Here is a 72,089-nt window from a genome sequence, read left to right on the forward strand (position 1 = left end):
GACTATTAAGTAATTCATAATTATTAAAGGGCCTATACTCTTGTATTCATGTTTTTATAGCACAGGGGACAAAAGAGCTTGCGACTAACCTGATGGTAAGTGATTACTAAAAGTTTCAATATCGTATCGATTTGGAAATACCATTGCTGGAAGGTGATTTTACAATGCCGTTGTGCATGGCAAAAAGATTCTAGAAGATAGAAAACCTCACTGTGGAGGACTGCCATTCATCCAGATGATCACAGTAGTATTTTAAGTTTCTGGTAGGTGATATGATGGAGATACCCAAGCTGGTATTAATCTAACAATTCCTCACAACACTCACCTTGATATATGCGGCAGACAGGGCACATCGAAGCAATATCTCGCCGCAGAGCCAATGGGTCGAATCTGTTAGAAAGTAATTGGTAATGGCATGGCGTAGTGTTGTAGCTTCTGTGGTGTGTAGTTCTAATTGGCAATGGCAATATAAGACCACTTGACGAATATAAATAACATTGATATAATCACATTTGTATACAGTAATGAAAGAGAATTACAATTTTAATAAAAGGTGCAACTGTTTATTTTAACTTGTTACAAGTTACTGCTAGTGACATGCAGCTAAAATAAGGGATAAGGGTCGAAATATGCCGAGCGTAATGTTGTATGTACGACAGAGTTATTTTATTAAGTTTTATTTGCAATACTGAACTGTAATTCACCACTTGCTCTTGCACAACTAGATCTCTTACTCAAATGGTTTGTAAATCTTGTATTCACTCGATATAACTCTGCAATAAGAAAGTATTAGTCAGCAGTTACAAGATATCTAGTAAGAAAAACCTGTTATGAAGTCTGTTTTTATAACATATAGTGACGATACGTAATAGGTTCTTGATCGGAGTCGGATTGAAATCGGAGTTTGACAGTAAAAATAACAATATTTTACATGGGTACCTTTATTTCACTGAATAAGTAAACAATTGACTGAAAACGTAATAATGATTTGACACGTCTTCACTTATATTAGTTGTTACATACTTTCTAAGTTAAATTCATAACTACATATATATAAATCTATAACACGATATTTTAAAAAAATAAACATTAGCACTATTTAAAACTTATTAAATTACACAATGTATTATAAAATATTGCATTTAACTGCATTAAATACGAGTTAACAAGAGGATCCATGTTAAACACTCTACTGTAGAGAGAATATTGTTATTATCAAAATACAGAATTTTCTCACACATGTAAGGCAATGGGGGTTTATTGTTTGTTTATATTAATGAAATTACAACCTAATTGCTTTGATGTAAATAATGCTTTGTATATTTCAGCACCAATCTGCCATATATGTGAAATCTTCAAACATCTTGTGATCAGTGGCAGTAAGTGGGCGAGGCTCTTTAGGCGGTGTAAGCACCGCCGCCTCAGATGTGAATTCACTATCAAAGTTGCTCACATCCTCTAAATTATTTATTGTTGGCACAAAAGGTGGTTTCACTTTACGAAGTAATAACTGCTCCCAGTTTACATTTCGGAAAAATGCCTGCTTTTTCACATCTTCCGCATCTCTTTCTGATGAGCCTAGACGCCTTTCAGGATTTTTTCTTAACAGACGCCTCATCAAAGCGATCGCCTCAAGAGACAAAGTTCTTGGATAGCGGACTTCATCATTTACAATAGAATCGAACACTTCACCTTCATCTTCTCCAGGGAATGGTGATTCACCAACTAACATCTCGAAGATTAAAACACCAAGGCCCCACCAATCTACAGCTCGGGTATAGGAAGTTTCTGTTAGAACTTCCGGAGCAAGAAATTCTGGTGTACCACAAAACGTACCAGTACGGTCTCCCCACCCCATACCTTCTTTGCAAAGACCGAAGTCAGCGATTTTAACATAACCCTCTGTATCTAAAAGTAAATTATCTAGTTTTAAATCTCTATAAATAATGTTGTTCTCATGTAAATACTGTAGGCCTAATACTACACAAGCTGCATAAAATACTGCCCTAGGTTCTGTGAACACGTCGGCATGTATGTGCATCATAAGGTCACCACCTGCAGCATACTCCATAACGAAGCATACATGCTGTTCTGTTTGGAAACATGCAAACAGATTCACTAAGAATGGATGCCTGATTGTATTAGCTACTTCAAAAATTCTTTTTTCTGATAATAATGAATCTACTTCATCTCGCGCTATAATATCACCTTTTTTTAAAGCTTTTATTGCAAAATATTCATTAGTTGGTTTGTACTGAGCTAAAATTACTTTACCAAAATGCCCTCTCCCTAATACACTTAACAATCTAAAGCTGCTCATGGACATGTCGCCTGACTGCCTTCTAGAATCCTGTCCTTTATTCATAGTTTCTATTACTGAAGATGAACGGGATGATGATATTCTCATGTTACTAGTGACCTCTACTATTTGGTCTTCATTACTTGGAAATTCAAGAACTAATTTAGGTGATGGAGAGGGTGGATACTCAACCAATGGTGTATCACATTGGCTTTGGGGATCTTTTGTGACATAATTTTCCCTAGTGTATGAATCTTCTAAAAATGCAAATGCTTCTTGAAGTTCTTTTTCCATACGAAGGGTTGATACATTGGGGGGTGGCTGCAAAGGTAGAGTTGGTTTTGGTGGTGCAGTAGCTAACAGTTGTGGTGTGGTTGGGGAGGAAGGTAGATCAAGGGGCCTGACTCCAGCCATTCCACCAAGAGTAGTGTTAGGATTTTCCATTTCTCTGTGGTCAAGAGCATTAGAATCAAAGCTGGATTGCTGTTGAGTAATATGAGCACTTTGGATGTTTTGTATTGATGGTGAAGATCGTTTCAGTAGTCTACCAAGTACAACAGCAGGAATATGCATTTCACCGTATGATGTTCTTGGGATATTTTTCCCTTGTTGTTTAAATATTTTTTTCTGTCTTTGAAGTTTTGGTTTTCTGGATATGATAGGATTCAAAAATTTAATCTCAGCAAATAATACACCTCTTGGTTCAAGTTCCAGGGCCATACCGTGTCGTATATCATCAATGAATTCTTCCAATCTTAAAAACTTTATAGCACATAGTCCTCTCCAATCTTTCCAATGTATACCAATTTCAAGTTCTCTTGATTTGTCTAACTTGATTGTAAACCTGCAAGTAAACAGATATAAATATAATATACAAATGTTATAAAATATATACAAATTTCGAATTTTTCTCCAGTTCATACTATGTGTAACAGCATAGCTGTTAGCCTAGTTTGTCCTAGTAATACCTTATATTTTCCTATCAAACTTCATTAAAATTTTGAGTCATATGTTTAGTTATTCCAGAGAAGAGTAATACTTCACATATATATATATATATATATATAATGAAAGCTATAAAACTAGCATTTTTTTTATAGGTATATTATTAAAATTCTTTCATTAAAAGGTAAATCTTCTGTCTGTGTACTAAAAATGACTATGTCATATATCATATGGCTGTATGATATCTGACAGTCATTTTTAGGTCACACAAGACAAATCTTGCCTTATCCTACTTTATGGTTCAAATTACAATTCACATAAAATGAACCTATTAGAATTAGGTAGTAAAATAAATAATTTTGGAAACTATAATAATCTAGTCCACAATAATTATTCAAACTTCACTTAAAATGTTTAAAAATATCTGTCTTCTGGCATTGCCATTGAAAACAGTTAAAATCTATTTTGGTACCATATTTTATTCAAAACTATATAGTAGTTTTTCATGGATGAGGAATAACCATCCAAATGGATGTTTATTCCTCATACTATAAAGGTTATAGTTTAGGAGCATAGACAGATGTCTATGCTCCTAAACTTTAACCTTTATAGTATTATTAGGTTAATACTATTATGTAGTAACTTTATACAAAGGTACAGCCTGCAATATCATTGTTGATAGATACAAAGCATTATTAAAGCCATATTGAGCAATTACTAATTATAAAGGATGATTTTAGAAGAACTATGAGTTTCATTATTATGTTAAAAAAAAGAATGTGCAACATATTTTCCTTTCATCATACTAAAAAAACATAATTTGAACTTCCTTACATAGAATATGTTTAAAAATAGCTTAGTCACAGTACAAATATGTACTTATTTATGTAGACTAGATAAGATATTATGAGTAATAGGAAAATATCATCAAGATTATATTGTCAAGAGGCAGAAATATAAGTGATAAGAGCAATTAACATTTTGATGATGAAGTCAGTTATATAATTTTAAAACTTATTTAAATGTAAAATAATTAGCATTATTTAAATAAATACAAAAATAGAGATTTGTTCTAATACATCTACACTTATTTAAGTAGATGCCAAGAGGATTATTATTTTAATTAATTTATAATAAATTATACCAACCTTTGGTCCCAAGCTTGTTGTGAACATGGTCTCCAGCTGGTTTGAGCAACTGAGTGATTGTCTAACTTTAAAACTGCCATGATTTCATTACTTGTGTCTTCCTTGATACTGTATGTATACTTCATAGAGTTACGAATTGTCACACCTTTAACAAATGACTTCAAATCTGAAGGGCTGGCTAAAGGGTCACGCCGACTGCGCCCAGGTACATCCTCTAACAAATCTTGGCAACCCATGAGTCGTACCTCCAATGTCCCTGTTACTTGTACACATGGGCTGATCATAGGAGCTGGTGATAGAAATTGAGCTCTAGATACATTACTGCCCGATAGGCTAACATATCCTGTGCTTGATCCCGTAGTACGCAACTCATGCCCAAGTTCAATAAATGCAGGACTCTCTGATGGCAGCTCCTGCCTGCGCATATCTAATGAAATACGTAATAATTCCAGTTTCTGGGAAGATTCTAAAAGGCTCATCTGGGCTTCTTGCAATGCCTTCTTGTCAGTGACTTTTTTATCACTTTGTAAGAGTCTTATAGCATTTTTTGAGCCTTCAACAACAGCTGCTTCAATTCTGAGTCTATTTCGTAATTCTGCAATTCTTTCATCAAGCAGAGCATCAACACCACTTACATCTGCACTCCTACCATCACCGTTTGCACCAGCGCTGTCACCTTTCTGTTGTTTACTAAGTTTGGATATGCGCAACTTTAAATACTCTATCTTATCTTTTGAATCAGCAAGCATTTGATGAGCTTCTGCAAGAAGTTTCTTATCCCGAGACTGGTTACTACTGCTAATGCTTTGTATCATGTTTTCAGCACCTTGTTTTACCTTCTGTTCAATATTTAGCTGCTTTTCCAGAGATGCCAGTTTTCGATCAGTTGTGCCTTCACCTAGTTGCCGCTGCTGTTGCGCCGCTTCGGAAGCCAGGATAATCTCTTCATCATAGGACAAATCTTCTGGCGAAGTAGGAGTAGACTGACCGCGTGACAACAATAGTTGCGACTCTAATTCTTGTAGATCTGACTTTAATTCGTTTAGTTTTATGTTTGCTTTCTTCACAATATTTGCTACATCTGAGAGAGATCTTCGATCAGTTGCTACTTCACGCAGTTTCTCAGCACCTTCTTTTATTTTGAGTTCCTTACGTATCTCCCTACGTATAACATCCTTGAGCTCCTCCAACTTAGACGGTAAAGCTATTTCTGGAATACACTCAGTCTTTATTCCATACTTGACACCCAGATCGTGTAAAACAGGGTAACGAATATCGCTGTGGTAATATCCTGGGTCTGCCATAATTGAGGATGCACAGCCCGTACGTCAGTTAACCATAATTATGTGGGAAATATCACTACTATTGCTTAAAAATCACAAAACGTAGGTTGTAAGGCATTTATTATTACGTTCAGTATTTGGCAATATACACGATATCATTATTATATATGTAAAATTTAAACATAGTTAATAAAATTATATCACAAAACAAAACAATTTATACAAGTTGGTCGATGAACGAAACCAACAAACGAACGAGAAAAAACTAGCATTAAAATTAAAATGTATATAGATACCATAGACCAGGGTTACCAGATGTTGACATATTGAAAACGCTTTATACTAGAATTGAAACAGGCCAAATTTTTCAAATCTAGAGTTTTAGTAGTCGTTAGGTCGCCATTAGTAATTTAAATCACTAAAATTGTTGGTTTTTAATATCAACATACAATAAATAGATTAAATATAAATATCAAAGACTGTGTCTCTTATATTATACTGTATGTAAAACGGAAATATATTTAGTGATTTATGTTAAAAATTCACATCGCCATAAACGTAATATTTTGCTTGATAAGTCCCAACTACAGGGATTACAGGTATCACACAGTTAAACTGTTCACTACAAAGTCAAATAGCCAAATAGGCAAGAAATTACCCAATATGGCAATACTGACCATAGACACAAGTGCACAGTAATTATACACAGACCGCCACATTTCCACAGAATAGATAGGCGGAAGCCGTATATTATGTTACTTCAATTTTTGATGAGGCCCAGTTAAGGAATTTATATAATACTGGTCGCGTATTCATATTCTTTTTACCCCATGTCACGTTTTAGTGATGAAATCAATCTTAAAGTGTACTTTTAGTAAGAACTGTTCAAGCGTTAAAAAAAAACAAACAGGCAAACAAATTTTTTCATTGTTAATATTTTTATTAACTACATAGGTACACAGTACACACTGTTTTCCATGTTTTTGTATTTCAAATACTAATTAATAACTACATACATATAACTAATTATTAACTAACTATAGAGGATTTTTTCCGATATATACAAAATAAATTAATACAGACAAACAAACATTAATACTATCAGAATGTAAATTTAATAAAATTGTACATTAAATTAAAAAATATAGTATAAAAGAAATTTGAACAAAAATTTTTAAGCCCGTGTTTTGTACACTGTCAATCACTTTGCACTATGCTGTATCTACAGAGTACTTAATTCTAAAATCTCTGCTTCAAGTCAGTCATTCAATTCAATAACGTTTTACAATACAAAAGACAGGTCACAATTTTAATGGAAAAATAATGCCAGTTAAAGTTGATATTACTCCACCACCTCCAGCTAATTCTAAACAGCCCGGGGTGACAAAGTCTCTGCTCTATAACGGTTCTAAATTTCAAGGGCATCAAAAAAGTAAAGGAAACTCATATGAAGTGGAAGTGGTTTTGCAGGTTAGTAATGAAAACAAAATAATACGCAGTAATAAAGTTTTATTGCTCTATTTATTTATAAACCGACATATTCTAGACGAAGATAACATTTCTATGTATTTTTTATATTAATATATATATATTTATCAATCAAAGAAAACCAACCATATCTTGTCAATGTGATAACATGTTCTTTATTTCTTACGTGATCTGTTGCATAAATTTTAATTTGCTTTACAGCATGTAGACGAAGAAAATTCATATTTATGTGGATATTTAAAGATAAAAGGTTTAACGGAGGAATTTCCAACACTTACAACGTTTTTTGATGGAGAAATCATATCTGCCAAATATCCCTTTCTAACAAGAAAATGGGACGCTGATGAGGATGTTGATAGAAAACACTGGGTGAGAAAGTTTATATAATTTTATTTATACAAATACACAAAGGCACAACAATTTCATTTTTAGTAGGAAATTCTCCAAAAATACTAGTTTATATACTTTAAATACAAACCAAAATCTTTTCATTTATTCATTTTATTATTTTTACTAGTTTAAATATATTTTTTAATTTTTAATATGACACGGTGCTGGTGTTTGTGTATAATAGTATGGTTTTATACACTAACAAGTGGATATGAATTGGATTAAAACTGTCCCATAGGCGTAAAATGTTGCATTATTACAGTGTAAATAATTATGTAGGTAAAACTTGGATACCATTGTAAACTAATGTATCTTTTTTTCCATTTTGGTCTATCAATGTGGCACTTTAGTTTGCAGAAATGGTTGCCACAGAACTCAGAATTGTTAAGATGCTATTCTGTATTACAATTGAAGTAAGAACAGTGATAATTACACAATGCTTAGTCCACATAAGTGATATTGGCAACATTTTTCCCTGGTATATGATTTAAGAACCTGTACATGCTCATAAATTACTATATGAGGAAAGTGCTTCTGTTTGGCGCTTACAAATATTCTTGAAATCATGAACTGTATAATTAATGTGATTATAACTATCACTAAATTCTAATTACAGAGCAAGTTTGACTTGTTTGTGCCCTACTTGAAGACATTCAACTCAGATTCATTTGATTATGAGTCTCTTGCCAAGGCTGATTATGTATTTATGAGGTGGAAGGAACATTTTTTAGTTCCTGACCACACAATAAAGGATATAAATGGTGCTTCATTTGCCGGTTTCTATTATATATGCTTCCACAAATCTGCAGCTACTATAGAAGGATATTACTATCATCGAAGTTCTGAGTGGTAAGCCTGTTTTATGATATATCAAACAATCCCAGCTTTTGTCCTATGATTCACTTGTCTATGATACATAGCTATTATTTTTAATCAGTTTTGATATGCCTCAGGAACTGATGTTATGCTAATATATTTTGATTGGAAAGATTTTTTATAAATAATGTGCTACTTATTGATCTAAAATCTAATATTTTTATATTCTGTGATACATTTTCTGATAAAATTTATATACTTACTATTTATCACTATTGCATCTTAAATATCCTTATAGTTATATGAATGTATGGGAATATTGTAGGTGTAGATATAGTGGGAAATATGAAATTTAGGAGATTTTAAGAATTTGCTTTTGTGGCCTTGCCTGAGCGAGAACTCTATTATTTTTTTAACCCTTTCTTGTCACTTTTATCTGACTAAACTCTGCATACAATATAATTTGGCATGCTACTGGTTATTTCAATCATTCAATTGAGATTATGCATTCCCTCTATATAAAATATATATAATAAGATAATAGCGAGGTACTCTGTAATTTACTATTATTTATTTATTAATTATTAGATAATGCATGAAAGCCAAACCTTAATATAACACTGTAAATTGATCATAACTCAATTGAGTAGACATGTAGGTTCCTCTAAAAATTTTGAAGCTGCTAGATATGTAAAATATGTTATTTACATCTATTTTCAGGTATCAATCATTGACTTTAAGCCATGTCCCAGAACACAGCATCCAAATTTATGAGTTCAGATGAAATAACTACGTGAAAATGTTGACATTTCAATTGGTATTTGTGTCCGCTAGTACTTACTTGTTCATTAAGTCTTCAGCCAAAAGACAAAATGATTATGAATGTTAAGTTTCTTTCTGTAATGTAAGCAAAAGATGTCAGGGTCAGGGCTAAACTTAGAACAGATTTCACTCGGAACAAAACCACCCAGTAATAATTTGTTATGCAATTTCTGTTTATGAAAGACATCACCTCAAACTGTTCTTGCATATACTTTAATTCTCTATAGCGTTTTGTATTTTGTAGATAATGTATGTTATAGGAAAGTGAAATACTCTATAATGTCATGTGCTTGTGTTTGAATGTATTGGCTGCGTACATTATGTATAAGTTTCTCAATAATACTGTAAGTATTCTTATTATTGTGATATTTTGTACAAATTACTGTGTATAATAAGTATAGGTTTTGTTTCTATTTTAATTTACGCATCCTTTATTGTGAATTTAATATTAAAGTTACCTCAAGTGCTGCGAATTGAACAAAGTATGTGCAAGTACAGAGTATCCTGATTACTCGAAAAAGTCATAATTATCGATAAACTTGTAGGAATTATTAATTCAAACAATGTTATTGATGAATTTGAATATTTTTTTTCAATAAAATGTCTTACACGCCATTTGTCTATTATTTTAATTGTTAGATTCATATAGGAAACATTACAATAAAATATAGTGCTTATTAATTTGATGTAGATTTAATTTAACATTTATATTTACAATAAAATACTGACATTTATCATTTAATAATGTTGATTTATTATTATTTGTAAATAAGAGAAATTTTAAAACATTAATATTGAGTATAATGTAATTGCAATTTTATATAAGGTTGATTTCTTTTATACAATCTATATCAATTTCTTATAATATTTGTACAAGTTGTTTAATATTTGTAATAATATAGCAGTTAATGAAGTGTATAGGTAGTACTATAAAATTTGTTCTAAATTGAGACAAATTTTAACAAGGAATCTCTAGAAAATACCACACTTTAGTCAAGTTACTGATATTATTACTAACATATATAATAAAATAAATCAACTGTTTATTAAGGCATATTAACATACATCAAGCACTGGTTTAGAATTAATAGCACTTTGATAAAATTTGTATATCACCTACGATAACTAAATGATGACTTTAATAACTCATTCATAATCTAAAAAAACTATGTATATTATAAGTCCCCTTAGCATCTGCTAATGTTCCAATATGAAGCAATGCGTTTTTGATTGGGATATCATTACAATTTGTTTTTATTTAGTTTCTTAGATGGCTTACACATCGATATTTTGTGAATTATAAAAATACATTTACTTATTGTATCTAAATACTCTAAACATTTCATAGTACTGCTTACTTTATAAAAATTAAACACTTAAACTAAGCTTTGGTGGGATCGTTATTTATGTGTAATAAATAGTTCGGTAGCATTCAAGGTATAGTAAAAAGGAGAAGGTAATGGTAAAGTTATACAGTACCTATATAACTTTTTCTACAATGAATACCTTGAATTATTGATAACTTTTCATCTTTTTCAATTATATTTTCAATAAGTCATGTTCAAGGATTATTACTTAAACATATATATATATATTTTGCATTTTGACACAGGATTAGACCCAGCAAATTGGCAGTAGGTTGCCATTTTAAGCCCAAAAAATCTATTCAAATAATAATGTCTATTAACCATTATCGTAATTAAAATATGAATTTTGTATGCCAGTGCCATTACGACGTAGACATCAAATTAGTTTTCTAGATAATATTAGATATACAGGAAAATAATTTCGGTTATAATTTGTACTTGATATTTTCGCACATCCCTCAGTACTGTACTTATGATTAACAAGTTTATCCTTCAGAATGACCCAGTCTATTGTTGCAGTTCTTCAATATTCTAAACCAATCCTGCCAAAACCTACTTTACCTTGCATACCCTCATGTCATCTGTTATAGTCAATATCATGCGACATGCAATACACGATAATATTCATCCGAATGTAATTATTTTTATATATAGTGAGTAGTTCTTTCGATTTAAACAAACTTTAGGTGGGCTTGAAGTGTCCGAAATTACATTTGGTTATTTTGAACTAATAATACAAAGAATTATGTACAAACTATATCTACGCACAATTGAATACAAGTATAATTATGTGTTAACAGATGCAAGTATAAAGGTAAATCATTATAAAAATGATTATACAATATAATTCGGCAGACCAGTGCCAATTTTTAGAACATTATACTTTTTTAAATAATAGTTACATACAACATCTAGATTCACAACGAAAATATTATTAAAATATACATCGAATAAACATAAATTAGTAATATTTAATACAACAATTTACATAATACAAAACAACGGCAATATTACTAAGTATATATAGCAAAATAAAACACTTAAAATAACAAGAATTATTTACAAGAAATTAAAACAGTTAACAAACGTTTAATTTAACTATGACTCTAATATTTGGCTTTGAAATAAATAGGCTAATATATTGAAAGCTATGGACAGAAATGAAAAGTAGGTAGATAAGAAAAATAAGTACAAATAGCTCTTATACATTTCTGAAACTAAACCTAATTGCTATTAGTTGAAAGCTTAATTAGCTGTAAAGCTTTTACATGCTATATTCATTATTTCCCATAGCTTCCATTATACGTCGTCGGGTAACATCGAATTGTCTAGTAATGAAGAAATGTAGCTATCTTTTTGATGTGCCTTCACTGCTAAACCAATGCCTTAACCCAAGTAAGCTGTACAGATCCTGATTATTGGCGTGAGGTTGTATTGGAGTTGCATGGCGTTGGGTCACCATATGGGGATAAAACTGAAGTGGACCAACTCGAGCATCTTGTCCAACGTACAGACCACTATTGCCTACATAGTAACCACGAGGTTTAAAGTAGTGCGGATAAGAATGGTGATGGCGTCGTGGATTTTCGTGAATATTATAGACTCCCCCGACCTGAGTACGACCCGGCCAGTAATCTTGCAAGTGCCGGAAAGGATAGTTTGGAGGCGGGGTTGGTGAATGTTGGCCTACCCACGGATATCGGTAATACGGTTCATTTTTAGAAACAGTAGCATGGAGAGGCAACTTATCTTTGTGAATTACTTTAGACGGTACATGTGCTTGTGCGGTGTCTTTTAATGTGTCTAGTTTCGGTCGGTTACGGCGATGTTGCAGTTTCGTACGTGTGCCCAAAATGCTATCATCTTTTATAGCGTATTTCTTTTGGTTCTTAAAGAAATTATCATCCGTTGTAACTTCAGCATAACGACTTATAAGTTTAATCGTTTCTCCAATGTCCGAGTAATCATTCTCCGGGTTAAGTTTAGTTCCTTCTAAGTCTGTTTTCAGTTCTTGGTTAGTTGTATTTGTATTATCGTTGTCATTAACTATTAATGTTTTATTATGTATCGTCGATTCTTCCCTATTCTGCGTCTGTTGATTTCCATTCTCTATACCGTAGAGAACAGGATCTACATTGACGTGTCCATAAACTAATTCTTTTTGTCCTTCCTCGTTGGTGTTGTTTGTTTGAGTTGAGTTATCGAGAGGACTGTCCCGCTTAGGTTTATCTGCGAGAGCTAATAGATTATTCATTACATTATGATTCAATACGTCAGTCCCATCAGCAGTAGCCGAGTTGTTTTGTGAATGTTGAAGTTTTAATAGTTCTAATTCTGCTTCTATACTTATTTCACCATTGGTAGTATTATTCTTTTTATCGATTTTTACATAGCTTGGTTGTAGATCTTGAGCCTGCAATAAAAGAAAGGATAAATGTTTATACAATATGATATGATATGTCCAAAAAATAAGAGATCACTTTGTACTTAGATATTAAAGAATCAAAACATTAAAATATAAGTATTAAAGTATGTTATCATTCCTAATTCTTCAATATCATTCTTTTCAGTAATAAAGTAATTATAAAAAATATTACGAAATATAATTGATTCATAATCTCTTCACCACTTTTCTTTATGTGATTGGAATGGAATATGCAAACCAGTGTGATAGTAATTGGTAACTGTCGCCTATACACCTACATAAACAGCACTACGGACATTTTCTATAACTCTAAAGCACGTAATACAGAGGTAAAAGTGCATATGGCGGACTTTCAATATTAATGCAGAAAATTCAGAAAACGCGTTTTCTAATTTCATTGCATTTCATCTCGACTATTCAACCGAAACAGCTTACAAAGCAAGACGCTGGGCGATTGAAATGTGTGAGACTGAGGTACCCACCCAAACGCAGTGTATCAAAGCATCATGTATAATTAGCATATTACCTGTCCAGATGGCTCTTGACTCTGCAGTGGCGCTGCTTGGGGATCCAAACCGATGGGTATAGAGAGCTGCAGTGGGCCTGGCTCATCGTCGCCGTAGTCGTACAACACATCTCCGCTAGAACCCGAAGAAAATAGTGCGTTCAGTTGTTCAAGAAGAATTCGTTCATGTTCGTCTTTGTTTACGGTCATGACCTGCAATAATATTGATGTGATTAGATCAATGTAAGTCAAATATAGGTAGGTACCCACGTTTTTATACCCATGTCAGTGTTGTGACCACAGGTAAAAAATGTATCTTTTATTATTTTAATCTTTAAGGTATATTGTATTGTTTATGGATCTATATCTTGCAATAGTTTTATCGAGAATATGGAACAATATGATTTTTACATTGGCTGGATTCAAGGATTGGGATGTTGGATTCATTATAGCACAAGCTGAGCCAGCGACTTCGTACTCGTGGTGTTCGGAATAACAATTGTATATATTTATTTTGTGGTATAAATGAAATATTACATTTTAAGTAATGTACAATATAGGTACTTAGCACAAACATTGAGTACTTTTTGAGATTAGCATGCACAAACGGACAAATAGATATTAATTCTAACAATCATGGTTTTGGGTTTGATTTTGTTGTTCCTGAATAATATTTTTTCTCGTATGTCATTCGCAGATAGCGAGCAATTACATTTTTGTTATACCTATGTTTACTATAACATACGTCGCTGCAAAGTGAAAGGGGTTATTTTACCTGAACACAGCCATTGCGATCAAGCCGTTGTCCTTTCGGGCATACAAGAGGTGTGATGAACAGAGATTTGGTTATAATTCTCCTCGGCGGTGCATTCTGGTTTCCACTTTCTGGGCTTTGAAGCCAAGATCGCCAAGCAAGTTCTGCCGCTTTGCGGTCAAGGGTAAGAGGCGGCGAGCGGGTGGTAGCTACAGATCTTGTTTCTTCATGATCAAGATTAACTTCATCAATTGTGGTATGGGTATCTTCAGTTATTGAGATAGTTGTTGATTCGCTTTCGGGCTGAAGTGTTGTGGAAGCGACGGTCACCGGCTCGGACGCCTCCACTGCTGCCGCGACGTCCGCTTTCACCAGTGCACACGACACCAGCAGTAACGTCCACGTGTACCACATCGCAAACACCTAGAAAAATAAAAAAAAATACCATTATATATTATGATGTATACATATCGGCCAATGGCCTCAATGGTCTAGCGATTTATCACACTGCCTTACTTCTGATTGTCGCGGGTTTGAATCCTCGCACATGTTTATAACATTTGGGTGTGTTTTTTTTTATTAATTTTGCAGTAATATATTTGTGGTAAGCTTAATTTAAAATTCAGTGTTTATTGTATACAATGATTTAATCTTAATAAAATGCAACGAAACTCTATTCGGTGTACCTACATTATAATTGTGGTTTTAAAGATATTTGAGAGAATACATCTATTTATCTATATTTTTGAAAGTATGACCTAAAAACCTTTATAAACCTGAAAACAATTACGTATAAGGATTATAATTAATCAAGTCTGTATTTTCAACTCCGAAATTATATAGTAGATGAGGATTATTTAATTCAATAAGATAGGTGATAGATTGCATTATATTGCTGTGATGTCAACTAGATCAAGGTTCGGCCTTATGAATAGTTCAATAGTTCGCAAGTACTGATGGTCTGCGTATTCAATGAGCCACTAAGTAGGTATCTACTACAAACGATGGCTATCCTATTATGTTACGCCTACTATTTGCTTTTTGATATATGCAGAGAATGTAAGAATTAGTTTGCGATTAATTTTTAAAAAGAAAAATATAACAATCATCGTGTAACTGACGTAAGGTTGTGCAAAAACGCAAAACAACGTATGTCATTATTAACAAACTTAAACATAATAAAACTAAGTACATGATCCAAATACCAGAAATGTCCGACCTTGAAGCCCTTTATCATACGAGAAAGTGAAAGCGCGATAATAATGGAGTAAGTAATCAAAGATTTGCCTTCACTTTTAAAGTGCATTAAATTATAGGCACATTTAAACCTAAGAACAAATTCCGATGTCATTACTGAAATTGTCCATGATAAGTCAAATTAAGATGTTTTAAACGAATGTGCTTGCATCTCTTTCTTATTGAATATTACGGAACGAGATAAGATGAGATGTCTGAAGTAGTTCTAACACAAACTGACAACGCATTGGAATGTAAATAAATCCTTATTAAGTGGAGTACAACTTATAAACGAGTTCGTAAGTAAATACGTGAAAGCGAAAGACGAAATTATACACATGACTGATGATGATAATGTAATGTGGACTTTTGTTTCTTTTAGTACAAACAAACACGTAGTTGTAGTGTTAAAAAATTTCTAAACAAATAGCTACTGTATCGTCAATTTGCATACCCTGTTGCACAGTAAAAAGGGAGTTCTGTTTTGTTACAAATGTATATCTGTCCTAATATACCGAAGGTTGTGAAATTGTAAGAAATACATAAAGTAATAAATATTATAGAAAGTATAATAAGCACTAACAAGGTTTCAAATCAATTAAGTTTCCAGCTCCACCGATGGAAAATGGGGGTAGTCACCTGTAGAAATAAAATAATGTAGAAATTGCAGGTATAAGTAAGCTGGCTGGCTGTCTCTTCGTATACATATATTGCCTGCTTGTCTTGGGGACTAGGGTTTTATAGCTCTAGTGTTTTGGCGCCTTATGTGTGATAGAGATTTCACTGTATTGGGTATCGAAATAGTACGATGTTTTACTAATTGGATGTATAATAGACCACTTCCTTGATCCTACATATATCAAGCATTATAATGTTCATATTAGTGAAATGTACATATATATGTAAGTATGTTTAATTACTTATAAAATTATTGGTCAATTTAGTCCATGAAAATTACGCAATAAATTATTATTTCCTTGTAAGCTAACGCTACTTTATCATTTCAAAGAATAATGATAATATCTATATAATTTTAAAGCTAATAAGGTTCTAATTACCCTAATATAATTTTTGCCCTATATTATATATTTATAATCGGTATATGTGTTGGGCATCAATACTTGAGTAAATAAATTAGTGCGCAAAACAAGGGCAGTGGCTGTTGACCCCGTCGCGATCTATCAGCGGCATCTGGCAATGATCTCGCATCAGGCGCAGGCGCCGCCACCGTAGAGCTCTGCGCTCGCGCACGCGGAAGCGCCTCGCGGGAATTGACCGTGTTTCAATGGGTGCTTGATTGGGGCTTAATTCAATACCGCAGTGTAAAAAGGATTAGAAAGTGGGATTCACGCTATGTCGTAAGTCGATCGGAATTCACACTTCGGAATTCATCATCCAATTAGATAATGGAGAAAGATTTATAGTTACTATGATAGGAGCGATCAAAGTGCATCACAAATCCTATTAGAGACTGCATTTGACCTAATGAGATCATACTGTTTACACAAAACAGAAACACGTGTGTACAATATGTATGTGTTATTATCGGCGCGTGCTAAATCCTCGAATGTTGAACCCTACCTTGACATGTATGCGGGAGCGAGACGCTATTGACTACGGAACAGAGGTGCGCCGACGCAGGGTTGCACATAAATAGCTTCCAGTCCTGTACTCGAGTGGAGCATTTCTAAGAATGTGCACTCTTATCAATTATGCAGTTAAATCTCTACTTAGACGTTAAGATTTACCGTAAAGTATTTTAATTGGCTAAGAATATACACAATTACAGATGCCTACACAATACCAAAGGACGCAGAGCACGGTCTTTTGACTTCAATACAAAACTTATTTTATGTTACTTGAGCTTACTTGTCAGCTCACCCGATAGTAAATATAGTGGCAAATAAATATATGTCAAATGTAGACCTCTGTCTACCAATAAAGAGCAAAATTTGCCAAGATGAAGAGGAAACATCACTACACATCTTCAGTGGTTGTACGCGCTACACAAAAATATATATAATGTACGTTACGTATGTTATAGTCAAGATTATATTACAAGTAATTTAAATTTCGGACCTTTTGCAAACTACATAATTTTCCTTAGTTACGAGCTTAATTGACAAGTAAGCGTCGGGTTCCCACTTTTGTGTATGTTTATTAAGTATTATATAACCTGTAGCATAAGATACAGACAAATTACTTGGTAATCCTTCAATTAGCTATCACGTGTGGGAATACCAAGGGACCTGACACAGTTAGGTAGGTACCTACTTCGGACGTTCATAACAGATTTCTATTCCAGCAAATTTTGAACGTGCTATAATTCTTAAATAAATCACAACCAAAATATTACCTTACATTACTAAACATTGCCTTATTTAACATTTTGGTTTTACAAGTTTAATTTTTGACATAGTTTCAAATAAATTGTTTTCGAATATTTGAGTATAAGGAATATCAAAGAATTAATTATAACATGATAAACGTACATGTCGAAACATTCTATAAGAAAGGTAGCGTTCTAAAATTTTAAACTAAATATAATAATATGTATTCTAAATTATTAAATGTGTATGCTTAGTTGATTGTCCTTAAATAAATAAATTATCTTAATCCGTTTTATTGTCAAAAACCAACTGTTCATTTTCTCTACGTTTTCATTCTCTCATACATGATAATGAATGTTAGTTCTAGTATTTAACATGAAAAAAGAAATTGCTAGTTTTTAATTGAAGAATGTAAAGAGGTGCAAAATGGTGCCATACAATATCATTGGATTGGAATTTGTTTCCAGACCGGCTGGTCAGTTACTATATTATACCTATGGGAAATGGGATCGTAGCAACTCCACAGATAAGCCTTGTTCCAGTGATAACATTTGCTGGTAATATTCCTTCATGTGACAGCTTTATAATTGAGTTTACAACTTTACGGAATGTTTTCCTAATACCTATAACTGATATAAAATTAACGGCTTCGGTGGTTTACTGCTTAAATACAGTGTCTTATTTCCAATGATCGCAGGTTTGATTCCTCGTACGGAAGATTTGTCTTGAGTATTTTTGTTTGTACAGTTCTTGGTGTATTTAAGAGTATATAATTATTTTTGTATTATTAAAATTTCTAGAGATAACAAGTAAACAAATATAAAATAACCTTTATATTAATTAGTAAGAGTGTAGGTACCTACTACGTTACCGTATAATACGTCTTCTCTTAATAGTAGGTATGTACGTGAAAGTGGAGTAAGCCAAGGAGGTGTATATGTATAAGAAATATCTATTTGCCATGGGTTCTTTTAGATAACTATCAGCAAAATATCGTCACTAATGATTTCTTAAAATGTGACTATTTAAAATACAGAACTCGTATTTCAGGCGACGCAAGTTATTTAAAGTACTGAATTATCAAATTCAATTTGAAATAGAGGGCTTTATCATCACACTCAACAGGTAAAACGTGGTAACCGCCACGTGTATTGTTGATGGCCATTAATGTTCATTGTATGGTAATGGCATTGATGGTTTGACTCGAGAAAGTGGTCGCCGCTAACTGGACGCGCACGATGTTGGACAAATTTGCATATTAGGTAATTGCTGGTGAGTTGGTGACTCGGTACGACAGGATGGCAATATTGAAGCGACACGCTAGCTGTCGACCTATTTTTTTAAATGTATTTTTTATTACTGTAAAGGGGAACGGTTGCCTAGAAAGTATTGAACGATACTGACACGAATGGCAGGAACTAGGAACATTATTTTTATTAGCTGATATGTTTTTATAATTTAATTTTTTTGCATGAACACGCAAGTGAAATAGTATAATGCAAAGTAAATGACACGTGTAGCCTGTAAATATATATATACAAACAACGTTGTATCTATATCAAATGGGAACTAAACAATTTATAATATAATTATATAATAGTTGGCTACTAACTAACATGGTACGTAGTGATAATATGGATATACCCAGGAAAGCATTAGATAAAATTTCGACACTTAAAAGTTTTAAATGAGGGAATAAAATCGAGTCAAGTGTTAAATTGTCACTGGCGATGGAGTTACGATTCTACCTACAAATACTAATGAGCATTGTCTTTCCCATGAGCTTTAATGATTGTGACAACCACAAACAAAGACATTTAGATACGGTTGCTCGTTACTGTAGCTACAGGACCATTGCGTTGTAATGCAACGAAATAGTTAATCGCTTTTCGTAAAGTTGTCTAAGGACCAATATAAATAATGAACAGAAAATTGTAAACATGATAAACTAAAAAATAAATACCCTTTCCATTTGACCAAACCTATACCAAAACGTACGAGTACGTGGAAAAACGTATTTTGTAATTAACAATTCTCCATTTTTACCTACATGACAGGTCCCTAAGGTATGTAAGTACTATGAACAACATTATGTTGTCATTAAATAATGAATATACCTATTAACAAGTAATATCAGAACACTAGTGGTTAAAACATGATTACTAATATTTAATAAAACTTATTAATTATTTACGTTGTCGAATGTTCCCACTAGGTATACTATTATGTGAATCAATTTGTTTTAAGCTTTATGCCGAAACAACGCTTAAGATACTCGTATTTTAAAAACAGCAAATATAAAACGGAATGTATATAAAGTATGTACCTAGTAAGAATTCGTGTATTCATACACTGTTTTGAGAAATATAAGGGTCATACAAAACATTACATACACTTAAATGTTCTGTTTCACAGAGTGCATTTGCCCTATATACTAACACTAATTATGTATGTTATTAATATACTATTTAATTCCATACAAATCAATTTCTCATTTATGGTTTTGTGCAAATGCCATTAGAGTTTATGTTTTCCTCTTATGCTAGGTCAATTGAGATAATATTAGAGTAAGTGATGTTCACAGATAATTGGACTACGTCATCACAAATGTGAAATCGGCTGTAAATTTTAGCTAATTATACGTATGTTTACGACGTTTGTGTGTTCAGTGGTATAAGTATCTATATCATTCATATTTTACTCTGAGTGTAGTGTAGCGTGGATCAAAGCTTCCACTTCAAAAATTATAGTTTGCCTACGTATACTTTTTACATAGCCAGCTGCGTGGTGGTGAGACAGAGAAGTCTCACTTATTTTACCCGACAAGGAGCTTGTTCACTAAAATATCTGTTACGGTTAAAGGGTGAGGAGATAAGGCAGAAAAATTATAAGGTTTGGAGGCATGACATCTTAGTCCTCAGGAATTGATACGTATGAATGGTACCACGAACGTATTATGATAAATAAGGTTCGTGTACACGTACATATATCGAAGACGGTTACCACAGAGCACTCAATAAGCGGACAGATATTTTACCATTCACTCATTCATTAAGTATTATTTTTATATTAATAAAAAAGATACTTAATTAATTTTTCGTAGCCTAACGTCTACTATATGCTATACTACCTCAAGGGGTGCAGCTACTGTGTAGTTAGGTACGCGACAGCTTCCATACATAGTTGAGTTTTGACCTTTGCAGGTGTACACCGCAGGTTTTTCACCGGTGGGCAAGTGTGCCGGTTGTGGCCGACCTACTCACTGAACGGGCAAATTGAGTATGTCTCGACATTTCACTATCAGATTTATGTATGTTCACTTTCTGCAAGTCCTATTACCTATATAAAAACGGAATTACAAAAGTAATTATGTACACAGATTCTAATGTAGTGGTAATATAAATCTCTATATGGCAATCTAATTTGAAGGGAGAATGTGAATTAGAGTAAATAGAACTCTTGATGTGCAACTTTTTAAGTATGCACATGAGATAATAGGAACTGTATACTGAAAACCAGAGGACTATCAGAATATAAAATTGACAAGTGCTTGTTATGTATCTTAGATATCTATTAACACAACAATAATAAACAATCCATGTAGTCTACAGTTTTACACAATGGTAAAGTAAGGAAAGAGGAAACACTAAATCCCATAGTTTGAAGTCTGACAGAATAAAGTGATCTCATAATATTAAATTATCGAGAATAACCACACCATACTAAATTAAATATAATAGTAGTAAATTGTGACTATATACTTTCTCTATTTTGAGATGATTAATTGATGTTTTAGAACGCTTCTAAGATAAGAAATGGTTAAGATTTACTAAGGACTTCATAAAAACTGAAATATTTATGTTTTGCGATTAAATATCAGATAATCTACTTAAATACACATAAAACATTTTAACTATCATAGTTTTATGTGAAAAAACTGGGAAAGTAAGATTGGGCGTTTCTTGGTAATATGTGATAGAGTGTCAGATAATAAGAGGAACATTTAATTGAAGAGATTCATACCGGAAGATTAGTTAGAATAATCAATGTATTTAATTCTCTTGAATGTTCACATCACAGTATCTAAATCTGATTGCTTTAAACTAACAAAAAATATCTTAAGTTCAGACTTTTACGTATTTTCTTATGACATCACATTCTCTCTCACATTAAATTTTAACAGTAGCCATAATATGTACAATATAATCATGTACTTACGAAAACAAATGCATCATATCAATGTCTAAAAACAATTAAAGAACAGGCGGACCTAATCGTATTGTGCGTAGTAGATATGTTCCGACACGCATTGAAGACACCCGGCACGGAACTCGAATTAGGTACCAACACGAATGTTTATTTATAAGAATAGCCCATTCATCTCCCTTTAACTTTCAGCTCGCTTAATTTTAGTGGGTACGACGTAAACAACGATGCGTAAATGTAATCACACTTTGACATCAATAACAATTCAAGTTATTGTTTATTTTTGATTTGTTTTTATTACAATAGTCTAAATTATTCTTGTAGGTAGGTATTTGTAAATATGTCAAGGTGTTATCAAGCAACGAGGCAAAATTGTTTGATTTGTAGGTCCTAATTACTTATCTTTGTTATTTGGCAGTTGGCAGTAAAGACGTTCTACAAATATAACACCATAGAAGAATCCTGACTTCGTAATTTTGTAGCAAACTCAAACCGGAAATGACCGTCGGGCCAGGATTTCTAAGGGTCGATATGATTCCTCGCTCCAATTCCCAAATACGTTTCTAAACGAATCAACGGACGTTGTGAATGAGCGTGCGAATACGAAATCGTATGCATCGTACCGAGACGGACGCGGCGTATCTTTATATTTTTGGAAGGGAAACAGACTTTGACGGAAGCGGGCGACGCGCCGCGCCGCGACAGATTTCGCCGGCGAATAATAATAAATCAGCCGTTTCATGGCCGCGAGAGTGCAAGCGTGCCCTGCACAATGAATATGCAGACGGTATCAGCATTTAAAGGTTACCTGAATCTTTGCGTAGGACTCGTTTAGCAATCTCTCGTGAAGTAAATGTTATTCACATAAACTAGTCGGTTTTCTTTTTTGTTCTTTTATGTAGGTGTGTCTAATTGGCTAAATGCCGATTGTAGCTGTCGGATGAATTACTTTAGTTTTTATTACCTTTTAATATAAAAGTTTTCTGTATGTATTTGTGTTGGGTAGTATAAAAAAGGAATGATTATTTACATAGTGCCCGATCTAGAAGTTATATCCCGTCCTACAATACTGTGTCAATTTTGTGACATAATTATGGGTATTAATTCATAATAGTGATTAATTAAATTAAGGGCACAAAAATAATTAAAAAAAAATGTAGAGAATAGAGAATAATAACAGATTCTGAATAGTTTTCAGCATAAATTTAATTTTGTTTGAGTAAGTATAAAATAAAACTGTAAATTACCTTGAGGAGAGCGCGTCGTCGTGCGCCGATCACATTATAACGGGCAGGATCTCTCGTCCGGCGCAACCCTGGAACCAGGAAACCATATCGTTAATTTAAAGTGTACAATAAATAAGAATTATTGAACCAGTCAAATAGTCCTTAACCCTATTTATGTGAGAAAGTGAAATGTGCTCTCGCTTACTGTTTGTAGTGTGACTAATAAAACCGAACTTTATTTTGATATTATACAGTGTGATGGTTTACGTCTGTATGTAATATTTATGTTTAAGTAAAGTAAAGTTTAAGTAATAAGTTAGTTAGTTAATATTTCGTATCAAAAGACTTGTAGTATTTTAATAACTAATTTAAGGATACCATTATTTATACTTATCATTATGCCGAGATAAATTTTGTATGTTGAATTTAAGATCCGACACTCATTTTTTAATTTTATTAAAAAATTCTTCCATTAAAGTTTCGAATGTATTTCAGGATACCTGTCCATATATTACTAAATTATTAGCTTGTAAAACTGTGTGCAGAACTACATAAAAAAATTTAACATTTTTTAATTTAGTTATATTTGTTTACTCATTCTAAGTAGTTAGGTAATTAATTAATTTAGGTTTTGTTTTATTACGTGCCAATAAGCGCAGTATCATATTAATTGTCGAGATGCGTGTGTTAATAACCTTCAAATAAAGTCGGCAACCAAACAATCGAGTTGGAATTGAGAGCATGATCTGTTGTGGTGTTGACACCTTTCATTGCACAATTTATTGTTTAATAACTAAACACATTCATTGCAATATTTCATAGCTATGTTAAATTCACACCATTTTAAAGTAGTCTAGTTACAATCTAATCTAGTGAGAATCTAATTAATCATTATAATTCAAGATGTAAGATATACAAATAATGACATGCTTACTATCAAAACATGTATATTAATATTTACTCCGTTTTCTTAAAAGATAGAAAAAATTACGTAATGTGCTCGCAAATTTTTTATAGCATAAAATCTCATGAACTGTTTGGAACATATCTAGTTAAATCGAAACACCTCACTGAACAAATACCCAGTCCATAGTAAATGGAATTCATACAAAGAACCCACCATTTTACATTTATAGATATTTAGGGAATAATAAAAGGAGTAACAAAATATTAGCATTTACAATGTATTAAGTTTAGTTTTAAAAAGACTATTTTTATTCATCATATCTTATTCATCCAGTAGTTATATTAGCTACTTTTGTAGTTCTATAAATTTAGTTGTAATGTGTTCTATATCAAATTATTTGCAGTAAACCAATTCAATACTGAAATTGAGAGACAACGGAAGCACGCTCCTGTCATGTTAGATTCAAGTTTTAGCGAAATGTAGACACGTCACTTGTTCACCGCAATGCCAACAATTGATGACTGACTATGAAATCTGGGAAATTTTGATTAAATTAGATTTTAGGTAAATAAGTAATTTATTCCATGGTAGGCACTGTATATGTCGGGTGAAAGTATGGTTCATAAAGTCGAGTAAGTTTGAGTCCTCGTCGTCGGTTTGGGTATCAAATATCACATTCATTGGTAATCGGTCACTTTCTTCCATTATGGCGGTAGCAAATTTGCCCACCTTTTAATAAGCGTCGTGCTGTAATCATCCATATACTTCGAAGGCACAAAAGCCTATAAATCAATTCCAAAAAAGTTATTGTTAACTGGAATGACAACCAAGTTGATGGGTCTCCTGATGGTAAGTAACATTAGGTTGGAATTATATATTTACGTTTCAAGGTAGGCGTAGGCGTATCTATTTAATTATCTAACTACTTAAAAATCTATACTTAACATTAATTGTACAACTAAGAACCTAAAATTATCTAATAGATTTAATAAATAAATGTGCCTATGAAGAAATAAGCTAAATTTCAAACAACGATGTATGTATATTACAAAATATAAATGAATATTCAGTACAAAGAGATTAGCCGTTAGTTAGTAGACAAAGAGAATGTCAATATTGGTTTGTATGGAGGTAAACATCGGACGGCTCGGGCGACCGGCTCCCGAGAATCCGGCTATATTCCGTTCTACACATTGTTAGCCCTCAATTGTTTCAGGAACAAAGACTTGTATTTTTAAAGTGTATGATAAACTATTAAACTACATTATCTTTATTTTCGATACACTTAATTATCATTTTTTGTTCCTGCTATACTACTATTTATATTATGATTTAATGGCATAATTAGTTAATTATATTGATTAGACTTTTAAGCAAAATAGACGTGAAATGAAGAAACATTCAGAACAAATGTTTACAGATATATGATTTATTTTTTATAACACAATAATATAATTAATTATAATTCTTTCCCAACTTATTTTAACGATTAATAAGACTAAAAATATTGTGCACTAAATATTGTTCAAAATACAGGTTTTACAGAAAAATATAATAAATTAATATTTCTTTTTAAATATACTTGTAACAATAACTTTGTCTTTACTCAGCGTTTACAGACCGATTCAAATTATTAGAAAAATTAGGTCATACTATATAATTGTGACTACATGAAATAAAATACATTGGACGAAATATCAATTGATAGCATTGAAATTTATAAAGGAACTGAACAAAAATGAAGATATGCTCTTAAAATAAAATTATGAAAAAAATAGTAATAATTAATTTATTGAATAATGAATTGCATTGTTAGGGTCGCTTGTTATGTCATACCTAAAATGATAGAACATGCAACTTTTGAATAGTGCCTACAGTAAATTTTCAGTACGGTACTGAGAGTGTAAAAATATTAGTTTCTGCAGCTATTTATACTCTCTACACAGTAGTAGTTGCTTATCATTTTAATGACTATGACACTTAAAGTCATTACGTATAATTGTTTAAAGCAAATAAATTTCTATTTCTATTAAGTATACAACTGTGTACCTGAGTTTCACTGGGAAAAAAAATCTAGAATTGTTTCTAATGATTCTGAGATACCTACTGTCTATGAGAACTAACTACGTATTGCAGTTGTAAATTATTTTCTATCACAGTTTATGCGACTTACTTAGCATGACTGTTAAAGGGCGGCTGAAATTCTTTAAGTACCTATCAGCGTGTAAAACGCCCCTAGTTTTACACTTTTGAACTCGACATTCGTCTCATGATTGTACAATAAATAATATTTCGCTCGCAGAATGTCAAAGGAATTGAGTAATAGTCGTACTTATATAGAACGTTTGAATTGCTCCCCGTGTATGTATTAAATTCATTTGAAGCAGAATTTTCTGCTTTGCGCACTACAAACGACAGCAAGACGGAAATGTGCGATCTAGAAATACAGAGCTAAGACTAAATATTATTCCGGTTTCGTGTTGAATAGTTTATTATTTTAAAGTGTTTATATAAACCGCGTCCTGCTGATATGAATAAATGTCCTTTTTATATTTTATTTTAATGTAGATACTAATTGCATTTTTATTTTCTTTTTTTTGAAGAAGTTCAGCTATTTGTTTTACACTAAAAGTACGCATCTAGAATTTTGACTTAATGCTGTTTTATACCAACAATCCGATAAGGTAACCAGTAGAACTATTTATATGGAATTATTTATCTGATATTGATCAAATCCATTTATTTATCTAATTAATTCTTTCATTGACTACGAAATTTGAATGAATATGTTACTAATATTATTCATTGTCATCGATTCAATACAAAGAAGCGGTAACTGAAAAGAATTTTGAGATTTGTTCTAATAACTAACGTATATGGTCGAACGTTATTATTATACTTACTGCTTACTATATTTGTGTCTCTTAGGACTCAGGAAGCAATAGCTGCTGCGTAACGAGATGACACATGTTTCAACTACTAAGAACAGTACGTACTAGGTATAATAATATGCTGTTGTACAGTGTTTATTATTACTTTTAATCACATTGTCAGTAAAGTATTTCTTTATTTGTAGTCAATTTAATAAAACAACTTAAGAACTTTTAATTTACTCTGTAACTTGTTGTAGCGGTTTTCCGATTTGGCCTTAATATTGCATAATTATAGTTTACATTAATGACTTTTGAAATTAAGTTGTGTAGGCAATAAGTTCTAGCCATTGCCAGTTGACGTTAATTAAAAGTCGAAAAAAACTAAGCTAAATATTGTAATATTGTATATCTATTTAATTATACCTTCTATGTGATGAATTTATTGTATGTAATATTTGCAATAGCTTTTAAAAATTAAAGTGTTTGCAATCGATTATGATGAAGTAACTTCTACATAAAAAATTTATTATTAAATGATAGATTGTTTTTCTCATTATAAAATGTATTAAACAAATAATCAATATTTTAATCAAAGTGATTTTATTGAATAATTGTTTTGACCATTGACATCACTCTTATTAAAAATTATTAAAATATTCTTACAACCTACTAGGCTAAATACTATGAAAGAAACTCAATTTAAGAAATTTGCTATTTGCCAATTGATCGTTGTTTAAAAAACAATTATTAATAACTGAATTCCGCTTTAACAGTATACTATAATTATTATCAGCTGTGAGTTGTGTAAACAAAACATACAAGCCGTTTGTTTCTGAACATTGTGTGTAAATTAATATCGATAGTAGTAAATGCGCAGTGCCTGCTAACGTTAGTGGTAGGCTACATACGTGTATGCGGATTATTGATGGAATTCTCATTATGACCAAAGACCCTATATTCATGAAATATGGAGTTTACTTAAATTGAATGATATCTATCTGTTTACTTAGAGTATTGGATGTCGTTAGTAGGTAATATGCCTTTCATGAGAGAATTAAAAAATTATCTTTTACTATTTGTTAGATAAATAATTACTATAACTATATAATTTAAAATTATAAACGTATAGTAGCTGTATAACTATCATGAATTTTATATCTTATTATTATTTTATGACCTAATAATAATATCTCTTAAATTAGGGAGTAATTATTTGAAATTTATTTTTATTCAAGTGAAATATGCATTGTACCTACTATTAGTAAAATTTTATTAGTTTAGCGTAATATTATCTTATCTATGGTTTAACTAACTTTAGTAGGTCAGTTTTCAGAGAACAGAACAGCAGATGTCGTTATTTAAACATGCAGGTTGCGGTTAGAGTTGCTAACCGTCTCGCGCAAGTCTGGACGTCCCATTTCTCAGATCTTGGAAGTGAAACCTTGAAAGAAGCGAAAAACGTGTTTCAGATGCTAATAATTGTGCAGATAATAAAATGGATATATGTACTGGCCGTTATTATGTCAACAACTTTTTTCACATTCTACCTTAAAGAGCGCGTGCGCATATACATAGACGTGTAGTATGGAACATTAAAGCATTTTCTTAATTTTAATAATTTTATTTGCAGTACAAGATTAATATTGTATTTAGTTAAGAAAAAATAATATTAAACTACACAAATGTATCAACAATTATACATTACTTATCAATGGTAATGATAAGAAAATCAATTGTTTGTACTTACAGAAAAAAGATGATATGAACGACAATACGACAATAAAAGGGTATTTGCATAAATAATATGTACATTGTGTGTATCAGAGTGATTTATTAGCTGCACCGTGTTTAAGATAAACGTCATTAATGTATACTTAGTACTCAAATAATTAGGTAGCACAATAAATCTTAATTTTACTAAATAGTGTTTTTATATCGAAGTTGTAATGGATCAAATACTTATTTTTACCAGTTTTTTTTAACCGGAGGCCTAAACAAGTGGTAAATTTATCTATCTATAACGAATCGGTCATTATTGCATGCATGAGAAAAACTAAGGTAATGGATGTTGTTATCTCGCTCTAGCTTATGCTTGCGGTACCGATTATGTCGCTATCATTAGATTTTTTTGCCTTGTCTAGGCCCTCAGAATTTTTATCACTGACCCTAACATTTCCAGTGACCCTTAGCGTTATTGTTGTTTTGTATTATACCTAATACGCACAACTTGACAAAAGTGATTATGAATTTAAAATTTTCCATATAATTATTTATTTAAAAATTGTATGGGTCATAACTCGTAATTATCGTACTTAAATAAGTGTGTCAAGCTAAGCTGCTTTAATTTGTTTCTTACATTAATTATCCTTAGAAAGTTCTTTTTATAATTTGTAGCATTTTTACGCCGTATTTACGTAGATCATAAACATGATGTTTCATAAAGTTTTATGTTATTGTTTAAAATCGTAAGAGGGATGTAAAACAGCATATTGCGTACTTTATGAGAGTTGTAATGCATCGTAAAAAATTTCAAGGTGAATTACTGTCCCATCAATTGGGTGCATAAGTATACCTATATAAAACGTCGAATGTTGAATAATGAATAAGTTCAACTATATTATAGAATATATGTACTAGGTATATATTTGGATATATGATATAATATTTCATGGAAGCAAAGGTGTTAATCCTAAAAATACTAAAATATTGTACTAACTGAAATTGCATTTTTATTTATATATGCTATCACATCACGTACCACAAAGATAAAATAATACCTACTGTGACTAAATATATATACTAGGATTAACAAAGATTAGGTAAATCCTATCCATAATAAAAAGATGTTGCAGGTCTGTGATAATACTGTGATACATAAAAAGAACTTTCGTGTTTCAAAATAGGTTAATTGTAATTCATATTTATAGTTATAATTAAAAGTGTCATTGACACAGAGAGTAAGAAGCCAATTTCCCATATTTTCATTAAAATGAAACGATTGGGTGTCATCGTTTATAAATAATGATAATGATCACATAAACGTTACGACTTTCTTACGTGATTAAAAGTAACACGACAGGAAACAACGTTTTTCAACTGGTGTTAAGAAATAAATTTAATTGATGATTAAATAATTTATTAGATCATAAGTGGAGTGTGTCAGTTTTCTACTGTCATAAATAGATATTTAATAAACTATGTCACATTGGAGACTTTCATCTAAACATGTTTGATATTATCACTTTAATTGGGATTAATTGTATATTGATATTCCGATGGTAGGTGCCCGAATGGCGTTTATGCCTCTGCATGCAGCATTGAATTATTTTATAGGCACCATGTATCCCTGACCTTGCCACTGCGGCAAGCGGATGGACAATTAGGAATCTTTTCTTATATGTACACTGATTTGCAAACATTGATTGATTTGAAAGAAGGTAGTTTTTTTTTGTATACCAAAGCGTAGTGATTTGTCAAATAAAATCAATATATTTGTGAATTCTGATAAATATACAAGTGGGTGTTAGTATACCATTTAAATATATTTATATTTGTATGCATTTAATAATAAAAATGAAGAAAAAAAATTTGGTACTAAATAAGTAGTAAGTTTATGTAAAGTGCGTTAATAACTACATAGAGCTAAAATAGTTTAGGCTCAAATCAATCGTAGCCAAAATATATTGGCAGCGAAACTAGGTAATATATGTAATACTATCTGTCCCTATCTGTGGTAAAAATTTATGGTTGTATGTATTTTTAATGAAACATTATAAAAATATTTTAAAAAATGTTAGGGGTGAGCAACTCTGATCACTTAGGGGTATGAAAAATAGATAGTGGATGATTCTCAGACCTATTGAATATGATAACTAACATTGTGACACGAGATTTTATGTAAGCCATGTTCTCATGTTTAGTACTTTAGTATTAGATCCTATGTCCTTACATTATGCCGACGTTGTATACCGTGCGTAGTCCTAGCTAAAACTAGTCAGTTAACTAGTCATGAAAGTTGCTCCAGCGCACCGTCTGTTCAAGAATGTCAACTGGCGCCAACCCGTGTACTTAGTATCCACGGGTTAACCAATCTATGTACTTAGATGTACTTAGCTCTATGTTGTATTGTACGTGTTACACTCATTTTTTATAAGAGGTTTATTACCCTTTGCTTCTATCATAATACGAGTACATGTAGCATATAATAATATGTTGTGAGTTGTGTTTGCGATATTAAGTTAGGTACCTACCTATTGCTATATTATGTTGTGATTTTTACAGAAGGAAAAAAACTTATGTGTGTATCGCATTATGTAAATATCGCGGATTTTATATTCAAGATATTATGTATATATATGCATATTATATGTATGCTATACTAATGGCAGTATTAGGTTGGGCAAAGATATATGTATCTATATATGCACATTAAATAAGCAGATACATACTGTACTAATAAATAAGCAGGTTAGAAACCTATTCAGAAATTAACTAGTACCTACTACTTGTGTTTGTTGTACCTACTGCAACTACATTATATAAATTAGGACACGAATACCTATTGCAAAATACATTAAATATATATGTAATAGAAGAGAATATTATAGAAGAAAAGGGGTTATTATGTTAATGTCATATTAAACTATACATGTGTCTATAATTACATCATGTATCAATAGCATCGTTTCAAATAACTTCACAATGAAGAACTAAATGTAATGCATAGGTACTTACAGAGGCAAATAAAAACCGCCATTTTCAACCGATACAATGTAAAAATAACTGTTTCGTTTACTGCTTGTCTTATTGTTGATTATTACAGACAAAATCTGCAATGTAACCGTTACATGGTTGGTCAGGAAGTTCATTTTGTCTTATCTGCGGACATCTACTATGTAGTTTATCTTAGCGCTGTTGAAACTAATTTCAGCTTATTATTTTCTACGTAGGGAACGTTGTTTATTTCCACTGATATTGTATCTTATTCCGCCTATAGTATTCCTAGCAGTAGTGTCCACTGAACAAGCTCCTGTGTCCTTCTCATTTACTAGAACCTAGGTTGTTGTTGGTGGTAATAATATGTAAATACTTTAGTACATTCACAATTACACGTCCTCAATAAATTGTCAATGTGAGAAGGTAGAAAAGTGTTTACATACTCGTATTATTGCTTCTAACCTCTCCTTATCAGGTACTTAGTACTTTCGATTATAAAGAACCAATCATTTCTACTACTTGAGTTGAATGACCATTATGTACCTTACCACCGATTCCCAATAGTATGTAATACGGGGTTTTGCTGTGTGTTTGACATTCAGAGTGTACGTTTGTACTGTTTTGTTGCGTCCATCACTCGATCCGTGTCGACTGTATTTACATTCTGCGGACGGTATAATGACATCACTATGATCACGATACCGTGTACAGTATAGCCATTTTTATATTACCCATTAATGTACAGTACGTGCAGTTCACTCGGTGAGAGGTTGCAATACAATCCGTAAATGCATACAGTACTTTACGCTTTAATCTTGAATACTTTTTATGTGGAGAGCTAAGCTAGCTCTAACATCTTCACTAGAAATCTAATCTTCACTAGAAATCTGACAGGAAGTTTAGCCAACCCTATAGAGCACTTGCTTTACTAGGGCTCAGTTTTCTATAGAATATATTTCTTCTGGGAAATTTCTTTCAGGGCGGCTCACATTTGTGCGAGTGTTTCACTGGTTATTTCGTTGCCAATATTTAAACGACACTATATACTAGTAATAGAATTTTATATTCTGAGAACTATTTATGTGATCAAAATGGTATCAGACCATCATAATAGGAGCCTAACTAATGCAAGTCTAATGAAGTATAATGAAGCACATTTCGCCCCACAATAGGCGGGGCCTATTACAGCACATCCGACACGATTCACTTTTACTTGAGTCATATTGCGACACAATAATATCATTATGACATAATTAAATCCATACAAAATAAATTTTTGTGTCCCAATACAGCGGTTAGGAAGGATAAATGATGAACCTTTCGTACATAATATATCGACAGATATTCGAAGTAAGTGTTTAAAAGACGAAGTATTTTAATATACATCCAATATACAAATAATTTCATAACAAAAATCTAACGTGCTTACTGACAGAAAATGCACAGGCTGAGTTGGTGACTTGAGAAATACCTATAAAATTTGCAAAGGATTTATTTATACTAAGAAGGAATTTTCCAAAATTCCCACGGGAACGGTAGTTAATGGCGTAGGCGAAGCTGCGGACAATGGATAGCATTGTAATAAATATTGAAGTTGTAAGTTAATATGTAGGTACAGGTTGTAGAGTGTTGTTTAAACTTTTGAGGTCGCGACTGTTCACGGGATTTTTAAGACATTCCTTTTATTTTGTAAAACCATAGAATAATAAAAATATGTAAACCTAAAAATGAGTGTAATTTTTGTCAAAAGCGATTATACACAGAAATACAATCTGTGTTGAATGAATTGGATTGACTGATTTAGAACGAGGTTGTCAGTTGAAAATGTTTAGGCTTCATCTGGATTGGATATTGGGAAATGTAGAAATGTAGTTGTTTTTGTATTCCTAACTTTTGGGACCATTACATCGTATGGAATCTGATTGAGTAATACTTTACTGAACTTGAAAGAACATGTATATATGTATCTACTTTGTATTTCAGTTTTTGGGGTTATATACAGTGTAGGTTCTTGCTTCTTCATTATGATCAACATAGTATAAAATAAAGTCGCTGTCGCTGTCTGTCCCTATGTGTGCTTAAATCTTTAAAACTACACAACGGATATTGAAGCGGTTTTTTTTAATAGAGAGTGATACAAGAGATTATATATATATAATACATGGGCGAGTAGCTAGTTTAAAATAAATTGAAGTATACACTTTTTCCAGCGTAGGTACTTAAAAAATTTATTTTAATATTCATGTTAATAATAAAAAGTGTTGCTGATTGATAATTATTGCCCAGTAGTAGTTTTCACTTTCATCGCAATAAATGAGGTGATTAACTATTCCACTCGCGGCCAGGACGTCACGTCGCAGCTTCCGCATTAGCACGACACGGCTGGCGGCCGACTGTCTTCGAAGATACCTTGACAATACACCTGGTGTGTAACTCAACTTTGTTCTCTATTCATCCTGCAACCGATAATGACTTCCCCGCGACGTTTATTAATGTCTACTGCTCATTATAGTTCAAATTTCTCGAACCTCGATTGTATACGTGGGCAAATAACACTGCAAGTGCCAGCTTTCACTGATTTGAGATATTTTGTTATATTCATAGAGGTATATATTTACCATTGTAGTATGTAAACAAGTTAATTTAAAATAGAGAGTAAATATCTCAAACATTTTCGTGAATAATGAAGTTATAATGCAATAACTCCGATAACTTCTAGAGCAAAGTTAGATGAGCAAAGTATATAGCAAACAATGTTGTAATTAGTATATAAACATATGGACAACTAAGTTCATACCGGAAATCACGACGTAAACTACTCCTACCATAAATGTATAATATCTTCATTCCTAATTAATTTTAAAACGTGTTGTAAATTAACTTCCAAACGACTTCAAAATGAATGAGCTGCTGGTTCTCATTCTAATTCAATTTTTTACTCTTCTACTTTTTAATTCCTGTCTGTGTGTCGATAATTTTGCTAAGATTGGATTCATTTTATCTTTAGTTTTATATTTAACAGGATGTGGTTATAAAACTGCGTAGCCGCAGTAATATTCAACGACTTTCGATTATAGTCATATGCAGCCTCTCGAATCCGCACAGATGCGTCTTGATGCTTCGTTTTATTAAAAGGTCAAGGTTTATTTACCGAGTAGGTATACCTACGAGGTACTACATTATGGCACATGCATTAGCCGATCATGTATGTTTTTTAGTTTAACATTTTATTCCACAAAATTAACTTTTAATTGTTACAAGACTAGTCATGTTAAAAAGTCATCAGAGGTGGGAAGCCTTCGGATTAAATAAAGAATCACTAATATCTTTTCATTGTGTAACATTTACAATGTATTCTAATCATACATATATTTTTAACGGATTCTAAAAATTGGATGTGCTGATAAGTGATAGGCATTATGATTTACCTAACAAATATTAGAATGAACGTGATGAAATATGTTACCGATTTTTATAATTACAATTTTAATAGATGTTTCTCATGGGATTACCCTTATATTACTTATACTTATATTATCCGTATATTACCCTTATATTGTAAAATGGTAAATAAATTATAAATCCTCGTATAAAGATCTGAGGTTATATGAAGTAGGTAGAAGAAAAATTAAATTATTGGTGTTCAATCTTCTGCATAAATATTTATATATGTACTTAAATATAATAGTATAACTACATACATATATCTATGCTGTCCGTTGATCACCTGTAATCTATCATGCTAAGTTCTTTGGGGATTTCCGAGGTCGAAGCTTAACCTACCAGATTCTATGATAAATAAGCACGATTTATAACATTTAACTTTTATTATATAAATACATAAAATATGATTATATGTACTTATATCTATAAATTGTTGGTAGGTAACCTATATTTCGATTAAGGATCAGAACTCATGTTCCTTCTAAATACTTAATAAAAAAAGTTTTCTTTATAAAACGTATATCTACTGTTAATGTTAATTATCTTGACGTTTACTTATAATTAGACATTTAATTTTCGACAGCTGTACATATGTATTTAGAAATGTTTGTTTTTAAATTATTCGTATTAAGATTTGAACCTTAACACGTTTACGGGTCCCAGATTACAATACATTATAAATCAATAGTAATATTTCACATTTGCGCTTTTTATTTGTTTATATTTAGGTACAATTCGCCCAAAATTTTACGTATGGTACAAATATTGTGGAAAGAAGAAATTTATTTAACTAAAGAAATGTAGGTATATATTATAGAATACCAAGTCAATGAATGCATTACAATATCAAAAATTAAGTTTAACTATTCATTAATTTACTTATTATCTTTAACGACTGGTATAAAGAAGCATAATAAAGTTACGGTCATATATCTGTCTGTGAACTTGACTTGTCAATGCTGCCTTGAGTCTTATAATATCCAGGTTCTTGACCGCAACGTTCAAAAAAGTTAACCCAAGTTGATTCGATCATTTTAATGATGTATTGAAATAAAACGGAAAATATTTGATAATTGATACAAATTTAAAACATGATATCTTTATCAAAAAAATACCTAACTGCCTTATGTGATGTATGTTTTATTTTGTAATAGCTTAGCGCTAACGGTATGACTTGGCGAGAACTGGTTAAGGTATGATCATGAAGTCAAGTTAGCCCATCGTGGCGAGTTTACCAGGAATTAACCAAGATAGTTTCCAGGGGGCGACCGCGGAGCTCGATCTGATGTATAGTATACTGGTTGATATCTTATACTTTAACTTACACTATTAAAATAAAATAAAATACAATTGTCGGTTAAAACCTTGTCAACCTCGTTGTTCTTTGTTGGACAAGGAGATCGGGTAAAAAGGGAAAGCACTAAATTAAATAAACACGTTACCAGTAGGCATACTATTGTCTGTCGGTCTGTGCTCTTACTGCGTGAAGCACGCTTTTATTATCGGATGGTTTCTGGTCTCCATCGAACAATGGCGTCGATTGTTTGGGTTTGTACCTCTCACTGGACAATTAATATGAAAAAAAGAAATATGTCACGAAATATTGCCTAACGCAGTGCAATATCGGTAGACTTATTCCCTTGTCCTATTGTTGTCTACTTCCTTGAAATTGTCCGAATACATAGCCTTTTATGCCGAGTAATAATCGCGTATTTTATTCTCTAGAGACGTGGTAATTAATTATAATTAAAGTTTGGTATATGACAATATTAAATTTAGGATAGAGACTTAATGAACCAATTTCCGCTAAAACTGAAATATATATGAGGAGAATCAATGAAGTGTTCTTTTTTAAATATTACCACTAAGGTGAGCAAGACTCCGTAATGAATTATCCCCGCTTTAAAAAAATTCCCTCTTTATATTGCTAAGGGTTTCTTACTATTTATGAATGTTAAAGTGTGTGAAGATGCTTACACGTCTGTTGGTTAAATAATTTACTTATTTAATTCAAATCCTTACTGAGTTAAAATAAAATAAATAAAACTGAGAAGCGAAAGGAATGTTAATGATTTTAATAAGTTATTACTATCTGATATTAATTTAATTTTGGTAGTAAAATCACGTAGGCCTATATTTAGAATCACCTATCAGGTAAACACAATAATGAACTTTCAAGGCAACAATATATCATACGTCGCCCATCTACGGCCAGCTGTTGAAATCAAGTACGGAAAATCGTGTAAGTGTTGTATAGAATATTCATATGATTGACACGAATTGACATGACGAGGGTTAATCAGTATGGTGCTAGAGTTTTGTTTTAGGAATTTTTATTGATCACAAATTTGTAATATCATACAAACAGAAGCACAATATGCATTTTTCAACGTTTTTTGTTATGAAATATGTATGGCAAGACAGCTAGGTAATAGGATAGTGGTAACCGTAGTCTATATACTCGTATAGGAACCTCACGCATGGATATAAACTTAGCACCTACCACATATAAAGTTATGTTATACATGTGGTAGGTGCTAGTACAAATGTCATTCCTGTGGACTAAGACGTCATGAATTTGAACCATAGGTGGTGCAGAAATAGGTGGTATACATATAATTACACCAATGAGTTTGTAAAAAATCTGTCTTGATCATATCCGAGTATAAAATATCTGGTGTAATTGTTTCATCAAAATATCATTTGTGTATTTATACAATAGGATATGTTATATGGAACTGAATAACAAAATCACTGTGAATTAGGTCAGAGTTTTCAAGTATTCCATTTCAGCAATAATGGAAATATTAATAACGAGTTTCTTAGTTGTCAATGAAATGTTCAGCTGTGAGTTGAATACATGCAGACATAATACAGATTTGTGAAATACAATTCAGTCAACAAACCCGGTAATATTTGCAATTCAATCAAAAATTGACACAAACTGTAAAATCACACAATTTCATTCAATACAAATTCATCAAAGGATTGTTGAATTGGGTCATTGGAAATATATTATTGACGTATATTTTACGTGCTTGGGGACAATTTGAGTCAAACATGACGTATTAGTATTAGTATAGTAGAATATGTAGTGTGGATGTTGTGCATTATAGTTATACATTCTAGAATTGTCCTACATATCTATTTGCATAACTATTTTTCAGGTATATATATATATGACTTTTAAAAAACACATGATGTAAAGATAGTGTTTGTTTTACGTATAGATATGTATAAAATCGGAGTGTTTAACTCAAGATCTCGAAATATTAATTCGCAAAGTATAGTAATTGCACTAGTAGTTAACTCAAAATATAGTAATTGCAAGTTTTTTTTGTTGCCTTATTTTTGTTTATGTACCTAACACAAATATGTTGAGATATGAAAAATATTTGTGTTACATAAAACACAAATATTTGTGTTTTATGTAACACAAATATTTGGGTTATAAAAGAAATGTATTTTTACATTTATACATAAAACATGTATAAATGTAAAAATACATTTATACAAATATAATATGTATAAATGTATTTTTACAAAGATGTACTACTTCATTGTGTGAAATGATATAAGATTAAATAAAAAAAAATTGTAATTAAGACGCCATATAATGTACAAATACGTACATGTTACGTTACATGTACAAATACGTTATTATGCAATACTTTGTTAATGTTTAATTAATATGGGTTAAACATATTACCAACTATCATTGTTGATCGCTATACATGACAAGAGTATTGTGTACATGATTTTCTTTGCGTTTGTGATAGCAATTACAGTTTATTCACCTCAGTACTGACGCTTCCTGTCTGGTCCGCCCATTAACTGCGGGGAAACAAGGGGAAACTCTAAAATTTCCCCATTTCTCCCAAGGGAGCATGCACATAGGGACAATGTTCGTAAATCTTTATTTCCTACCCTATTTTCTATACGACCTTACTATGGGGTATACAACGGAAATGTACCCAAAATAAATTGCATGGATCCTTCAATACGTGCGAAGGAAACTAAATTGAATCTTTAATTAAATTATTTGTCTATTTACCGATTGTGGTTGCTTGTACAATAATTAATTGTTATTGCTGTATATATTTATTATCATTGAACCAACAAGTAGATAACTGTTGCACTCATTTACCTAGATGTAATGTTTGACTTCGTTCCCCTTATTTGTTTTCGTATTTATAGAATAGATAGTCTTAAACCTATATTACCTCGATATGTATGTAGGTATAATGTGTAATAATAATATTTTATTATAATTCGATATGGTCAAGTGATTGAACCAGAAGCATTGCTCCTACTGTAGATTTTCAGATACTTCGTACATTGAACAATTGATGGAACAAAATACAATTAATAGTGTTTCTTCCTCGTATAAATTAGTTGTTTCTGATCTCCAAGAGACAGAGGCTCTTTTTTCGTTTAATCGGGTATAAGGTCACTTTATCGAAATGCTTACACATTTTAAGAACTATGATGGGAATATTAGAATTGACCCATTTAATAGTTTCTTCCTAGCTGCCACAGGCGCGAGCGAAGTACACAATCACGACGCACTCATTATGAACTAAGCTCACGTACACAACAGTAATGATGTACACAAGTTGTATTTCATACTAAGGTAGTACTTTAAGCAGGATGTATAATAAAGCGGATATCCGATTATACTTCGTTATAAGTCTAACTAAGCTGTTCGCAAGATTATAATATTATAAATATATTCTAGGATTGACAGTTCCGGGAATATATGTCCATAAATTTCACATATATACAAGAATATAATGTAAATTAATACGTATTTAGAATTATAGTTGTACTCTTAATAAATTATTGTTGTTAGGTTTCCTGTCAGATAATACTAGAAATGGCCTATAGTTCTCTGTACTATTATAAATCCTATTCCCGATTGCATTTCAAATACCTCTGTAACGTCGGATTAACACATCTCGAATCTCGATATAAAATTTAGAGTCATCAGAATTGTGGCTTTCGTGACTCGTTCTGTTTTGAGTTACGATTACACATTGAGTGCCGTCGATCTTATTTTGGTTATATGGACACATCTACCATGATACCTACATGTAATCCATGTCTGCATAATAATATATTTTTTGATAAGTAATTTAGTTTTATATTTTATTTGCTTCGGCGTAATAATTTTTAGGGCTTGTTATTTTATGAATACATACGAATTTATATATGGAGCAAAAGCTCAAACGACATCACGAAACTTTTACGTAAGGTGAAGAAGGTCAGTATACAAACCATAAACTTTTTATGTAACCCCATATTACAACGTTAGGTGAAACCACCCTAGTAAAAGGTACACTTACAGCCCTATCTGTATACATGACCGTCTAGTAGGGAAGGAGGAAGATACAATACTGTTGCACAGGTATGAATTGTTGATGACTCTGAATAGCATTGCTATGCAATCGTATAATATGATACTTGAGACTGTAAAATTTTATTACAATATATTTTGTAAAACAGAATTCTCATAAAGTATTTCTTCTTCGGTATACATGTAAATTACACATTTCAAAGTTAATATATAGGTATATAATAAGGAACAACAGTAAAAGGAAGTAAGTGCAAATTAAATAAAGAGCAATTCTCTATGCACCATTGCTTTTCAAACTGTCGAAATGAGTATAGAAGTGCATAGTAATCGATGTTACAAGTCTTAAATCCTATTTAAGGTTGTGTTTTGATTACTTGTTAGAAGTTGTTAGTGGGATGCAGAAGCATTACTGGAAGTGGATACTATCTACTTGAACTTTTATGCAGAGACTAATAAAAGTAATAAAATCACAGAGAGCCACAAATGGTACTTAAAATTGAGTAATTTCCTCAATTACCTTTAAGATAAAGTCGTTAGAATATCATATTCTTGAATTTAGAAGACTTGTTAATGTCATCGGTCAAGTAGTTTAATTCTATTTATAATTTTACAAATCCTGTTTTATATATCATAATATTAAACAATCAAGTAATTTGCTAGTGCACGGTATGTTTGGTAATTATTTAAGCTCTTGGTTGACGTGTAGCAACCTATAGCTACAAGTTTATTTGTCTAAAAATCGTCGCGCTCTTTAAGACTTTTCAAAAAATGATTTAGCTTTCAATTACTATGCAGTTTTATTTCTGTATAGTTACCGTTATATTTGGTGGTTCAACAAATGAAACGTTCGGGGTTTATTTAGTGAACTTATATGAAAAATAATTTGCATAACAGTGCATTCATTTTTAATTTTAGTATTAAAAAAATACTGGTATAAACGACGTACGCGGACTTTTTGTATCCATGCATATATTTGTCGTCTGCCTGCGTAAAATACGTTTTATAAATATATCTCTAATGATTCTGTTAAATATTTAATTTAAAATGGTGAAATCTTTAAAATAGTTGAGTGTAGTTCTGTTAGCATATCTATAGTAGGCAAAGTAGTCAAATATAATAAATCTCTGTTAATTATCATCCGGTTTTACGGCAATTGTGCGTTTGATCGACAAGTTCCCGACTAATGCAGCAATATATCTACTAGTAAACATGTCGTAGTCCACGACATCCACCTTACTAATAATCTTACTTTCTATAAAAGGAAATCGAAATTATATCACTACATGGGGCATTCCATTTCTCTCTCAGTAGTTTTGATAATTGGTCCCTCGCTCGTTTTTACTTTTATCGAATTGACATTGGGTTTACAAAATGTTTATTGAAATTCTTTAGATGTTTACAAATGCCTATGGGATTCCATTGATTTAAACTCGTATTCTCATAGAATGTACGTAACATAACTCGTTTTAAAATAGCAGTAATTTATTATGAAAGATTAATGTTTGCTTTATAGTCATTATCCATAATTTTAATTACGTACTTAAATACTCAGAAACAAAATATTAGGATTTTATGTTTATTTAATGGTACTCTTAAATTAAAGAATCTCATGTATATGAAAATAAATTTATAGAATATTGGAACATTAATAATAGATTAATTCCGATTTGTTTATTAATAACTTATGTAAATCTTTTATTATTCAGATGTACTGAACTACGGTGCTCGCGATTAGATATGTGAGTATATTTTATACGGCAGCTGCTCTTATAATCTGGGTTCATTGATGTTCATGGTATACGATTGTTATATTCAATTGGGACACGTTAGCTCGCGACCGATCATTGGACTGTTTACCAGCTGCTCCATTTACGGTGATACTGTTTTGAGGCTGAACTAATGTCAAACATCCTTCATTGAGTTGCTCTTGTGAACGTGCCACAGCTAAATGAGATTTCCTGTTCCCATCAACGTTCAGCTATCCTGCAAGTCTAATATCTTCGGAAATAGGAAAATAATAAAATTGTCTTTAAAAACACTTGTACTCATATTTATAAAAACTTTAGAAAAATACAATAAAAATATTGTTGCAGAATATCAGAATAAATATCATGATTTATTTAGCTTGTCCTACTAATAAATCCTATATGACTCATGACATATATCAACCATATATATAGATAATCAATAGAAAATTTTCAATTATAATAACTGTGTAAACTAGAGGCTTAGTAGTACTTTTGTACTAATGAGTATTACTTTCGATATATTATTACCGTAAACCAAACTCGGGTTGATATACCATAGAAATTGCTTCAGTAAACTGTGTTCATCAATGCACTTAGTTTCAAAACGTGTATTGTTTACAAACAAACAAAGCGCTCTTAAAAAGCGCAGTTCGATGAACTCATGTAAAAAGTGTATAGAACGTATCTATGTACTGGTAAAGATAAAGCCAGATTGGAATTACATATGGTAAGCAAATGATTATAAACAAAGAAAGCGAATAAATATGTCTCAATGTACGAAACATGTAATTAATTGTAGTGGCTAGTGGTGGGCATTACTAGTTTTCCGTACATGGTGGCAGAACTTCGCCTGGAGCGATATAAATAGCGGGGCGGGCGGGGCTACAGATGTAAAGTGGACACCAGTTTTAGAAGTGTTCGAGTCTATTTTGAACTAGTGTAAATAAACCTACAGAGTCACTTTCGTCTACGCTTGTGTCACTTTCATTGGCCGATCGCACCACGCCCTGTTCTATCACTGATTGTGTCTATGTTTATCAGGTTGCCTAATGACACTATGGTTCAAATCTTTATATTCAATCTCTTTTTTGCAATGGAACAGGTTTTAGATTAAACACTCCAGCATCCGGACAAGATTGCTTCTTGCAATTTATCCTCAAGATGTTACCAATTAATTTGATAACTGGTTTAGTGAAGCGGTTAGGCTCAAAGTTTTCTGTCTAAATGTAATAAAAATTACTAAGCTTAAGATTAGTTGTAGTAGTAACATAGGATTCTCATTTTTCATAACTTTAACATAGAAGGCCAAATAAGATATTGTAAAAAATTCTTCAAATCATTCGGAACAGCACAAGGTAAGCGAGATCATCATATTCAAATAATAACTACAAATCTTTACAGCCTTATTAATCATCCACATAAAATCGCATCAATTCATTGTGTAAAGTATTTAGTGTATCTATTTATAGGATAATTTTAATCTAATATATTTTTTAGGACAGTGTTTTATCTGCTTTAGAATTTATTATTATTACACACTGTTGCGTATTGAATTTTATAGTAAATTGACCATTTGTTTTGTGGTTGTTTATTATATCACGATTATCGGAATAAGTTGTCTTCAGTTGCACCATTTTGATGATTATGTACATATGTATATGTATATGAATTTTCTATTATATTAGATAACACTAATCTTTGCAACAAAAATATAAGGGTTTTGGATCTTTTAACTCTATAATTGTGATAATATCCCAGAATTTTAATCATCTATGGAGTCTATGTCAGAATACACAAATTTCCATGATAAACTAATCTATATAAATTTGGTTAAATTAGAGCAATATAATAGTACGTAGTACTAAAATACTGCGATAATGGTATATTGATAATAGATACAGAATCGCACCAGTTGGCTTGTATTTAATAGATCAATGCGTGTATTACATTTACGTATGTAGGTAGGTTATTGTTGTTTTATATTTCACTTGTGTCATTGAATTGTTAAGGCATTAATTTAATTAATTTTCACGCATTATTTTCTTTCATTACGGATCAAATAATTTATAACATACCTATATGAAGATACTATATATTTCATCCCTTGAAAAGCCACGAATATTATGATGTATCTATCTACTTCGACATAGAGAAATATTGAATGGTTATTAATATTGATTTACAATATACATTTTGTTCTACAAAAGAGAAAAAGATCAGTTTTCGGTTTGTGTAGATAAAGTAGGTACATGTGGGACTAACACTAGATTAACTCTAATGATTGCAAAATACTATGGAATTTGGAAAGGAGTATTTTTAAGAGTGCTTAAAATATTTTTTAGAAAGTCTATTCATATGAACTTATTTTGAATAAAGATTTTTCTATTGTACTCTATTTTTCTGACTGTCCATTGGAGATAGCTTGAGTATTGTAGTTTACTTAAAAAAGTAAAATACAATACTCAATGAGTGCGAATACTCGGGGAAATGCTGTTAATGATCCGATTAAAAAAATCTATTATTATTGTATTGCTCATTTCTCCAGGAAGGATATATATAGGCTTTATAACATCACGCTATGACCGATAGTAGCATAAAATAATGATGATAGTGCTGCAAAATTGTGACGTAGACTAAATTTACGTTATTTAATTACGAGAATTAAACAAATCAGCATAGGGTAAATTTTACTCCCTATAGGATATCGCGTTAATTGATGGATAGATAAGGTATCATTGTGTTCTTATCTACTTGAATTGTAGTGTCAGTAATGATTTTCCTTAATAATTTATGTATTTTGTAAGTGGCTATATTTTGTAATTAATACTTTATTAAACATTGTAATGATTTTATTATTATTACTTTCCTACACCTGCCTGTATAAAAATTGCAAGCACTTTTAAGTAAAGGAGGCAGTGACTTTGAAATTACAAGAAAATCATTTTAAGTAGCACCGGAAAGACGTTGTTTCACCTAATTAAAAACCTACTGAAAAAAACTATTAAAGACAAGAAAATGCCATTGAACATGACGTTTTCTTGTTTGTTACTAACATGGTGACTAAGTCCCTTATTTATAAAAAAATAAACTTTTTATAAAGACATTATAGCTATACACCTGTCCTTTTTTGGACTACTTTTCGTTTTAAAGAAGCTATCAAAACAGTCTAATGGCTTTGTAGTTATTTATACAGGGCCATCTAGTCTCAAGCTCAGCAGAGCTCGTGTTATGGGTACAGATAGAAATACTCAGATATATATTTTTTGTAAATACTACATACATATAAACACTACATACATATATAGAAAATAACCAGATATTATTAATATTCATAAAAAAAAATATTTGTGTGCGAGGAATCAAACCCGAACTCGAATAGTATACTAGAATGATGTTTTATTCGTGGGTATGAACAAAAAAAGGTTTTAACTGTCATAACTACTCACATACAGCCAATGTTGTTGTCAGTACCAGACTTCATACAGTAATGATAATATATCTGGTTATTATACAGTATAATAACGGAAACAAGGCACTGAAGTAGAAAATGTGGTTGCGATACCCTCTAACAAACGTCTAGTTATATAATAAACACGCACGTGGACATAGTCATAAATTTGTTGGCGTAATGCAATGCAATGCAGTACAACTTTCAGTACTGTTCGATGGCGAACCAAAACAAATGGACGCGACACCGTTACAGCACTTCGCAGAATTAAATAAAGAAAAAATGACAGCAAGCAACGGTAATCTTTGTTCATGGCGTAAGGTCGAAACCCACGGTCTTCACGGTAAGGCACCAATGCGAGCACTCAAGATGTTACAACTGATTATTTTTCTTCAATTAAAAGATGAGAAATATTTCGTATATCTTTACTGGATAGAAATGTAAATTTTATGCTATTTATGTTAGTGTTTTTTAGTTGATACTGTAATCTAACAATTATAAATGAGTGCAGAAACGTGTTAAATAAAGACTAAGGAATTATAATGACTACTGATCGTGACTTTTATAACACAGAAATGGTAAGTTTCTTGGCGAAAATTGTTTGTATTTATCAACAGTATCATTAGGTAAGAATAAAAGTCTTAGATAAAATATTTATATATGTAGATGATGTTATACTTAGAATAAAAATATCGATGTTAAGAGTTATCACAATAAATCCACGTCAAGAATCTAAATCTGAATCAGATCATGTCGACACATGATACAAGGGACTGGTATCAATAACATACAGTAAAAAATCTATACATACGCGGAAGCCGTCTTGATTCTATAAAATGTCAATAAAAAGACAAGTTTCACTTCCAGGAATTCTTGATGAACGTTCACGATTAATGTAAACAACGAAGATGAAGAAAAAATAAGCAGTAATGTAGCTATTGTATGTCCATGAGGTAAAGCGGAAGGGAGCCGTGAGAGTGTACCGCCACCAACAATCCCGCTTCGCGCTTGTTCTCATGATTGGATACTCATAAAAACATGAAATTCACATCCACCAATGTTTTTTTTCTCTTACTTGATATTAATTATAATTTATAAATTAAATTGACACAAAAATAATTTGGACTGTATGATGAGTATCATATGTTATAAATGTAAAGTCTATTATTATTAGGTAAAAGTTTTCTACCTACATATATCAGTTTACATTTTAGCGATCCACTTTTAGTATATAGGTACTAAACGAAGAGTTACTTTAAATAATATTATAAAAGTAAAATATACAAAATTATTTTTTCAATCGTATTAAATATGTAAACAATAACAATTAACGTACTTTTTATTAGATTACAATAACACAAGAAAAATCTTTAGGTGTAAAATGCTTTTCGTGAAATAACTATTTTTTTAGTAAATGTTGAACTAATACAGAACTAAAATGTACATTAACTCGTCAACGTGTTATTTTTATTGGTATTGGATACCTATTGCAACGGAATTGATTAAATGAAATATAAACTCATGTGAATCGAGGCAATCTCAGACCGAGTCTGGCTTTCGAGTGAGCGCTTTGATGTTATATCGGTTTACGAGGTCTTTCTAAATGTTAATAAATTGAGCTGCAGATGAAGAAATAATTAAACACATAGTAGGTATGTACTTTGGAGACGCTCCAAAAACCTTAACTGGAGAGGTTTAAAGAACGGATGCAATTCTTGAAGGTCTGATTTATGTGAAATATAAATTTAATTAAAATTAATTTGTGTTTTATTTAGCTGTATGTACATATAATAATAATAAAATACATAAAACGATAGACGGCGAATGTAGATATGATGACAAAGATTGTAGCTGCTGTTTAAAAAGAGAATTTATTGATTTTCTGATAATATATATTCGGAATTATACTGATTTATTCAATGTATATTCAGAGTGGTTGTGTAACGGTTTGAGGATCGTTGTAATTTGCCATTGTCATGTCGATAGTACAATGTAAAAAAAATATATACATATAAATTTAATAATGAACTTTATCATGTGCACTTGTTTATAGGTAGTACCTACTAGATATACGTAATTATGATTCAATTTATCAAATGAAATGTATATAACCTTAGTTATAATTGTGATAGTATCAGTTTCCACAGAATCCGTACCGCCATATTCATATGATAAGCACATTGTTACAAATAAACAGATTGTTAGAGTCCCAATCTGTTCTCCGTACGAATTTTCAAATATTTTTTAACTAGTGAGTTATTTCGTTTCACTATTAATACAGTTTATATTCTTGTCTTGTAATGAAATTATTTTCTTTTGCAATGAGGACTTTTTGGTTGTACTATAGTTCTGTTTTTACTTAAGCTTTTAGTGGTATGGTATTAAATAATACTTTCTAGATATTTATTTCAATTAATTTATGTACGGCCTAATTTGGAATACTTAAATTATATTTAAGTACTCACCATATATTAAATAAATTGAATTGAATTATCTAGATATGCTTCGCAAACTACTAAGTGCTTATGATAATCCATAAAGAAGAATTGCCATTTGATCGCTAGTAGGCATCCAATAAATAAATTTCACTAGCAATAATAGCAATAAAAGTTGAATGGTTTATCGCTCTGGCGTGGCAGGTGTGTCGTGCGGCCCACCACATGCGACCGCCTTCGGCTCTTGTGCCAATGTCAAATGATGTTATTATGCAGCTATCTAACGAGTATGATGAACTTTTACCGAAAATATCTTGTAATATTGCGTTGGTATAGAATATTTGAAGGTGGTGCTATGCAGATTATACAAATTAGGCCCATAATAATGTGATTTGCAACTAACACGTAGTTGCAAATAAAATGTACTAAAAAACTATGGAAAATTTCATGCAGTAACTGAAATTATGTAAAAATATACTTTACCTAAATATGTTAAAACAACTAAGAAACAGAGATCCACTTATAGAACGAAAAGACAATTTTATAGATATACTAGCTGTCCCGGCAAACGTTGTTTAGCCTTAAAATAAAAATAAAAAATTAGGGTTGGACTACCCCTTACATTTAGGGGGATGAAAAATAGATGTTGGCCGATTCTCAGACCTACTCAATATGCTCACAAAATTTCATGAGAATCGGTCAAGCCGTTTCGGAGGAGTATGGGAACGAAAACTGTGACACGAGAATTTTATATATAAGATCTTATAAATATTGTAAACACGAAAGTTTGTGAGCAAGAATGTATAAAGGGATATTTGTTACTCTCTCACGCAAAAACTACTAAGCAGATTTTGATGAAACTGTACAGTAATGTAGCTTATACACCAGATATACAACATAGGCTATAAATTTCAAGCGGGTCAAATCGCGGGCACAGCTACATTCATATATTTTAAATGCGAAGGTGAATTTCTTTTTCCCTTGATTCGGTTTCACGCCTAAACTCTTCATACGATTATCATGAAAGTGTATACACGTCGTATTTGGGACCTAGCAGAACATAGGCTTCTTTTTGTCCCAGCCAGCGTATCCCGTTTTTATCTAATAGTGCAATTTACCGTAATGACGCAACGTAATCGCGTGTACAAGCTAATATCGCATAAAATTTTGCATATTGTCATTTCAATTAGATTCTATTGTTCGTATGCGTAATAGTTAAAGTAGTGCAAACAGTTAATGGGCTGAATTATAAGTGACCTAAATTTCTGTTTCAAGTTATGTACTCATCTCACATATACGCTGTTTCTGTAACCTAATCCATGGGTAGTAGGTATGCGGCGGTGGCATGCACGCGCGTAGTTTACATTTTGCATTGTATTGAGTTGAATCAGGGTTGGCGACCATAGAGTCATCCTTGTGCACTGAGGGTTTTGGAATTTACGGTGACAATATCATCCTTATACAATTTCATATGAGATTTTGATCTACGTATGTTTCTGAGTATATTCACTTCAGCCGGAATTTAGAATTGTTATTTTATATAGTTTCGGTTTTTGTATCCCTTGTTTTGTTAGTGTTCACAGCATGACTAATAGCCCAAGCTATACAAATGACTGTCAAATTTTGTAAATATTAATATGAGATTTTGGTTGAGAACCCTGGTCGACAATTGTGCCAAACATCATTGCTGGGAATGCATAGTGAACAGAACATATTGTTGCTAAATGTATTTGTTGCGTTCCATTATCTTGGATGTCCCGTTTTACATCAAGACTGAGTAGAGCGACTGACTTGTGTAACTACGACAAAGTGCGTAAGTACAAGACCTAAGTACAAATTTTAGTTAAAGTTAAAATTATAAGTTATTGTTGTGAGTATTTGAACGGTTGTTGAGGCTTATGAAATAACATTGTATCGTAAATAATATTGTTTTAATTTCGTTATCATCTTTATATAATGGAAATTTGAAAAGTATAGGTACCTACCTGTTATAATAATTGCGTATATAATTTTAGTTCACAATGTTTCCAATATATTTAATTTTTATGAAATAATACATGTAAAACATAAATATTACGTGAAATGTTTTTAACTTCATACTTTTGTATAATATTCTGAGAGATTGAAGAGAGGTGTCAGAGAGGTTGAAGAGTAATCGTCTATCATGGTATGGACATGTAATGCGTAGGAACGAGGATAATATTTTAAGAAAGATGTTACAAATGAATGTGGATGGTTATAAGGGCAGAGGAAGGCCAAAAAAGAGATTTTTAAACAGGGATGAATGGAAGCGAAAAACATATTTGATATAATATAATATTCTAAAGTTCGGTATGATTAATACAGTCAAATGCGTTCAATGGTAACTGAACTGTATAATGTAAATTATAATAATAAGGTTATTTCTTTAAAATAAATATATCGATAAATTAGGAATCACCGGAAATTCAAAATGTATACTTTATTTCAACGCAATACGGGCATCGGCAAATAAAAATAAAACATTTACTAATGTTTTGTAATGGATTATAGATATAACAAATGATAATGAACTATGAAGGTAGGTTTGAGAAAAAAGGAATTGTATTTTAAAAATATAGTGTTGGCGTGAGAATGTACAATAGATTCAACATTTCTAATTGCACAGACATCATAATATAAAACTATTGTAATTATAATTCTTTTTATCTTACTTACGTAACTAATTGTATGGAGATTTGCCTATTTACTTCTCCATAGAATGCCCATTTCGACACGCTGCATAATTTATATAAATTATTTAAGAATGTAACAGTTTTTTTTATTAATAATGGGTGGGTCTTTTTTGACGCAGATCTATATACCATATTATAATAAATGAATGCTTTGTAAGTATGATTTATTACGTTAAAATTTTGCGTTTGACTATTTAAGCGTTTGGTGTCTATGTATATATATATCATAGTTTACAATTAAGTGGTATTACATTAACATATTGGAGATATTAAGTACAAAAAAAATCTGATTTGACAAATTTACCAAAAATCTATATAGTAGATATATAAAGTGGCGTTTATAAGTAGTAGATATATAAATATATACATGTCACTATAATCTGACGGTTATCTGATGAGTCGAATGCACATAGTATCTATAGTTATAAGTACAGGAACTGCGTAGTAGATAAAGTGCTTGAACCTTCAACTTTCTGTTAGTTCTTACTTTACGCATAGAATATTAATATTTGATTATAAGTAGGGGTCAGTGTGGTAATCATAACACTAGTCATAATATTTATTTATTGTGAATGTAATGTAATCCATTGCGGACATTATTGTTTACAAACGCGCTGTTATCGCAGGAAAATAAAAGATACACTTGCCACCAAATGGATTCCGTTCAAATGTTTTGACCAAGAGTTTTATGGCATTTTTTTGTGATTTATTTCAAAAATAAATATAAGATCTGGAAAATGATAGATAGCAAGATGATAGTTAATAAGGTCACTGATGTTATATTACTGGAGGTCAAAATGGTAATTAAAATTATAAATTAGAGAGTTAGTAACACGTGTTGGCAATTAAAATATGGGTTAAATAAAAATGTCATATGACTTGCTGTATATTATCTTTAAAATGAATTATTTCTGCGTGGAGTTATATATATAAACGGTATTCCTACTTTTATTAAAGTAGTACGTAAATGTATTATAATCGGGTTGGTATTTTTTATATTTTTAATTGTATACTATTGTTAGATTCACTCACAAAAGACTTCAACGCATAAAGTAGGTATTTCACGCATGTAATTTTCCTATTATTATAGGCAGATAATTATAATCTCCATTTGTTAGTGCTTAGGAAGTAATCATAGGTAAAAATATTTAGTATACAATAAAAATTTCAATCAATTAGCAAATTGAATGCCGTGTTTAAGTGTCATTAGATGTATATTGTTGAATGTAAGTGCAGTTGACTATGAATAAAAAAAGTTATTGCTATAAGTACTTAGATAATTTTGGTGAACCATCATTTGACATCTTTATTATTCGATATATGGTTGGTTAAATAGGTACCTGTTATAATTTGTGGTTGCGTTACTTGAATAAAGTCATTTGAAACTAATTAAAGAGTAACATTTATGAAGATTGATCAAAATTCTCTTAACGAGTGTTGCAGTTGAATTAATTCTAATGATATAACTGGAAAATCGATTACTTGTTAATTAGTAGATTAACAGGCATATAATGGTGTCGATAAGTAGACCTGTGACCCTATGAAATACGAATGACATAGAAACCGAATGATTGCAATGAAACGCACGACGACCTTCATGCAAGAAAATGCAGTTCATGGCACGATCTCCTCTCCGCATAATCAGCTGGCCGAGCCACTAAATAAATAAATTAAAATTCATCCCGCACTTACCGTAAACAGTTGGCAGAGTTGAAAATAATCGGAACACCTCCAATGTGAAGTCACAGAACAAATAAACAAAAATAACCAACACAAACAAAAACTGCCAGGCGAAAGAAAGTATTTAAATAAAAACTTATCGTTCAAGAACAACACTTCATTCACGTTTTATCGAAAGGTGCGAGTTAAGTTTCGCTGGCGAGTGCGCTCGATTGATACGTACGACACGCGTGAGAGTTGGCGGTCGAATGCTTCGAAACACGATCACGTTTATTCGTTTCTCGTTTGGTTGATCGAGTCGAAAAGTAGTCGATGGCCGTATCGTTTCGAAGCCGACTAAACACGAGTAGACGCGCCGTTTCCGCGAGACGCATCTCAAAGAAAATTGACTGCATTTGAGCTAATGTGTATGTAATCAGTGATCTCGCGACATCCGGTGGGGAGCAGAATTTCAATTTTTCTGATAAGTATCACTAACCGCGTCGTTATACTCTTTCGCCTTAAGAGTTTTATGGATATTGCCAACTTTATATTATAATTGGTTTGTTACTATAGTCACTATAAATGTAATGTAATATTTTTGCTCCGTTTATAAAATTAACTGCATTTCAGTGGTCGAAAGTATGCTGTGTCATTAAATGATTTTGATTAACAATAAGACTTAATTGCTAAAAATCGGACCCTACCAGTAAAACTATATAAAAATCTTGACTGTTTCTGAGTGTATTACGTACCCTCTGCCAAATCAAGCAAATTATTAATATAAAAAGGTAGAATCTATTTGCTAGTTATTAGCTTCTTTCGTTTATTCATTTTACAATTACAATCATAATGTTAGTAAATCTTTATATGATTAATCATATTACTATTCGTCCATGTTGGTTATAGTACCTTTTATCAGTCCAATTTTTGGCAGTATTGAAACAGTGTAGCTATCTATGTATTGAAAAAGATGTATTAATGACATAAAATCTATTTTCTGAATCATGACAGTTTCGAAATATCAGATGTCGACTTACTAACTACATAATTCTTAAGTACTTATTGCGGATATATACATAAAATTAATTTAATAAAAATATATAATATTTCATATTTTTGCTTAAATTAATTTTTAATATGCAAGTAAACAAACGAAAGAATAAAATATCCTCCACTTTCTGAATTTTTTTATAGTAATAGTTCCTACATCACAAGCAGAGGGCGCTGTTTCGCCTGAACGATTCAAATCAGTGAATTTAATTGACCAGTAAATTTTAGTTATTACTAGGTATGGAGATAGCATATCTTAGTCATCCTGAATGGCAACTCATGGTGGATACCACAGTCGTAATTTCATGTCCGTGATGCTGCCCGACGGTTTCCACTTACCAGGACCATCAGATTTTTGTCATTACCATCCATATTATACAGATATTTCAGATAAAAAATCGAAAATTTATTGTTTGGGGTTCATATTGAACTTTGTATGATAAAATTTCCTATAAATCATTTTTTTTATTCATATATCATTCATGTACTCGTACAGACAGAGACAGGTTATATTTTTATTACATATAAAGTATTATGTAAAGTAATAACTTATTACGACGCATCTGCAATATTTTGAGGTATGCGTACATTTCTTTGTTATTATTAATCAGACTTGGAGTCTATCAAGCAAGTGCACGTGCCATACGGCGTTATCAATTGTAACAAGCAAAATAAAACATATTTTATATACTCGGCCTCAATATTGCTCTCTCCTTTTTTCTACACTCTACTCAGGCAGGTGATTCTATTTAATAACACAAATATATAAGGAGAAACTTTTATATTTTGTTTTGACAGTCCAATGTTCTTAAGATATTTGATACTATGAGTAGTAAGCTGTTAACTACCGTTATTTAGATTTTAAAGGTAGTGATTTTGAACCTGATCGACTTTCTGATTTCCAACTGTTTCCCTGGTGATAGGAACATCGATAATAAACATAATGAATCCGAAATAGGATGGTAAGTTTACTATTTGCCACATTAGATTCCAGTATCAATAAATATTAAGCCAAGTAAAATACGTACATGTCAAAATGTTGCGTTCACCAGGATTTTGATAGTTGACTATACCACTGACTACCATATCTGGGATTATAATGATAATAGTAGTAGTGTAAGATTTATATAATTGTATATGCATATTGATAAATCTAATCCTCCAAATAAAGATGGGTGACACTGCATGTTGTCAACTCACCCGGCCGGCCAGCGGTGGTTCTGGGCCAGACGGATAAGGTCTGCCTCGGTGTCACTGTTAGGCAAATTGTAACATCTCGGCTGGAGTTGTACAAAAATGGAAATTAAATAAATATTATAATATTAAAGTAAATTAAAAAAGGCACGGACGAATATGTCTGTGGAAAAATGTATTTAAATATAAAAAAAAAAAAAAAATGATAATAATTACCCAGGACAATTCACATAGTGCCATGTAGTCCCAAGCTAAGATGAGTTTGTGTTATGACTAACTACTAGACAATCAGTTGTCTAGTACTCATAATACAAGCTCTATACATACTACTATATACTTACAAGTAATGAAATTCATATTTCTTAAATACATACATAATATACATAGAAAACATCCAGATCGATACAAAAAAATATACTCATAAATATCATACTGTGCGAGGAATTCAACCTGCGACCACCGGAAATGAGGCGGTATGCTAAACCGACCACCAAAGTCGTCAATAGTGCTAAGGGTATTATTTGATGCAAATGTTTTGAGCGAACATTTACAGTTGCATGTTTAATTGCAACAAAATTTTAATACCAAAAGGTTAAAATTCCTGTATGACGCTTTGTAGTAGAGAGATAGATTTGTAGGAGATAGATGAAAGTACTTTTATATCTGTTTGAGGGACATATAAAATGTAGCCTTCATACCGAGGACGAATGGGAAGACGATAGGCCTACATTTAAGTAGGACATCATAAAATATCCTCATATATAATTCCTCCCGCTTCAAAGAAGAGGAGGTTGTCATTCAGCAGATGACATGTATTCGCGGATATTTTTCTCTTTGAGTCATTAAAGCAGGTTTATTTTATAGAATCATTTTTTATTTATGTTTATGTATTTTTTATATTAATACATACATATATATATATATATATATATATATATATATATAAAGAAACAAGCTACGGTACTTCGGCATAGAATTGGAAGTATAAATTACAATATTGAGGGAACATATAGCTTTTTTTTCATGTAATTTAATGGTATCAATATATGAAAACAATTACCGCAATCTGGTCCAGATAAAGCGGTAGTATTTTATATTTTTGATTATATTTAAACTTAATAAATGATCTAAATTTATATTTGTTCTATGGACATTACTTATTAATACTGTGTTATTTCCATCTACTATTGTCAATAAAGTCGATTTTGGTTTATCTGGTTGTGTCGTTAGGTCAGTGGTCAGTGAGTGAATCATCCTGATCTCTCGTATTTGCTCTTTTTCTCGGTGAAACCTTGGAATTTTTATACATTATACAGAATTAGTCATTATATGTATAATGAGCCGAAAACAATAATAAAATTGAACCACTCACTCCAAGCAAAACGGAAGGAAATTTATATGACAGGATTTAATAATTGAAATATAATTCTAAACGAATCGATTGACTGTCAGCTTTGGCTAGGAGGTTTTGGAGGACGAAAGCTAAAGGCTTATTTTTTGTTACTATTCAGTAATTTACTTTTAATATTAAGAGGGTTGACAATAATGGCGACTAGTTGGTCCCTGCAAGAAACTGTAGCGGTTAAATTTCTGTTAATTTGGTCACAAGGTAACAGATTTGTCATTCTTATCCCATCCTTCACCGGTGTCTCGACAGCATATACCGTTAGCGCAAGCAGATTCAATTCCATTAAAGAAAAATGTCGCTTATGTCTTCTTTCTTCGGTCTTTGAGTGTGTGAAGACTGCTTACTAATAAGTGTGGGTACAGTATGTTTGTTTTGTAGCTTAAAACCACGTGAAGATTCACAAGTTTTTTATTTCATTAATTTTACATTTAGATACTGTCCACAATTATGTTACATGTGGGCAGAATATTACATACAGTTATAATTAAGTTTTAGTTATTAATAGAAATCCTAGAAGAATATAGGTTATTACTAAAGAACATTTTTGGAGGAAATATATGTGTATTAGAAGTAATATTCAGAGCGAATATGTGAACAAACACAAGAGAATGGAGGAAAATATTACTGAAATCACTTCCATGTAAGATGCAAGTACCAATTTTACTTATCTCGGTTACTTTAACTTATATTACGATGTGTCTTTCTTCTGTGAAAAGTGTTTATAAAGTTCATAAATGTTTTGTTTTTTTTAAATTTATTGTTTCATCTCTGAATTCTAGTATAAAAAATATTACAGTTTCGATAAAAGTATTTTGATTTTAATATTTTTTCCAGTTCGAAATAGGGTAAATTTCTCGGATCACATAATTTCAAGTTCTAGACTGATAAACGTCAAACGCTATTATTAGTGAGAAGTTCATTACAAATATAAATAAATAAAAAAACCTTTTTATTTCTTGCTTGCTTGCTTGATTATAACGCAAGTAGGTACAAATATTTTGAATCTCGTTTTAGATATTAAATAGTTACATAATTTTTTATACGATTGTTGTTTAACAATGCCTAAATAAAAACAGAAAATAATAAATAAGAATAGTATTTATTTCGTAGGAATTGTAATAAAAGAGTGTATAGTGTGTATGCCAGGAGAATTATTACAAAATATAAACAAAAACCTATACCTATAGTTGCAGAAAGCAAATCTAGAGTCTAGAGGCACATTTAAATTCTATGAAACTAAAATTTTTAGTAAGTTACAATGTTTCGCCGTCTTTCTAACAGAGAGCTGATAAGTAATTGATGTATAAATACGTACCTACAATTGTAGACCGTCTATAATATCACTTTCTGGGAATACTAACTTATTCTGTTTGCTCCTCGTACACTCCTATTAAGTCGCTACTTTTGAGAACTAAACATATTATTACTAACAATGTAAAAGCTTCCAGTAGATTTACTATTTCAATCCCTAACATATTTTACCGTGCACTTTCATTGAAATTAATAATTATATTCAAATGGCTGAACACTAATAATGAGATTTTCTTTAACGTTATATAACTTCTATAATAATTGTTACTATGAGCTGGTATTAAGAGCATACATTTCCAAACAGTATAAAGTAAATACTTATAGAATTTACAAACAGAGTTAATGGTAATTACGAGTAATTCAATTAATAATGACTACTTTATCTAAAATACGTACAGATGGTTCTTTTTATGAGAAGTGTCAATGGTGTCCTCTTCAGCTACACTGGCACAGTACCAATGAAGAATGGTAGGACGCAGTGTGAAAACTGGTCAGTTAGTCCAAATATCCTGGCGAATTTATAAGGAGTTGACTTTAATGCTGACAGAGGGCACCGCGTGTAGAACGACATAATATAGATTGAAGCTAGAAATTGGGCTACTAGTCTACTTACAAACAATCATCTTCCGTATATACTATAACTAGCTACTCGCCCGGGTGTACATGTATTATACATATAAACCTTCCTCTAGAATCACTCTATCTATTAAAAAAACCGCTTCAAAATCCATTGCGTACTTTTAAATATTTAAGCATACATAGGGACAGACAGCGACAGCGACTTTATGATATACTATGTTATAATAATAATGATTATATCTAATACACATTATTAATTACAAGATTATACATAGGAACTTACTCTTTACGGGGAATTCCTGTAGTAAGAAGTTTTTGCCGATATCGAATTAAAATTTGATATATTTGTACAAATTAGAAATCATAAAGTATGTGGTAAATCATTCAATACTCACGCTACGGTGCGGTGTGCTACTGTACCTAATACTGCTTAGATATATCGTATTTAGTATTAGTACAGATAAGATAATATTATATAGTATTAGGTACAATACAAGCATTGAGATATCTATATTACCTTTAAGCATAATTAGTGTGTGATCTAATAAGGAGGCCTGTCCTTTGCCGCCTATGTTAAAAAAAAGATATATATTTATTGTACCTGTTTTTTACTAGTCTAACTAATCTATCTTTTTACTAATAATGGGAAACCAACTGACGGCTAAAACAAAGTTATGAAGAGCACTATACAGGTATTAGTGGGAACTATTAACTTCATTATCATTGTATGCAATATATTATGTCCGGTTAATCCCCGCAATCTCTCCTGGAAATTATTTTGGTCCTGGCGAATTCACTACGATGGCATAACCGACCTGTCTTTATGCTCATCCTTTTCTCCACTGGTGCCTCGATTGCGTATACCATTAGCGCAGGCATTATTCCATATTAATCATTATAAGAAAAAAACTATATACGTTGTACAGTAGTAATGTATATAGTGTGGTCGTATAGCAGTGGATTGGGGCCTTATCTAATTGGTATATAATCCGGCTCTCCAATCTAAAATGTATCGCGATTTCAATTGAAGTATGTAATAACTGCATTACGCGTCTGATACAATAATTTGGCCGTGAAAGCAGCAATTTCACCAGTAATCCAATGAGAGTGGAGACAGATGTCACGATTCTACTTTCATCACGCATAATATTCATTTAGAAGTTATATTAATATGAAAGTACATTCATAAATTGATCGTCAAAAATCACTTAATGCAGCACTCGATTTGTCTTGGTCGAGGTTCACGTCTAATTGTAAAGTTTTACGTCATTTTAATAATGTCATGACAGGTTGACCTCTCTATTTGGAAAAACATGGCTTCTTCATATGAGATGTATTCTTAACTGAATGTTTTGTAAAAGAAATTCTTTTACAGTAATTGATCACATTTGTACAAGGTAGAAGTCATTGGGTAAGAAGGTCGAAAATACCCTCAGGGAAGGCCAATTACATTATGCTAAAGTGAGATAGTGGTCCGTTATCACACGTGCTTCAAGAAGTTAAAGATTGATCGACTATATCCTACTACAAATGTATGCTGTTATGTGCTAAATTGCTCCAAAACTTATCTTATGAAAAATCGGAAGATCTTTTAAAACTTTATTAACCTGACTTGTATCGTAAATCTCGTAATTTCAAAATCAATGTATAGTAATCATAGACCACCCTCTCTCACATACACACACTCACACACACACACACACACACACACACACATGCACACACACACATAATGCATTCAAATATACATATCAAATACAGGCATAGGCTCTTATTGTTTTGTACTTTTTTATGGTTTCTTTCTTTTTGTTTATAAGTTAAATTGTTGTTGTTGTTGTTGTTGTGGCTTGTTAGCTTGTTTTGTTAAATTAAATATTTTGTAAATTTTATTGGACAATACGTGATGAGTAACGTCATAGCATGTATTTTTTTTCCGAATTATATAAACTCGGTAGAGGGCGTTGATATTCGTAGCACAGTTTTATACTTCTGAGAATATCATCGTTTCTTCAGTAAATTAGTACACATGATTTCTGTTTTAAGTAAATAAATAAAATAAAAATATAATTCTATATCTAATCGTCTACTAAGGAAATATAAGATACACCATATTTAATAATATTGGAATTATAATAGCATAATTTATTACAAATAAATAATAATTTAACTACACTAACTACTTAAGAATGATATTGCAATGCAAAAGTTACAATTAATCCTTTTTAATCATCACCTGCTGTTTTTCAATCATATGTAAGCCATTTTCCCATCCAAACCCAGTAGGTATACTAAAGTAAAATATATAGTAGGTATATTAAGTTTATTAATATTTCAATGTAAAATGCATTACTTTTAAAACATAAATCGTTTTAATTAGGTTCGAGCCGAAATATGAATTACAAAATTATTTCATATTTTTTATGGTAATCAAAGCGAAAAGACTTTCCTTATTAGCGACCAATTGTAATGACCGATAACTTATGACATTTAGGTATAAATTTGACTGCACGAATGCATCTCAATTTTCTGCGAAATGCACTTCTGGTTAATCAACCACTAGATAAATGTTGTACCAAACGCCATAAAGACAGATTATTATTCTTACATTGTACACATGAGTAGGTCATTTTAGTTAAAATATGGAAGTGAAATAGGTACCTACTATATTATGTAATGCACTGTAAATTGCAATGTTTTGTTGTGTTGTAACATTTTAGCACGTAATACAGATTTAAATAACATGAACATTATGTATGTGTGATGTCGCGTATACATACATGAATAACTAACACAAGTATCTACATAATATAAATATGTTGTGTTTCAATGTCATGTTAAACATGTCCCTCGATAGTCATGGTACAGTGATAAATAAATATGATAATAGAAAGTAATTTTCATGAAACCTTTTACAATCTTATCTCCGCTTAATGCACCTCGGTACCTACTATACAAACTGTGCTAATTATTAATTAGGGACTACTTATGAAGACATTAGGCATTAGGTGGCATGAACACAAATGCGTGGAGGTAGGAATTGTAAGTGGTGAGTGGCTTAATCGTATATTGTACCCTATTAGAGTATCAGATTTACTATAAGCAATTCCTCATGGAAATCGTCATGGTTATTTTTTGTGAATTCGCCACGATAGGCTGGATGGGTTTTATTATAAGTGTCTCAAAAAATTAAGTCTATGTACTACGTCGGGTTCCCTCGTACTCAAATATCTATTTGAGTTTTGAGTAGATTCAAAATTGGACCAAACCTTAAGTGATTTGTTTTGTAGGAATCATAATACACTTTTATTTGAAGTGAGGAGGGGACTGTTAGTCAACACAACCAGTATAAACGCCAAAATAAATCTGAAATATGTAGTAAAATAAAATATGCAAAATTCGTGCAGGAGTGTACGTAAAAGAATTATAATATATTGTATAACTATATATAACATATAAGTTGTTATATACCGGTAGGTTTATTTATTAATTGAGGAAAATATCGGTCAAAGGGTCAGTTATGTCATGTGTTATGCTATCGAGGTTTTTTATATTATTGATTGATGTTGACTTCAAATGTCACTTGACTTTTTTATTCAAATGGAGATAGAATATCTATGAAGTATTCAGATAACCTGGACAACTTACATAAAATCATCTCGTCTCTATTTAGGCAGTGTTTTTAATATAGATACTAGATGACGTACCTAGATACTTTTTTATACATATGTACGTCGTATTCCAACAGTCCTACTCAATAAGAAAAGTGTTTGTATAGTTCGGGGATCGAACGTGCAAATCTATCGCGGATATTGATAATGCAACTCTACCGCGGTCTTCGATTGGATATTATTATTAGAAGGCAAAGATATTAGAATACACTAAGTATTGTTACTGAACATTCACAAAGTACAATATCATTAATTTGGTACATCTCACTCCTTGATTTTCCTAAGGAATAAGGCGTTTTCTTACTCTGTAATTTCAATGTCACATCATATAAATTACATAACCGTTATATACTATGCAAATCACAGAAAGCTGCAAAATTAATGTTGCAAGATGCTAATTGATTACCTCAATTTTTTTGTTGACTTTTTTATACAGTGCCAATCGTTAACAAAGTTTTAAAATGTATTCCAGTTACATGTATAGGCATTTTAAGTGACTGCTGAGACTTCTACTAATTGTGTCATCGTGAGTGGTGTACAGTTCATTTATAACACAATTATATCGTAAAGGGTGAAAAGTGAGTTCGTTAATTAATCAAGGGCAACCTTTTGTATTTCACACGAGTACTTTTAGATAGGCTTCGCATGGATTTTAAGGAATATTCATTTAGGTCATATAGAGCTTTTTACATAATGTAATATTTTTGATAAGAAAATACATTATATCGAACTTTTTCTATGCACTAGTCAAGTCCCAACTTCTAACATACTCTAGATCTAAACGTATATGTTGTGTGTAACTATAACTAAATTGTTTTAAGTTCCAAAATGTGCTTGAGCAGTAAAAATTTGTTGAAATAAAAAATGAACGATGAATTCTGAGAGTCGAGATGCGAAGATGGGAATCCAGTGTAATTTATATTTAGATAAAGTATATAACTTATTAATATTGTAAATGTGGAAGTTTGTGAGTATGGAACGATGGTTGTTCCTCTTTACTTAAAAACTAATGAATGGATTTTAACGAAACTTTACAATCATATATGTATCTCATACAGCACAATAACACATAGGCTGTAAATTTCTCGCAGGTGAAACGTTAGTGTATTTATATTTTAATGCTTCTGGAATGGCATACGATCTGTCAGTACACATGATGGAAAATAACTGTCATCACGGATATAAAATGAATTTGTGACGTACGTAGTACCTACATATTTCTGTAGCTTCTCTCACAACTACAATGTTAGGCATGACATGACAATAGCTCTGCCGTATTCATTACATCGGAAAGCATGCTTTCTGGCGTGCAGAAAAAGGTGTGATATAGTGACTATAACTACTACAGGTAGGCACTCACGCAAACGACTTTGTATCTACTTTTATTTATCATTATTACTATTTTTTGTACATAGGTGTGTAATATTTATTAAGTTGTCTTATTTTAGCTATTGATTTTATATTAAGTCGTATAACCATTTCGATTATACACTAGTGTGATATTAAACTAAGCTTAAAACTAAACTTATTGGGACTTCCTCAATTGCTAAATTGGCTTGTCACCCATACGATCCTTGTTGGTGATTCACACTCGTTACACGCCCGGAATCTAGAACGTTGTTGTTTGTTGAACTTCTGTTGCTTGTTAGGCTTAAGTTCAGTTTGGTACAACGAGTTTGTGTTCATTTTACTGAGCGAATAAAACACAGCAGACTATTTCTGTTATTTTAATGTTTGCCTTCGCTTAATGAATACTAAGTTTTGCTACATTTAATATATACGCATCTGATATGAATGGCTGTTAATATTACACAAATCACATATCTAGATTAAAAATTAATATGTCTATTCGTTTAATATAAAATAAAGTACAGTTAATTATGTGCTTCTCATCATTTTATTACATGTATAATATATAAGACGGTACATTTATATATCACTAGATACAACTACTTGGGATAACCAAGAGTGCATATCTGTTATAACTTTTAATGATCTATTTCTTTTTCGGTCGGACTATTTGCGGTAGCGGTTACATCGTACAAAAATTTAAAAGTTTAATTGTATATTTCTTTCATTTGAAATACACGTCGGTTTTGTAATAATAAAATTACAATATTAGTGTAATGGCAGTGAGATTACAAGATATAAGACGCATGATATCTTAGTCTTCAGAAATTTTTGCCGACCTTCAAACGCACAATCTTATTCTTCTTCCTGTTAACGAGGTTGCGCGTTTGAGATAACTCTTATTAGAGTTGTTGTGGTTGCATAAATTATGCCGTGAATGGTCTAGCGGTTTAGCACAATGTCTTTATCTATGATGACGGCTTCGATTTCTAGCACGATACGATCATTTGTATTAGTGTGTATGATTGTCTGTATTGGTCTGGATGTTTTCTATATTTGTTGTATATTATGTATGCATTTATAAATATTAAGTATTTCTATCTATCAGTATTTATATCAATAACCCAGGACAACAAAACACATGTTGTGTGCTTTGTCCTGGGTTATTATTATTACCTACATATGGTGTACTTACATACTTGGTAGGTCTTTTTTATTGGTTCATTGTTATGTGCTAGAATTTTAAATTACGACAGTACGCAGACTATGTGATACAATATAATTACTTTTTCAAGTCTATCTGTATATGTTCATAGCCTATATCTGTTTCTTACTTAGACGTTAACTTTCTGCGATCACGTGTAAAAAGTCAGCCATAAGCACGTGTTAGTACCCACCGCTATAAAGTGTCCACGATTGCATCGATATTATGAATACTTGCGTACTTATTAAATATTTCATTAGTCATAATTATCAATATTATACGTAATGAGTGCTTTAAATGTTTGATGACGGTCATGATAATACCTAGTGACCTAACTTTTAGATGATCACAGGTTTTATCTCAATACATTACACAAATTAGTATTCAGCGAATGACTGTTTGTATCATGTATGTGCTTTCTGTGTATGTTATGCATGAGTTTAGGTAAAGTGTAAAATATTTTTTAACTTGGTATTAATCAAATACTTATTAACATTCCGATGTTAATAAAAATCATCTACATCTTGAAGTACGTATATTAATATAATTTACGTGTAAGTCTAAGCACGCGTCGACTTGGATACCTAGTTTTTCTAGTTAGGTACTCCAGATTTACTGCCCTCAAAACCATAAATGAACTATTGTAAGCGAAAGCTTCTTTTACTTAAACTATTATCTTATCTGTGCTTAAACGGTTTTTCTTGTTACTATTCTATTAGGTCTTCGATGCCACTGAATATATTTTTTCTTTTAACTTGGCCATCATTTGTTCTTGTCCTTATGTTAAGTTCAAGTACGGGAACAATTGCGTAAGATATGACGCGATGGAAGCAGATGGTGGACAAATGTCAAAGCCTTTTGAAAGAAATGTTCATTCTCTGCTATGTATAATAATTATAATTATATTACACTTAACTATTAGTATTTATTAAGGCTAAAAAAGTAGTGAAAATACTTATTTAAACTTAAAATTATGTTTGTCTTCACAAACAACGCAGTCTAAACTATTAACTTTAGGAATTAGAAATTTTGAAAATAGATTTATTTTATAATTTAAGCATACGCAAAAAAAAATTGCTCTTGACGAAACTACGCGTGGTTTTTTATTTTAAACGAAACTCAATTGTAATCTATAAATTTGCTTTTTGATATTCTATGCACAGTACACAATCATGACAGGGAATTAATATTAAAACATAACTCACGTGACAAATGTTTGTTAAACAGAAGCCGTATTCAAACGTGACGAGAGCGTGACCACTCGACTGTTTGCTTGTTTTTTTCTCATAAACCGATAAAGAAGCATTACGGTTCTTCTTATTTTGGTTATAGCTGATTGCTTGGTGTTAAAAGTGTAAACATTTTGTTAAAACCATTTCATAGTCATCATAAATTGTAATATCTTCATTGTAATCAAATTTATGGGTATAACGTTGTAATTCTCACTTCATCTCATGATAATTGTGTGCTATACGTTACGTTACGTAGCTAGTTATTGCTTTTGAGAATTAATTACAGAAAAGGTTTAATTACCACTAAGAACATATTAGTATGATTCTTATATCAGAATCAGCATTACCATGTTTTTACTAGTAATGCCTTAGATATATATACAACATGCATGTCCGTAGTACTGTTTATGTTTACAGACGATTATCCATTTTTATCATATTAACACAAGTTTGGTAATCTTGCTACATACAAAGTTATTATTTTATGTTCAGTATTATTTATTAATGCATTATATTCAAGAACAGTGACTCATCGCTATTTCGGATGGATGGTTGTAGTTTTCTTAGTTTGGTATAATATACAGTTTATCTCTTTAAACCTTTTGCGTGGTACGAGTAGCATTTATCAAATTGATGCAATGGTTCCGGAATTTATTTTACTCATAATAAATAATAAAAATCGCTCTCTTTACTATATTATATTTAATATGTCTATGTAGGCACAGAAAGTCATATGCAGTTGTACTTTAGTATTAAAGTACAACTGCACATGACTTTCTATTATTGTAGAGTAGATAAAAAAATATAATATCTACTACTCAGAAAATAGATTTTCCATTGCTGCAGTCAAGATTTACTAATAGATATCTAAGTAGTCTAAACATGTTTGAGACAGGAGCACTGGAAGCTGGTGGTAACGTGACAAGGCCACGTGACACCTTCAGATGCAAGTAAGTACGTAATACTTGTACCATTTTTGAGTTGTTTGCGGCAACCCTTCAACTACGAGTTATCGATTTAACTGTGAACTGGTGTAAGATGTTTACCACAGGTTCAATTGAATGCTAACATACTAGATTCTGCAATATTATATCCTATTTTATATAAACCTATTTATGTTTGAGGTAACAACAACAGTTTACTAAGTAATGAAAACCTGTGTGGTGTCCCCTTTTCGTTCGATCCCGTGTCCCATTACAGTGAAAATCGAAATTCTTGAGCCTATGCTCGAAATATACCTACCCATAGACAAAAGTCGAGTTCGTTAGGTAGGAGTTGGTTAATAGCCACTCTGCTCCATATATATATAGTCCTTCCGAGGGTTTGGAGTGCTTTGCATTCTCACCATTTTTGTCAGTGAAGCTGTAAAGACCAACTGCGGCCAACATAATTAGAATAGTACTTATTTATATACCTACAAAAACATCAGCATAGATAAACTAATGGCGAAGGATGATTACCGACGATGAATCATTTAAAGATTAGGGTGAATCCTGAGGTTTGTAATCGGATCAGTACTGCTGTTATAAGTACCTGTATGAGACAATAAATCAACAAGTGGAGAAGTAGGTCAGGGCCTGTGGGCTCTTGTGGGTTTACCTGTTACATTCCGGTGTTTCCATACTCGTGAGCCTCGAATTACAAGTATGTTCCTAGTATTTGGTAGTTTCTAGCTTATTGGCAAACATTATTCATACAATTACTGACTCGTATATATACTTCTTTACATTTACGTAAAGAAATGTAAAATCATAAAGTCGCGTCTGAGCCAAAGTTGTCTGTTTGTCTGTTAAAGTTTTTTAGTAGAATACCAGCGTCGTGCAACTCATCATAGCATCAGCCTATAGCCTAAGCCAAGCGGAGACCTATTAGATGCAATACATCAGTGCTCCAAATTGTTAAATTATTTTTTTATTTCTATTTGTTGTAATACAATAACAGGTGGCGTCTTACTTTATTACTTTCGTTAGATTTTATTCCCAATAGATGGTGCCTAAAATTAACTTTAAACGCCCACAAAGTCATGGGTACAACCGGTCCTTAAATAGTATGCAGAATAAAATATATAGTGTATTGTATAAAACTAGTTTTTACCCGAAATGTCATCCGCATAATCGGGTCAAAATTGATTGACCGGGATAAAAGTAACCTATGCTATTCGTCTTTTTAGCCCGTGAAGGCGAATTTAAATTCTCAAGTTGAATTATAAGTAACTACTATGTAATATTATGTTATCTGTGGTACTACTGTCTGATAAAAAAAAGATTACTTACATACTAAATATAAAGTATTTTATCTGAAAATGATAGTCAATCCGATGACTTACCTATTCGATGACTTACTACCTCTCAGTGTCGTCTAGCTGACGTGTTCGGTTAGTAACGCCTGCGCCTATTAGGCAGCAGGTGATTCCTATCACGTGACTCATTGCTGTTAGTCCTTCGTAATTTCGCAATATCTTTTACTATGGTCTTTTCTTAAGTTTTTGCTAGTCCAACCCGCACTAAGCGATTTCGTGTGGGGTGCAGTTTAACATTGTGACTGACACCACATTTTGCTGCAGATTCGTAGTGTAGTTGACTGGAGAAAATTACAGTGTCAGAGTATATTTATACTATTTTAACTGTGTACTTCTGTTGGTAATGTGATATTAGCGGCAGGAGGGAGAACCTAGCGGTAAATTCTCCGGGTAGTTAGTGTTATCTTGGAATGGTGTGATCCTACTTAGCTCTTGAAACTAGAGTGGATTTGAACACTTTGGTAAAAATTTATGTTTTTTGTAAAATAATATTTTCAAGTGCACAAGTCGTTTATATTACGTACGCAGTTTGAAAAGTATGCAAGTAACGTAGGCCGTAAATATTATGTATGTGCATCTCATGCATGCATGTATAAAAATATCATTATTACTTATTCACTGATTTTTTCATTTCATCATCAATGACAAAACAATATTGCCGTGTGCTATATTATTTTAAATTAGCGTCGCGCCTAGTCGCGAATTGCCTCTTTAAATTAAAAGGAATTCTTTAAATAGATACGCTTAAAGCTTAAAAATTGTGTAGTCTCGTTTAAATAGTATTAAAACGTATTAGGTACTTACATTGCTAATACGCGTGGTAATACTTACATTGTGGTAATACAGCGTGCAGTTTTGTTTAGACCATGTTTTCAAACAAACCGATATTGACAAATTTGAATGTTCTTGTACAGATTCAGTTCGTTTTAGTGAATCATCACGTACTTAATTTTAAATAAAATATCTTGTTAGATTTATTATTTAACACATCTGGATTGTATTTTCTACGATTAGCTGAGAAACAAATGTTAAGCATTTATTTTGTAAAGGTATAAAATCACGGTCAATCACTATGTACGTTTCGGGCAGACGGTGCGGGGCCGATGGGTGAGACAGCAATTGAAAACAAAAACGTCAGAAACTCAAGAGTTCTGTTTACAAGTGCTTGTATCTGTTTATATTAGTTTGTACGATTATACTAAAACGAATATATTTCTTGGGTAGGTAGGTATCGTTAATACGGCATGACTAAACGTTCCTGGGAGTTACAATCCTCGATAGGTAACGTCTTTACGAGTAAGGGGTTGAAGTATATAGTATACTTACTGAATGTCACCGTATTATGGATTTGTACTTAATTTGTTTCAATATGTAATTATATACATAATAAACGGTTCCAAAAATTAATTGGGTCAGAAAGAAGTAGATGATGATGAAACGGTTCTAAAAAAGAACCACCATTAGCCAGGTCAGCCAATTTACAAGATTATAGGAACAGGAGGTGTTGCCGATATTTGGGTTTTCTTATTTTACCTACAATAAGAATTGTGTATTTTTTTTAATATATTTAACTTTCAATTTATATTATTATATATGACCTCATTTTTAAATGAAAATCAACTGAGTATGTACAAGAGACACGGTCAATTCGTCATATAGATGGTATAATTTTATGGTTCAAGTTATACGTGATTACCACACATCAAGCACATTGATAATTGCTTTGTTACTTAGTTACTAGACTCTACATTTAGGTATATAACGGCGCCATAGGTGTCATAATATTTAGATAACAGCCTACGCCTACTAATCTCAGAAGGGGCTATTAGGGCTAGTGGGTAATGAGTTTTTAAACGATACACCAATGTGTTAAATTCCCAGTTAAATGACTCATACAGGTGTCAATGGTATCTTTAATTCAGTTCCCGCGTCTCTTTCGTTCTTAGACCAGCAATGCTTTGTAGGAAAGAGAGTTATTTTGTTTCCAGTTGGTTTATTTACATATTACAGTGAGTCACTGCATGGTTGAGCTAACCGCAGCTTGAAATTAAAACTTGTTTCTTCTGAGGTAGATTTATTGAACTACAATTATCTTGCATTACTCATGACCTCCGAAAGCGTGATTCGGATGAATAGTAGCCGCTAAATCCTTGAGCTTTGTCTCTCAGAAGACAATGGTATAGAAAGTAATGATGTGGGCGAAAATATAGATCTATTATAATAGGTGAAAAGTTATGCAACAATTTGATATGGATTTTGCTTATAACTTGTGACCATTACTTGTGTAACTTTAGACTGTTTACAGTGTCTCTAGCATTGACGATTCTTTATTCTTATGCAAATTGCATATTGGGATATTCCAGTGTAGGTCTCGTATTTTCTGTACCTACTGTAATCTGATATTACGCTTGTTGACGTCAATAAATCCCTTAAAGTAATGATAACAGGCAGATTTGTGGAAAAATTGTAAATTAAGTAAAAGCCTCAGTATCCTTGGAAAGTCACGAAATGCAATTTAATGGTATAAGTTACAGTTTTTCATAAATAAAGGTATATTTTTGGTTGATAATTAAAATAATATTGGAATCTGTCTAATTTATTATTTTGATTGCTATCTCTTTTTGGTAGGACTGATGAACGATAAATTAATTATTTTTTTGTATTAATAACTAATAATTAAACAAATAAAGTAATAAACATATTGTCTTGAAAATGACAAAATCTGATTATAAACCTACAGTATAATATTTAAAAGTTATAAGATATAAACAGCATAAATAAATCTGTTGCTTTGGCAAAATTTTACAGATATTCCATATCATCAGACACATGTCGTATATAATTTATCTATTAAAAATTAACATACAGTTCTAAAATAAGTGATTTTTTGATACAAAGTAACAAGTTTTGTTTATTTTAATTATCTTTAAAAAAAGATTAATCCCTGTAAATTATTGTTGATATTTAATTATTACTTCCGTAATAATTAGAATAATTTCACCGAAACGTCTAGAGGATTAGATATCTCATGTATATTCTAGGTCTAAAAGTTGTCGGTCTAATTGATGCTTTAGAACTAATTTGTATGCACAGTGCAACCAAATGTTGCATTTGCTTCGCTATGGAGGCGCTAAGAGAATTGCATCCACCATTCCCTCCGCGAAGCGCGGTCTATCAATAATGTATTGAATTTCGCCTTAGATGGATCACTCGAGTTTCATTTTTGTTTCTATATTCAGCTTTGTTTTGATAACATAATATAAATAATATACAGCCTCTTTTAATATTATCAGTTATCCCCGAATAGCTTAAAAATCAATTTATTACTAATTACCTGGTGTTACTACCTATATACTATATGTACTACGTATACGTGACTTCAAATTTTACACTGTCAAATAATATAGTCAAATTCGATATTTTTATTTGCGTTAGTATTTTTATAGGAAGTATTTAAATCTCCGTCTTGCAAAGAAAATAAAAATATTTAATCAAATTTTCCGTGTAGATTGGGCCATGTATAGGATTGCACCATAAAAGACGCATATTAACTTTTTATATCGGAACATTTAAAAGTAACTGGATGAACTAACGAGTTAAAGTAATATTGAATCATATAGATTATATATAAAACATAACTTCTTCCATACTATTATACTAATTATGAATGCATGTCTGTCCGTTTGTGTGTTTGTTACTTTTTCACGACTCAACGACTGAATAAAGGTTGACGAAAGATAAATGATTTCATGAAAATAGACATAGGTTATCTTTTATCTGAACTAAAACTAGTTGGAAATTGTGGACAACAGTTTGTTTTTTTTTAAAATATATTTCAGTATTTTATATTTTGTGGTGAATAGATTATACAATACAAATATGTAAGTTTCTAATAATATCCAGTCAGACAGTCCGGTTTTTTGTGACATCAGTTGCACTTATTTATAGAAATAGAACAGCATAAAGTGGACATTTGTGGTGCAATCAGGGCTTAAGTGCAGTTCACACGTCGCGGCGCCATGTCGCCGGTGTCGGCCGCGCATTCCAGAGCATTGGAAACATTCAAGACTTCCGGCGATACCATGAAAATGCACGTAACCAGGTAATTAGAAATCTGTTCTCTTAATTAGGGTCAGCTTTCGACTCGTGATTAGATGCATTTATAACATTAAAAGGGTCCACACGCTATCATGATTAATTACATATATTGAAGTACAGTTGCATAGTAGTTACATTTCTTTGTAGATTTGG

At 31.6% G+C, this 72,089-nt stretch overlaps 3 protein-coding genes across 3 annotated transcripts; 1 reads left to right on the forward strand and 2 right to left on the reverse strand.

Moving 5' to 3' along the window:
• Positions 1-936: 936 nt before the first annotated feature.
• Positions 937-5,941, reverse strand: LOC131842477 (serine/threonine-protein kinase N). The gene is made up of 2 exons (XM_059191011.1): positions 4,393-5,941; positions 937-3,143 (listed from the first exon to the last, which is right to left on the reverse strand). Exons 1-2 carry the CDS (start codon positions 5,694-5,696, stop codon positions 1,325-1,327), a joined length of 3,123 nt encoding a protein of 1,040 aa, XP_059046994.1. The 5' UTR covers positions 5,697-5,941; the 3' UTR covers positions 937-1,324.
• Positions 5,942-6,915: 974 nt separating this feature from the next.
• Positions 6,916-9,804, forward strand: LOC131842569 (glucose-induced degradation protein 4 homolog). The gene is made up of 4 exons (XM_059191142.1): positions 6,916-7,145; positions 7,365-7,532; positions 8,170-8,402; positions 9,090-9,804. Exons 1-4 carry the CDS (start codon positions 6,999-7,001, stop codon positions 9,151-9,153), a joined length of 612 nt encoding a protein of 203 aa, XP_059047125.1. The 5' UTR covers positions 6,916-6,998; the 3' UTR covers positions 9,154-9,804.
• Positions 9,805-9,943: 139 nt separating this feature from the next.
• Positions 9,944-52,797, reverse strand: LOC131842509 (uncharacterized). Its single transcript, XM_059191059.1, has 5 exons — positions 52,574-52,797; positions 23,262-23,329; positions 14,264-14,665; positions 13,510-13,701; positions 9,944-12,971 (listed from the first exon to the last, which is right to left on the reverse strand). The coding sequence occupies exons 3-5, from the start codon at positions 14,654-14,656 to the stop codon at positions 11,907-11,909; spliced, it is 1,650 nt and encodes a 549-aa protein (XP_059047042.1). The 5' UTR covers positions 14,657-14,665; positions 23,262-23,329; positions 52,574-52,797; the 3' UTR covers positions 9,944-11,906.
• Between the last annotated feature and the right edge of the window lie 19,292 nt (positions 52,798-72,089).

Source organism: Achroia grisella, unplaced genomic scaffold, assembly GCF_030625045.1.
Source record: "Achroia grisella isolate CSIRO2021 unplaced genomic scaffold, CSIRO_AGI_Agris_v1 utg241, whole genome shotgun sequence".
Taxonomy (NCBI): Eukaryota; Metazoa; Arthropoda; class Insecta; order Lepidoptera; family Pyralidae; genus Achroia; species Achroia grisella.

What these genes read in the sequence shown, in the direction of transcription:
- LOC131842509 (XM_059191059.1), bottom strand. Translation starts at nt 14,656, where the DNA reads ATGTGGTACACGTGGACGTTACTGCTGGTGTCGTGTGCACTGGTGAAA. An exon ending in ATCGCAATGGCTGTGTTCAG is followed by an intron (nt 13,702 to 14,263) that starts GTAAAATAACCC and finishes ATATTATTGCAG; the next exon opens with GTCATGACCGTAAACAAAGA. An exon ending in GTCAAGAGCCATCTGGACAG is followed by an intron (nt 12,972 to 13,509) that starts GTAATATGCTAA and finishes CTTTTATTGCAG; the next exon opens with GCTCAAGATCTACAACCAAG.
- LOC131842569 (XM_059191142.1), top strand. Translation starts at nt 6,999, where the DNA reads ATGCCAGTTAAAGTTGATATTACTCCACCACCTCCAGCTAATTCTAAA. An exon ending in AAGTGGAAGTGGTTTTGCAG is followed by an intron (nt 7,146 to 7,364) that starts GTTAGTAATGAA and finishes TTTGCTTTACAG; the next exon opens with CATGTAGACGAAGAAAATTC. An exon ending in ATGTTGATAGAAAACACTGG is followed by an intron (nt 7,533 to 8,169) that starts GTGAGAAAGTTT and finishes TTCTAATTACAG; the next exon opens with AGCAAGTTTGACTTGTTTGT.
- LOC131842477 (XM_059191011.1), bottom strand. Translation starts at nt 5,696, where the DNA reads ATGGCAGACCCAGGATATTACCACAGCGATATTCGTTACCCTGTTTTA. An exon ending in CAACAAGCTTGGGACCAAAG is followed by an intron (nt 3,144 to 4,392) that starts GTTGGTATAATT and finishes GTTTACTTGCAG; the next exon opens with GTTTACAATCAAGTTAGACA.